This window comes from Metopolophium dirhodum, chromosome 1 (genome assembly GCF_019925205.1).
Source record: "Metopolophium dirhodum isolate CAU chromosome 1, ASM1992520v1, whole genome shotgun sequence".
Taxonomy (NCBI): Eukaryota; Metazoa; Arthropoda; class Insecta; order Hemiptera; family Aphididae; genus Metopolophium; species Metopolophium dirhodum.
This window is the reverse complement of record NC_083560.1, coordinates 31,930,897-32,002,985: the sequence shown is the minus strand read 5'-3', so window position 1 is coordinate 32,002,985 and position 72,089 is coordinate 31,930,897. Positions and strand designations below refer to the sequence as shown.

Sequence of the window (72,089 nt, the reverse complement as noted above, 5' to 3'; positions counted from 1 at the left end):
ACCTTATTCCTACCTAAAAGTTAACGGGACAGTACTTTTGCATGTCCCTAATTATTCAATTTAAAAAAGTCTTTACAAATAGTTGTGATTTTTTATGAGTATTATCTAAAATTTACCCTTAATTAACTACTCCCTACCCCAGAAACATATTTCCATATTAAAATATTACTATAACATTATAATCCCTATGAATATTTTCATTTTTTTAAAACGGAATGTTTTCTAGGTCATAAAAAAGTCATACTTACATAATACATTGTGTAAATGTCATCGTATAACCAATCAAACGTTCCAATTCAAATACCAAAAAAAGTAGTTAAACTGCCGCGAAAAACCCAGCTAAACAGCGACTTATTCTGTTAGAGTGAACAAATGTTAAATTGCTTCAATATAGATTTTGAAGGTTAAATTTTTTAGAACTTACTTTAGCATATAGACACCTCATTCCTACCTAAAAGTTAACGGGACTGTACTTTTGCATGTCCCTAATTATTCAATTTAAAAAAGTCATTACAAATAGTTGTTATTTTTTATGAGTTTTGTCTAAAATGTATCCTTAATTACCTACTCCCTACCCCGGAAATAATATTTTCATATTAAAATATTACTATAACATTATAATCACTAATAATATAATAATTTTATCAAAACGGAATGTTTTCTAGGACATAAAAAGTCATACTTAATAATACATTGTGTAAATGTCATCGTATAACCAATCAAACGTTCCAATTCAAATACCCAAAATAGTAGTTTAAACGCTGCGAAAAACCCATCTACACAGACCAACAACTTATTCTGATTAGAGTGAACAATGTTAAATGCTTTAATATTCATTTTGATTGTCACATTTTCTAGAAATTACTTTAGCATATAGACACCTCATTCCTACCTAAAAGTTAACGGGACAGTACTTTTGCATGTCCCTTATTATTCAATTTAAAAAAGTCTTTACAAATAGTTGCGATTTTTTATGAGTATTGTCTAAAATGTATCCATAATTTCCTACTCCTTAACCTGGAAATAATATTTTCATATTAAAATATTACTATAAAATTATAATCACTAATTATATAATAATTTTATCAAAACGGAATGTTTTCTAGGACAAAAAACACTCATACTTACATATTACATAGTCTAAATGAAATCGTATATTCAATCAAACGTTCCAATTCAAATACCCAAAATAGTAGTTAAACTGCCGCGAAAAACCCAGCTAAACAGCGACTTATTCTGTTAGAGTGAACAAATGTTAAATGCTTCAATATAGATTTTGAAGGTTAAATTTTTTAGAACTTACTTTAGCATATAGACACCTCATTCCTACCTAAAAGTTAACGGGACTGTACTTTTGCATGTCCCTAATTATTCAATTTAAAAAAGTCATTACAAATAGTTGTTATTTTTTATGAGTTTTGTCTAAAATGTATCCTTAATTACCTACTCCCTACCCCAGAAACATATTTCCATATTAAAATATTACTATAACATTATAATCACAAATTATATTATAATTTTATGAAAACGGAATGTTTTCTAGGACACAAAAATCATCCTTGCATAATAAATTGTGTAAATTTCATCGTATAATCAATCAAATGTTCCAATTCAAATACCCAAAATAGTAGTTTAACCGCTGTGAAAGACCCATCTACACGGACCAACAACTTATTCTGATTAGAGTGAACAAATGTTAAATGCTTCAATATTCATTTTGATTGTCACATTTTCTAGAAATTACTTTAGCATATAGACACCATATTCCTACCTAAAAGTTAACGGGACAGTACTTTTGCATGTCCCTAATTATTCAATTTAAAAAAGTCTTTACAAATAGTTGTTATTTTTTATGAGTATTGTCTAAAATGTATCCTTAATTACCTACTCCTTACCCCAGATACATATTTCCATATTAAAATATTACTATAACATTATAATCCCTAATAATATTTTCATTTTTTCAAAACGGAATGTTTTCTAGGACATAAAAAACTCATACTTACATAATACATAGTCTAAATGACAAGGTATATTCAATCGAACGTTCCAATTCAAATACCCAAAATAGTAGTTAAACTGCTCGAAAACCCCATATAAACAGATCAGCGACTTATTCTGATTAGATTGAACAAATGTTAAATGCTTTAATATAGATTTTGATTGTTACATTTTTTAGAATTTAACTTAATATATAGACAACGAAATTCCTTCTTAAAAAATAATGGGAAAGTAATTTTGCATGTCCCAAATTATTCAACTTAAAAAAGAATTTACAAATAGTTGTTATTTTTTATGAGTATCGTCTAAAATTTACCCTTAATTACCTACTCCCTACCCCAGAAACATATTTCCATATTAAAATATCACTATAACATTATAATCCCTATGAATATTTTCATTTTTTCAAAACGGAATGTATTCTAGGACATAAAAAACTCATACTGACATAATACATAGTCTAAATGACATCGTATATTCAATCAAACGTTCCAATTCAAATACCCAAAATAGTAGTTAAACTGTCGCGAAAACCCCATCTAAACAGATCAGCGACTTATTCTGATTAGATTGAACAAATGTTAAATACTTCAATATTCATTTTGATTGTCACATTTTCTAGAAATTACTTTAGCATATAGACACCTTATTCCTACCTAAAAGTTAACGGGACAGTACTTTTGCATGTCCCTAATTATTCAATTTAAAAAAGTCTTTACAAATAGTTGTGATTTTTTATGAGTATTATCTAAAATTTACCCTTAATTAACTACTCCCTACCCCAGAAACATATTTCCATATTAAAATATTACTATAACATTATAATCCCTATGAATATTTTCATTTTTTTAAAACGGAATGTTTTCTAGGTCATAAAAAAGTCATACTTACATAATACATTGTGTAAATGTCATCGTATAACCAATCAAACGTTCCAATTCAAATACCAAAAAAAGTAGTTAAACTGCCGCGAAAAACCCAGCTAAACAGCGACTTATTCTGTTAGAGTGAACAAATGTTAAATTGCTTCAATATAGATTTTGAAGGTTAAATTTTTTAGAACTTACTTTAGCATATAGACACCTCATTCCTACCTAAAAGTTAACGGGACTGTACTTTTGCATGTCCCTAATTATTCAATTTAAAAAAGTCATTACAAATAGTTGTTATTTTTTATGAGTTTTGTCTAAAATGTATCCTTAATTACCTACTCCCTACCCCGGAAATAATATTTTCATATTAAAATATTACTATAACATTATAATCACTAATAATATAATAATTTTATCAAAACGGAATGTTTTCTAGGACATAAAAAGTCATACTTAATAATACATTGTGTAAATGTCATCGTATAACCAATCAAACGTTCCAATTCAAATACCCAAAATAGTAGTTTAAACGCTGCGAAAAACCCATCTACACAGACCAACAACTTATTCTGATTAGAGTGAACAATGTTAAATGCTTTAATATTCATTTTGATTGTCACATTTTCTAGAAATTACTTTAGCATATAGACACCTCATTCCTACCTAAAAGTTAACGGGACAGTACTTTTGCATGTCCCTTATTATTCAATTTAAAAAAGTCTTTACAAATAGTTGCGATTTTTTATGAGTATTGTCTAAAATGTATCCATAATTTCCTACTCCTTAACCTGGAAATAATATTTTCATATTAAAATATTACTATAAAATTATAATCACTAATTATATAATAATTTTATCAAAACGGAATGTTTTCTAGGACAAAAAACACTCATACTTACATATTACATAGTCTAAATGAAATCGTATATTCAATCAAACGTTCCAATTCAAATACCCAAAATAGTAGTTAAACTGCCGCGAAAAACCCAGCTAAACAGCGACTTATTCTGTTAGAGTGAACAAATGTTAAATGCTTCAATATAGATTTTGAAGGTTAAATTTTTTAGAACTTACTTTAGCATATAGACACCTCATTCCTACCTAAAAGTTAACGGGACTGTACTTTTGCATGTCCCTAATTATTCAATTTAAAAAAGTCATTACAAATAGTTGTTATTTTTTATGAGTTTTGTCTAAAATGTATCCTTAATTACCTACTCCCTACCCCGGAAATAATATTTTCATATTAAAATATAACTATAACATTATAATCACTAATAATATAATAATTTTATCAAAACGGAATGTTTTCTAGGACATAAAAAGTCATACTTAATAATACATTGTGTAAATGTCATCGTATAACCAATCAAACGTTCCAATTCAAATACCCAAAATAGTAGTTTAACCGCTGTGAAAAACCCATCTACACAGACCAACAATTTATTCTGATTAGAGTGAACAAATGTTAAATGCTTTAATATTCATTTTGATTGTCACATTTTCTAGAAATTAATTTAGCATATAGACACTTCATTCCTACCTAAAAGTTAACGGGACAGTACTTTTGCATGTCCCTAATTATTCAATTTAAAAAAGTCATTACAAATAGTTGTTATTTTTTATGAGTTTTGTCTAAAATGTATCCTTAATTTCCTACTCCCCAACCTGGAAATAATATTTTCATATTAAAATATTACTATAAAATTATAATCACTAATTATATAATAATTTTATCAAAACGGAATGTTTTCTAGGACATAAAAAACTCATACTTACATATTACATAGTCTAAATTAAATCGTATATTCAATCAAACGTTCCAATTCAAATACCCAAAATAGTAGTTAAACTGCCGCGAAAAACCCATCTAAACAGATCAGAAACTTATTCTGATTAGAGTGAACAAATGTTAAATGCTTTAATATAGATTTTGATTGTTACATTTTTTAGAAATTAACTTATTATATAGACAACGAAATTCCTACATAAAAAATAATGGGAAAGTACTTTTGCATGTCCCAAATTATTCAATTTAAAAAAGTCTTTACAAATAGTTGTGATTTTTTATGAGTATTATCTAAAATGTATCCTTAATTACCTACTCCCTACCCCAGAAATATATTTCCATATTAAAATATTACGAAAACATTAAAATCACTAATAATATTTTCATTTTTTCAAAACGGAATATTTTCTAGGACATAAAAAAGTCATACTTACATAAAACATAGTGTAAATGACATCGTATATTCAGTCAAACGTTCCAATTCAAATACCCAAAATAGTAGTTTAACTGCCGCGAAAACCCCATCTCAACAGATCAGCGACTTATTCTGTTTAGAGTGAACAAATGTTAAATGCTTAATTATAGATTTTGATTGTTACATTTTTTAGAAATTAACTTATTATATAGACAACGAAATTCCTACATAAAAAATAATGGGAAAGTACTTTTGCATGTCCCAAATTATTCAATTTAAAAAAGTCTTTACAAATAGTTGTGATTTTTTATGAGTATTATCTAAAATGTATCCTTAATTACCTACTCCCTACCCCAGAAACATATTTCCATATTAAAATATTACTATAACATTATAATCCCTATTAATATTTTCATTTTTTCAAAACGGAATGTTTTCTAGGACATAAGAAAGTCATACTTACATAATACATTGTGTAAATGTCATCGTATAACCAATCAAAAATTCCAATTCTAATACCCAAAACAGTAGTTAAACTGCCGCGAAAAACCCATTTAAACAGATCAGAAACTAATTCTGATTGGAGTGAACAAATGTTAAATGCTTTAATATTCATTTTGATTGTCACATTTTCTAGAAATTATTTTAGCATATAGACACCTCATTCCTACCTAAAAGTTAACGGGACAGTACTTTTGCATGTCCCAAATTATTCAACTTAAAAAAGAATTTACAAATAGTTGTTATTTTTTATGAGGATTGTCTAAGATTTACCCTTAATTACCAAATCCCTACCCCAGAAACATATGTCCATATTAAAATATTACTATAATATTATAATCACTAATAATATAATAATTTTATCAAAACGGAATGTTTTCTAGGACATAAAAAGTCATACTTACATAATACATAGTCTAAATGACATCGTATATTCAGTCAAACGTTCCAATTCAAATACCCAAAATAGTAGTTAAACTGCCGCGAAAAACCCATCTAAACAGATCAGCGACTTATTCTGTTTAGAGTGAACAAATGTTAAATGCCTTAATATAGATTTTGATTGTTACATTTTTTAGAAATTAACTTATAATATAGACAACGAAATTCCTACATAAAAAATAATGGGAAAGTACTTTTGCATGTCCCAAATTATTCAATTTAAAAAAGTCTTTACAAATAGTTGTGATTTTTTATGAGTATTATCTAAAATGTATCCTTAATTACCTACTCCCTACCCAAGAAACATATTTCCATATTTAAATATTACTATAACATTATAATCCCTATGAATATTTTCATTTATTCAAAACGGAATGTTTTCTAGGACATAAAAAAGTCATACTTACATAATACATTGTGTAAATGTCATCGTATAACCAATCAAAAATTCCAATTCAAATACCCAAAACAGTAGTTAAACTGCCGCGAAAAACCCATTTAAACAGATCAGAAACTAATTCTGATTGGAGTGAACAAATGTTAAATGATTTAATATCCATTTTGATTGTCACATTTTCTAGAAATTACTTTAGCATATAGACACCTCATTCCTACCTAAAAGTTAACGGGACAGTACTTTTGCATGTCCCAAATTATTCAACTTAAAAAATAATTTACAAATAGTTGTGATTTTTTATGAGTATTGTCTAAAATTTACCCTTAATTACCTACTCCCTACCCCAGAAATATATTTCCATATTAAAATATTACGAAAACATTAAAGTCACTAGTAATATTTTCATTTTTTCAAAACAGAATATTTTCTAGGACATAAAAAAGTCATACTTACATAAAACATAGTCTAAATGACATCGTATATTCAGTCAAACGTTCCAATTCAAATACCCAAAATAGTAGTTAAACTGCCGCGAAAAACCCATCTAAACAGATCAGAAACTTATTCTGATTAGAGTGAACAAATGTTAAATGCCTTAATATAGATTTTGATTGTTACATTTTTTAGAAATTAACTTATAATATAGACAACGAAATTCCTACATAAAAAATAATGGGAAAGTACTTTTGCATGTCCCAAATTATTCAATTTAAAAAAGTCTTTACAAATAGTTGTGATTTTTTATGAGTATTATCTAAAATGTATCCTTAATTACCTACTCCCTACCCAAGAAAAATATTTCCATATTTAAATATTACTATAACATTATAATCCCTATGAATATTTTCATTTATTCAAAACGGAATGTTTTCTAGGACATAAAAAAGTCATACTTACATAATACATTGTGTAAATGTCATCGTATAACCAATCAAAAATTCCAATTCAAATACCCAAAACACTAGTTAAACTGCCGCGAAAAACCCATTTAAACAGATCAGAAACTAATTCTGATTGGAGTGAACAAATGTTAAATGATTTAATATCCATTTTGATTGTCACATTTTCTAGAAATTACTTTAGCATATAGACACCTCATTCCTACCTAATAGTTAACGGGACAGTACTTTTGCATGTCCCTTATTATTCAATTTAAAAAAGTCTTTACAAATAGTTGTGATTTTTTATGAGTATTATCTAAAATGTATCCTTAATTACCTACTCCCTACCCCAGAAACATATTTCCATATTAAAATATTACTATAACATTATAATCCCTATTAATATTTTCATTTTTTCAAAACGGAATGTTTTCTAGGACATAAGAAAGTCATACTTACATAATACATTGTGTAAATGTCATCGTATAACCAATCAAAAATTCCAATTCTAATACCCAAAACAGTAGTTAAACTGCCGCGAAAAACCCATTTAAACAGATCAGAAACTAATTCTGATTGGAGTGAACAAATGTTAAATGCTTTAATATTCATTTTGATTGTCACATTTTCTAGAAATTATTTTAGCATATAGACACCTCATTCCTACCTAAAAGTTAACGGGACAGTACTTTTGCATGTCCCAAATTATTCAACTTAAAAAAGAATTTACAAATAGTTGTTATTTTTTATGAGGATTGTCTAAGATTTACCCTTAATTACCAAATCCCTACCCCAGAAACATATGTCCATATTAAAATATTACGAAAACATTAAAGTCACTAGTAATATTTTCATTTTTTCAAAACAGAATATTTTCTAGGACATAAAAAAGTCATACTTACATAAAACATAGTCTAAATGACATCGTATATTCAGTCAAACGTTCCAATTCAAATACCCAAAATAGTAGTTAAACTGCCGCGAAAAACCCATCTAAACAGATCAGAAACTTATTCTGATTAGAGTGAACAAATGTTAAATGCCTTAATATAGATTTTGATTGTTACATTTTTTAGAAATTAACTTATAATATAGACAACGAAATTCCTACATAAAAAATAATGGGAAAGTACTTTTGCATGTCCCAAATTATTCAATTTAAAAAAGTCTTTACAAATAGTTGTGATTTTTTATGAGTATTATCTAAAATGTATCCTTAATTACCTACTCCCTACCCAAGAAAAATATTTCCATATTTAAATATTACTATAACATTATAATCCCTATGAATATTTTCATTTATTCAAAACGGAATGTTTTCTAGGACATAAAAAAGTCATACTTACATAATACATTGTGTAAATGTCATCGTATAACCAATCAAAAATTCCAATTCAAATACCCAAAACACTAGTTAAACTGCCGCGAAAAACCCATTTAAACAGATCAGAAACTAATTCTGATTGGAGTGAACAAATGTTAAATGATTTAATATCCATTTTGATTGTCACATTTTCTAGAAATTACTTTAGCATATAGACACCTCATTCCTACCTAATAGTTAACGGGACAGTACTTTTGCATGTCCCTTATTATTCAATTTAAAAAAGTCTTTACAAATAGTTGTGATTTTTTATGAGTATTATCTAAAATGTATCCTTAATTACCTACTCCCTACCCCAGAAACATATTTCCATATTAAAATATTACTATAACATTATAATCCCTATTAATATTTTCATTTTTTCAAAACGGAATGTTTTCTAGGACATAAGAAAGTCATACTTACATAATACATTGTGTAAATGTCATCGTATAACCAATCAAAAATTCCAATTCTAATACCCAAAACAGTAGTTAAACTGCCGCGAAAAACCCATTTAAACAGATCAGAAACTAATTCTGATTGGAGTGAACAAATGTTAAATGCTTTAATATTCATTTTGATTGTCACATTTTCTAGAAATTATTTTAGCATATAGACACCTCATTCCTACCTAAAAGTTAACGGGACAGTACTTTTGCATGTCCCAAATTATTCAACTTAAAAAAGAATTTACAAATAGTTGTTATTTTTTATGAGGATTGTCTAAGATTTACCCTTAATTACCAAATCCCTACCCCAGAAACATATGTCCATATTAAAATATTACTATAATATTATAATCACTAATAATATAATAATTTTATCAAAACGGAATGTTTTCTAGGACATAAAAAGTCATACTTACATAATACATAGTCTAAATGACATCGTATATTCAGTCAAACGTTCCAATTCAAATACCCAAAATAGTAGTTAAACTGCCGCGAAAAACCCATCTAAACAGATCAGCGACTTATTCTGTTTAGAGTGAACAAATGTTAAATGCCTTAATATAGATTTTGATTGTTACATTTTTTAGAAATTAACTTATAATATAGACAACGAAATTCCTACATAAAAAATAATGGGAAAGTACTTTTGCATGTCCCAAATTATTCAATTTAAAAAAGTCTTTACAAATAGTTGTGATTTTTTATGAGTATTATCTAAAATGTATCCTTAATTACCTACTCCCTACCCAAGAAACATATTTCCATATTTAAATATTACTATAACATTATAATCCCTATGAATATTTTCATTTATTCAAAACGGAATGTTTTCTAGGACATAAAAAAGTCATACTTACATAATACATTGTGTAAATGTCATCGTATAACCAATCAAAAATTCCAATTCAAATACCCAAAACAGTAGTTAAACTGCCGCGAAAAACCCATTTAAACAGATCAGAAACTAATTCTGATTGGAGTGAACAAATGTTAAATGATTTAATATCCATTTTGATTGTCACATTTTCTAGAAATTACTTTAGCATATAGACACCTCATTCCTACCTAAAAGTTAACGGGACAGTACTTTTGCATGTCCCAAATTATTCAACTTAAAAAATAATTTACAAATAGTTGTGATTTTTTATGAGTATTGTCTAAAATTTACCCTTAATTACCTACTCCCTACCCCAGAAATATATTTCCATATTAAAATATTACGAAAACATTAAAGTCACTAGTAATATTTTCATTTTTTCAAAACAGAATATTTTCTAGGACATAAAAAAGTCATACTTACATAAAACATAGTCTAAATGACATCGTATATTCAGTCAAACGTTCCAATTCAAATACCCAAAATAGTAGTTAAACTGCCGCGAAAAACCCATCTAAACAGATCAGAAACTTATTCTGATTAGAGTGAACAAATGTTAAATGCCTTAATATAGATTTTGATTGTTACATTTTTTAGAAATTAACTTATAATATAGACAACGAAATTCCTACATAAAAAATAATGGGAAAGTACTTTTGCATGTCCCAAATTATTCAATTTAAAAAAGTCTTTACAAATAGTTGTGATTTTTTATGAGTATTATCTAAAATGTATCCTTAATTACCTACTCCCTACCCAAGAAAAATATTTCCATATTTAAATATTACTATAACATTATAATCCCTATGAATATTTTCATTTATTCAAAACGGAATGTTTTCTAGGACATAAAAAAGTCATACTTACATAATACATTGTGTAAATGTCATCGTATAACCAATCAAAAATTCCAATTCAAATACCCAAAACACTAGTTAAACTGCCGCGAAAAACCCATTTAAACAGATCAGAAACTAATTCTGATTGGAGTGAACAAATGTTAAATGATTTAATATCCATTTTGATTGTCACATTTTCTAGAAATTACTTTAGCATATAGACACCTCATTCCTACCTAATAGTTAACGGGACAGTACTTTTGCATGTCCCTTATTATTCAATTTAAAAAAGTCTTTACAAATAGTTGTGATTTTTTATGAGTATTATCTAAAATGTATCCTTAATTACCTACTCCCTACCCCAGAAACATATTTCCATATTAAAATATTACTATAACATTATAATCCCTATTAATATTTTCATTTTTTCAAAACGGAATGTTTTCTAGGACATAAGAAAGTCATACTTACATAATACATTGTGTAAATGTCATCGTATAACCAATCAAAAATTCCAATTCTAATACCCAAAACAGTAGTTAAACTGCCGCGAAAAACCCATTTAAACAGATCAGAAACTAATTCTGATTGGAGTGAACAAATGTTAAATGCTTTAATATTCATTTTGATTGTCACATTTTCTAGAAATTATTTTAGCATATAGACACCTCATTCCTACCTAAAAGTTAACGGGACAGTACTTTTGCATGTCCCAAATTATTCAACTTAAAAAAGAATTTACAAATAGTTGTTATTTTTTATGAGGATTGTCTAAGATTTACCCTTAATTACCAAATCCCTACCCCAGAAACATATGTCCATATTAAAATATTACTATAATATTATAATCACTAATAATATAATAATTTTATCAAAACGGAATGTTTTCTAGGACATAAAAAGTCATACTTACATAATACATAGTCTAAATGACATCGTATATTCAGTCAAACGTTCCAATTCAAATACCCAAAATAGTAGTTAAACTGCCGCGAAAAACCCATCTAAACTTATCACCGACTTATTCTGATTAGAGTGAACAAATGTTAAATGCTTTAATATAGATTTTGATTGTTACATTTTTTAGAAATTAACTTATTATATAGACAACGAAATTCCTACATAAAAAATAATGGGAAAGTACTTTTGCATGTCCCAAATTATTCAATTTAAAAAAGTCTTTACAAATAGTTGTGATTTTTTATGAGTATTATCTAAAATGTATCCTTAATTACCTACTCCCTACCCCAGAAATATATTTCCATATTAAAATATTACGAAAACATTAAAATCACTAATAATATTTTCATTTTTTCAAAACGGAATATTTTCTAGGACATAAAAAAGTCATACTTACATAAAACATAGTGTAAATGACATCGTATATTCAGTCAAACGTTCCAATTCAAATACCCAAAATAGTAGTTTAACTGCCGCGAAAACCCCATCTCAACAGATCAGCGACTTATTCTGTTTAGAGTGAACAAATGTTAAATGCTTAATTATAGATTTTGATTGTTACATTTTTTAGAAATTAACTTATTATATAGACAACGAAATTCCTACATAAAAAATAATGGGAAAGTACTTTTGCATGTCCCAAATTATTCAATTTAAAAAAGTCTTTACAAATAGTTGTGATTTTTTATGAGTATTATCTAAAATGTATCCTTAATTACCTACTCCCTACCCCAGAAACATATTTCCATATTAAAATATTACTATAACATTATAATCCCTATTAATATTTTCATTTTTTCAAAACGGAATGTTTTCTAGGACATAAGAAAGTCATACTTACATAATACATTGTGTAAATGTCATCGTATAACCAATCAAAAATTCCAATTCTAATACCCAAAACAGTAGTTAAACTGCCGCGAAAAACCCATTTAAACAGATCAGAAACTAATTCTGATTGGAGTGAACAAATGTTAAATGCTTTAATATTCATTTTGATTGTCACATTTTCTAGAAATTATTTTAGCATATAGACACCTCATTCCTACCTAAAAGTTAACGGGACAGTACTTTTGCATGTCCCAAATTATTCAACTTAAAAAAGAATTTACAAATAGTTGTTATTTTTTATGAGGATTGTCTAAGATTTACCCTTAATTACCAAATCCCTACCCCAGAAACATATGTCCATATTAAAATATTACTATAATATTATAATCACTAATAATATAATAATTTTATCAAAACGGAATGTTTTCTAGGACATAAAAAGTCATACTTACATAATACATAGTCTAAATGACATCGTATATTCAGTCAAACGTTCCAATTCAAATACCCAAAATAGTAGTTAAACTGCCGCGAAAAACCCATCTAAACAGATCAGCGACTTATTCTGTTTAGAGTGAACAAATGTTAAATGCCTTAATATAGATTTTGATTGTTACATTTTTTAGAAATTAACTTATAATATAGACAACGAAATTCCTACATAAAAAATAATGGGAAAGTACTTTTGCATGTCCCAAATTATTCAATTTAAAAAAGTCTTTACAAATAGTTGTGATTTTTTATGAGTATTATCTAAAATGTATCCTTAATTACCTACTCCCTACCCAAGAAACATATTTCCATATTTAAATATTACTATAACATTATAATCCCTATGAATATTTTCATTTATTCAAAACGGAATGTTTTCTAGGACATAAAAAAGTCATATTTACATAATACATTGTGTAAATGTCATCGTATAACCAATCAAAAATTCCAATTCAAATACCCAAAACAGTAGTTAAACTGCCGCGAAAAACCCATTTAAACAGATCAGAAACTAATTCTGATTGGAGTGAACAAATGTTAAATGATTTAATATCCATTTTGATTGTCACATTTTCTAGAAATTACTTTAGCATATAGACACCTCATTCCTACCTAAAAGTTAACGGGACAGTACTTTTGCATGTCCCAAATTATTCAACTTAAAAAATAATTTACAAATAGTTGTGATTTTTTATGAGTATTGTCTAAAATTTACCCTTAATTACCTACTCCCTACCCCAGAAATATATTTCCATATTAAAATATTACGAAAACATTAAAGTCACTAGTAATATTTTCATTTTTTCAAAACAGAATATTTTCTAGGACATAAAAAAGTCATACTTACATAAAACATAGTCTAAATGACATCGTATATTCAGTCAAACGTTCCAATTCAAATACCCAAAATAGTAGTTAAACTGCCGCGAAAAACCCATCTAAACAGATCAGAAACTTATTCTGATTAGAGTGAACAAATGTTAAATGCCTTAATATAGATTTTGATTGTTACATTTTTTAGAAATTAACTTATAATATAGACAACGAAATTCCTACATAAAAAATAATGGGAAAGTACTTTTGCATGTCCCAAATTATTCAATTTAAAAAAGTCTTTACAAATAGTTGTGATTTTTTATGAGTATTATCTAAAATGTATCCTTAATTACCTACTCCCTACCCAAGAAAAATATTTCCATATTTAAATATTACTATAACATTATAATCCCTATGAATATTTTCATTTATTCAAAACGGAATGTTTTCTAGGACATAAAAAAGTCATACTTACATAATACATTGTGTAAATGTCATCGTATAACCAATCAAAAATTCCAATTCAAATACCCAAAACACTAGTTAAACTGCCGCGAAAAACCCATTTAAACAGATCAGAAACTAATTCTGATTGGAGTGAACAAATGTTAAATGATTTAATATCCATTTTGATTGTCACATTTTCTAGAAATTACTTTAGCATATAGACACCTCATTCCTACCTAATAGTTAACGGGACAGTACTTTTGCATGTCCCTTATTATTCAATTTAAAAAAGTCTTTACAAATAGTTGTGATTTTTTATGAGTATTATCTAAAATGTATCCTTAATTACCTACTCCCTACCCCAGAAACATATTTCCATATTAAAATATTACTATAACATTATAATCCCTATTAATATTTTCATTTTTTCAAAACGGAATGTTTTCTAGGACATAAGAAAGTCATACTTACATAATACATTGTGTAAATGTCATCGTATAACCAATCAAAAATTCCAATTCTAATACCCAAAACAGTAGTTAAACTGCCGCGAAAAACCCATTTAAACAGATCAGAAACTAATTCTTATTGGAGTGAACAAATGTTAAATGCTTTAATATTCATTTTGATTGTCACATTTTCTAGAAATTATTTTAGCATATAGACACCTCATTCCTACCTAAAAGTTAACGGGACAGTACTTTTGCATGTCCCAAATTATTCAACTTAAAAAATAATTTACAAATAGTTGTGATTTTTTATGAGTATTGTCTAAAATTTACCCTTAATTACCTACTCCCTACCCCAGAAATATATTTCCATATTAAAATATTACGAAAACATTAAAGTCACTAATAATATTTTCATTTTTTCAAAACGGAATATTTTCTAGGACATAAAAAAGTCATACTTACATAAAACATAGTCTAAATGACATCGTATATTCAGTCAAACGTTCCAATTCAAATACCCAAAATAGTAGTTAAACTGCCGCGAAAAACCCATCTAAACAGATCAGAAACTTATTCTGATTAGAGTGAACAAATGTTAAATGCTTTAATATAGATTTTGATTTTTAATTTTTTAGAAATTAACTTATTATATAGACAACGAAATTCCTACTTAAAAAATAATTGGAAAGTACTTTTGCATGTCCCAAATTATTCAACTTAAAAAAGAATTTACAAATAGTTGTTATTTTTTATGAGGATTGTCTAAGATTTACCCTTAATTACCAAATCCCTACCCCAGAAACATATGTCCATATTAAAATATTACTATAATATTATAATCACTAATAATATAATAATTTTATCAAAACGGAATGTTTTCTAGGACATAAAAAGTCATACTTACATAATACATTGTGTAAATTTCATCGTATAACCAATCAAACGTTCCACTTCAAATACCCAAAACAGTAGTTAAACTGCCGTGAAAAACCCATCTAAACAGCGACTTATTCTGTTTAGAGTGAACAAATGTTAAATGCCTTAATATAGATTTTGATTGTTACATTTTTTAGAAATTAACTTATAATATAGACAACGAAATTCCTACATAAAAAATAATGGGAAAGTACTTTTGCATGTCCCAAATTATTCAATTTAAAAAAGTCTTTACAAATAGTTGTGATTTTTTATGAGTATTATCTAAAATGTATCCTTAATTACCTACTCCCTACCCAAGAAACATATTTCCATATTTAAATATTACTATAACATTATAATCCCTATGAATATTTTCATTTATTCAAAACGGAATGTTTTCTAGGACATAAAAAAGTCATACTTACATAATACATTGTGTAAATGTCATCGTATAACCAATCAAAAATTCCAATTCAAATACCCAAAACAGTAGTTAAACTGCCGCGAAAAACCCATTTAAACAGATCAGAAACTAATTCTGATTGGAGTGAACAAATGTTAAATGATTTAATATCCATTTTGATTGTCACATTTTCTAGAAATTACTTTAGCATATAGACACCTCATTCCTACCTAAAAGTTAACGGGACAGTACTTTTGCATGTCCCAAATTATTCAACTTAAAAAATAATTTACAAATAGTTGTGATTTTTTATGAGTATTGTCTAAAATTTACCCTTAATTACCTACTCCCTACCCCAGAAATATATTTCCATATTAAAATATTACGAAAACATTAAAGTCACTAGTAATATTTTCATTTTTTCAAAACAGAATATTTTCTAGGACATAAAAAAGTCATACTTACATAAAACATAGTCTAAATGACATCGTATATTCAGTCAAACGTTCCAATTCAAATACCCAAAATAGTAGTTAAACTGCCGCGAAAAACCCATCTAAACAGATCAGAAACTTATTCTGATTAGAGTGAACAAATGTTAAATGCCTTAATATAGATTTTGATTGTTACATTTTTTAGAAATTAACTTATAATATAGACAACGAAATTCCTACATAAAAAATAATGGGAAAGTACTTTTGCATGTCCCAAATTATTCAATTTAAAAAAGTCTTTACAAATAGTTGTGATTTTTTATGAGTATTATCTAAAATGTATCCTTAATTACCTACTCCCTACCCCAGAAACATATTTCCATATTAAAATATTACTATAACATTATAATCCCTATTAATATTTTCATTTTTTCAAAACGGAATGTTTTCTAGGACATAAGAAAGTCATACTTACATAATACATTGTGTAAATTTCATCGTATAACCAATCAAACGTTCCACTTCAAATACCCAAAACAGTAGTTAAACTGCCGTGAAAAACCCATCTAAACAGCGACTTATTCTGATTAGAGTGAACAAATGTTAAATGCTTCAATATAGATTTTGAAGGTTAAATTTTTTAGAACTTACTTTAGCATATAGACACCTCATTCCTACCTAAAAGTTAACGGGACTGTACTTTTGCATGTCCCTAATTATTCAATTTAAAAAAGTCATTACAAATAGTTGTTATTTTTTATGAGTTTTGTCTAAAATGTATCCTTAATTACCTACTCCCTACCCCGGAAATAATATTTTCATATTAAAATATTACTATAACATTATAATCCCTAATAATATTTTCATTTTTTCAAAACGGAATGTTTTCTAGGACATAAATAAGTCATACTTACATAATACATAGTCTAAATGACATCGTATATTCAGTCAAACGTTCCAATTCAAATACCCAAAATAGTAGTTAAACTGCCGCGAAAAACCCATCTAAACAGATCAGAAACTAATTCTGATTGGAGTGAACAAATGTTAAATGCTTTAATATTCATTTTGATTGTCACATTTTCTAGAAATTACTATAGCATATAGACACCTCATTCCTACCTAAAAGTTAACGGGACAGTACTTTTGCATGTCCCAAATTATTCAACTTAAAAAATAATTTACAAATAGTTGTGATTTTTTATGAGTATTGTCTAAAATTTACCCTTAATTACCTACTCCCTACCCCAGAAATATATTTCCATATTAAAATATTACGAAAACATTAAAATCACTAATAATATTTTCATTTTTTCAAAACGGAATATTTTCTAGGACATAAAAAAGTCATACTTACATAATACATTGTGTAAATGTCATCGTATAACCAATCAAAAATTCCAATTCAAATACCCAAAACAATAGTTAAACTGCCGCGAAAAACCCATTTAAACAGATCAGAAACTAATTCTGATTGGAGTGAACAAATGTTAAATGCTTCAATATAGATTTTGAAGGTTACATTTTTTAGAACTTACTTTAGCATATAGACACCTCATTCCTACCTAAAAGTTAACGGGACTGTACTTTTGCATGTCCCTAATTATTCAATTTAAAAAAGTCATTTCAAATAGTTGTTATTTTTTATGAGTTTTGTCTAAAATGTATCCTTAATTACCTACTCCCTACCCCGGAAATAATATTTTCATATTAAAATATTACTATAACATTATAATCCCTAATAATATTTTCATTTTTTCAAAACGGAATGTTTTCTAGGACATAAATAAGTCATACTTACATAATACATAGTCTAAATGACATCGTATATTCAGTCAAACGTTCCAATTCAAATACCCAAAATAGTAGTTAAACTGCCGCGAAAAACCCATCTAAACAGATCAGCGACTTATTCTGTTTAGAGTGAACAAATGTTAAATGCTTTAATATAGATTTTGATTGTTACATTTTTTAGAAATAAACTTATTATATAGACAACGAAATTCCTACATAAAAAATAATGGGAAAGTACTTTTGCATGTCCCAAATTATTCAACTTAAAAAATAATTTACAAATAGTTGTGATTTTTTATGAGTATTGTCTAAAATTTACCCTTAATTACCTACTCCCTACCCCAGAAATATATTTCCATATTAAAATATTACGAAAACATTAAAATCACTAATAATATTTTCATTTTTTCAAAACGGAATATTTTCTAGGACATAAAAAAGTCATACTTACATAAAACATAGTGTAAATGACATCGTATATTCAGTCAAACGTTCCAATTCAAATACCCAAAATAGTAGTTTAACTGCCGCGAAAACCCCATCTAAACAGATCAGCGACTTATTCTGTTTAGAGTGAACAAATGTTAAATGCTTAATTATAGATTTTGATTGTTACATTTTTTAGAAATTAACTTATTATATAGACAACGAAATTCCTACATAAAAAATATTGGGAAAGTACTTTTGCATGTCCCAAATTATTCAATTTAAAAAAGTCTTTACAAATAGTTGTGATTTTTTATGAGTATTGTCTAAAATTTACCCTTAATTACCTACTCCCTACCCCAGAAATATATTTCCATATTAAAATATTACTATAACATTAAAATCACTAATTATATTTTCATTTTTTCAAAACAGAATGTTTTCTAGGACATAAAAAGTCATACTTACATAATACATTGTGTAAATTTCATCGTATAACCAATCAAACGTTCCACTTCAAATACCCAAAACAGTAGTTAAACTGCCGTGAAAAACCCATCTAAACAGCGACTTATTCTGATTAGAGTGAACAAATGTTAAATGCTTCAATATAGATTTTGAAGGTTACATTTTTTAGAACTTACTTTAACATATAGACACCTCATTCCTACCTAAAAGTTAACGGGACTGTACTTTTGCATGTCCCTAATTATTCAATTTAAAAAAGTCATTTCAAATAGTTGTTATTTTTTATGAGTTTTGTCTAAAATGTATCCTTAATTACCTACTCCCTACCCCGGAAATAATATTTTCATATTAAAATATTACTATAACATTATAATCCCTAATAATATTTTCATTTTTTCAAAACGGAATGTTTTCTAGGACATAAATAAGTCATACTTACATAATACATAGTCTAAATGACATCGTATATTCAGTCAAACGTTCCAATTCAAATACCCAAAATAGTAGTTAAACTGCCGCGAAAAACCCATCTAAACAGATCAGCGACTTATTCTGTTTAGAGTGAACAAATGTTAAATGCTTTAATATAGATTTTGATTGTTACATTTTTTAGAAATAAACTTATTATATAGACAACGAAATTCCTACATAAAAAATAATGGGAAAGTACTTTTGCATGTCCCAAATTATTCAATTTAAAAAAGTCTTTACAAATAGTTGTGATTTTTTATGAGTATTATCTAAAATGTATCCTTAATTACCTACTCCCTACCCCAGAAACATATTTCCATATTTAAATATTACTATAACATTATAATCCCTAGGAATATTTTCATTTATTCAAAACGGAATGTTTTCTAGGACATAAGAAAGTCATACTTACATAATACATTGTGTAAATGTCATCGTATAACCAATCAAAAATTCCAATTCAAATACCCAAAACAGTAGTTAAACTGCCGCGAAAAACCCATTTAAACAGATCAGAAACTAATTCTGATTGGAGTGAACAAATGTTAAATGCTTTAATATTCATTTTGATTGTCACATTTTCTAGAAATTACTATAGCATATAGACACCTCATTCCTACCTAAAAGTTAACGGGACAGTACTTTTGCATGTCCCAAATTATTCAACTTAAAAAATAATTTACAAATAGTTGTGATTTTTTATGAGTATTGTCTAAAATTTACCCTTAATTACCTACTCCCTACCCCAGAAATATATTTCCATATTAAAATATTACTATAACATTAAAATCACTAATTATATTTTCATTTTTTCAAAACAGAATGTTTTCTAGGACATAAAAAGTCATACTTACATAATACATTGTGTAAATTTCATCGTATAACCAATCAAACGTTCCAATTCAAATACCCAAAATAGTAGTTTAACTGCCGCGAAAACCCCATCTAAACAGATCAGCGACTTATTCTGTTTAGAGTGAACAAATGTTAAATGCTTAATTATAGATTTTGATTGTTACATTTTTTAGAAATTAACTTATTATATAGACAACGAAATTCCTACATAAAAAATAATGGGAAAGTACTTTTGCATGTCCCAAATTATTCAATTTAAAAAAGTCTTTACAAATAGTTGTGATTTTTTATGAGTATTGTCTAAAATTTACCCTTAATTACCTACTCCCTACCCCAGAAATATATTTCCATATTAAAATATTACTATAACATTAAAATCACTAATTATATTTTCATTTTTTCAAAACAGAATGTTTTCTAGGACATAAAAAGTCATACTTACATAATACATTGTGTAAATTTCATCGTATAACCAATCAAACGTTCCACTTCAAATACCCAAAACAGTAGTTAAACTGCCGTGAAAAACCCATCTAAACAGCGACTTATTCTGATTAGAGTGAACAAATGTTAAATGCTTCAATATAGATTTTGAAGGTTACATTTTTTAGAACTTACTTTAACATATAGACACCTCATTCCTACCTAAAAGTTAACGGGACTGTACTTTTGCATGTCCCTAATTATTCAATTTAAAAAAGTCATTTCAAATAGTTGTTATTTTTTATGAGTTTTGTCTAAAATGTATCCTTAATTACCTACTCCCTACCCCGGAAATAATATTTTCATATTAAAATATTACTATAACATTATAATCCCTAATAATATTTTCATTTTTTCAAAACGGAATGTTTTCTAGGACATAAATAAGTCATACTTACATAATACATAGTCTAAATGACATCGTATATTCAGTCAAACGTTCCAATTCAAATACCCAAAATAGTAGTTAAACTGCCGCGAAAAACCCATCTAAACAGATCAGCGACTTATTCTGTTTAGAGTGAACAAATGTTAAATGCTTTAATATAGATTTTGATTGTTACATTTTTTAGAAATAAACTTATTATATAGACAACGAAATTCCTACATAAAAAATAATGGGAAAGTACTTTTGCATGTCCCAAATTATTCAATTTAAAAAAGTCTTTACAAATAGTTGTGATTTTTTATGAGTATTATCTAAAATGTATCCTTAATTACCTACTCCCTACCCCAGAAACATATTTCCATATTTAAATATTACTATAACATTATAATCCCTAGGAATATTTTCATTTATTCAAAACGGAATGTTTTCTAGGACATAAGAAAGTCATACTTACATAATACATTGTGTAAATGTCATCGTATAACCAATCAAAAATTCCAATTCAAATACCCAAAACAGTAGTTAAACTGCCGCGAAAAACCCATTTAAACAGATCAGAAACTAATTCTGATTGGAGTGAACAAATGTTAAATGCTTTAATATTCATTTTGATTGTCACATTTTCTAGAAATTACTATAGCATATAGACACCTCATTCCTACCTAAAAGTTAACGGGACAGTACTTTTGCATGTCCCAAATTATTCAACTTAAAAAATAATTTACAAATAGTTGTGATTTTTTATGAGTATTGTCTAAAATTTACCCTTAATTACCTACTCCCTACCCCAGAAATATATTTCCATATTAAAATATTACGAAAACATTAAAATCACTAATAATATTTTCATTTTTTCAAAACGGAATATTTTCTAGGACATAAAAAAGTCATACTTACATAATACATTGTGTAAATGTCATCGTATAACCAATCAAAAATTCCAATTCAAATACCCAAAACAGTAGTTAAACTGCCGCGAAAAACCCATTTAAACAGATCAGAAACTAATTCTGATTGGAGTGAACAAATGTTAAATGCTTTAATATTCATTTTGATTGTCACATTTTCTAGAAATTACTTTAGCATATAGACACCTCATTCCTACCTAAAAGTTAACGGGACAGTACTTTTGCATGTCCCAAATTATTCAACTTAAAAAATAATTTACAAATAGTTGTGATTTTTTATGAGTATTATCTAAAATGTATCCTTAATTACCTACTCCCTACCCCAGAAACATATTTCCATATTAAAATATTACTATAACATTATAATCCCTATGAATATTTTCATTTTTTCAAAACGGAATGTTTTCTAGGACATAAGAAAGTCATACTTACATAATACATTGTGTAAATGTCATCGTATAACCAATCAAAAATTCCAATTCAAATACCCAAAATAGTAGTTAAACTGCCGTGAAAAACACATCTAAACAGCGACTTATTCTGATTAGAGTGAACAAATGTTAAATGCTTCAATATAGATTTTGAAGGTTACATTTTTTAGAACTTACTTTAGCATATAGACACCTCATTCCTACCTAAAAGTTAACGGGACTGTACTTTTGCATGTCCCTAATTATTCAATTTAAAAAAGTCATTTCAAATAGTTGTTATTTTTTATGAGTTTTGTCTAAAATGTATCCTTAATTACCTACTCCCTACCCCGGAAATAATATTTTCATATTAAAATATTACTATAACATTATAATCCCTAATAATATTTTCATTTTTTCAAAACGGAATGTTTTCTAGGACATAAATAAGTCATACTTACATAATACATAGTCTAAATGACATCGTATATTCAGTCAAACGTTCCAATTCAAATACCCAAAACAGTAGTTAAACTGCCGCGAAAAACCCATTTAAACAGATCAGAAACTAATTCTGATTGGAGTGAACAAATGTTAAATGCTTTAATATTCATTTTGATTGTCACATTTTCTAGAAATTACTTAAGCATATAGACACCTCATTTCTACCTAAAAATTAACGGGACAGTACTTTTGCATGTCCTTATTATTCAATTTAAAAAAGTCTTTACAAATAGTTGTGATTTTTTATGAGTATTATTTAAAATGTATCCTTAATTACCTACTCCCTACCCCAGAAACATATTTCCATATTAAAATATTACGAAAACATTAAAATCACTAATAATATTTTCATTTTTTCAAAACGGAATATTTTCTAGGACATAAAAAAGTCATACTTACGTAAAACATAGTCTAAATGACATCGTATATTCAGTCAAACGTTCCAATTCAAATACCCAAAATAGTAGTTAAACTGCCGTGAAAAACCCATCTAAACAGCGACTTATTCTGATTAGAGTGAACAAATGTTAAATGCTTTAATATTCATTTTGATGGTCATATTTTCTAGAAATTACTTAAGCATATAGACACCTCATTTCTACCTAAAAATTAACGGGACAGTACTTTTGCATGTCCTTATTATTCAATTTAAAAAAGTCTTTACAAATAGTTGTGATTTTTTATGAGTATTATCTAAAATGTATCCTTAATTACCTACTCCCTACCCCAGAAACATATTTCCATATTAAAATATTACTATAACATTATAATCCCTATGAATATTTTCATTTTTTCAAAACGGAATGTTTTCTAGGACATAAGAAAGTCATACTTACATAATACATTGTGTAAATGTCATCGTATAACCAATCAAAAATTCCAATTCAAATACCCAAAATAGTAGTTAAACTGCCGTGAAAAACCCATCTAAACAGCGACTTATTCTGATTAGAGTGAACAAATGTTAAATGCTTCAATATAGATTTTGAAGGTTACATTTTTTAGAACTTACTTTAGCATATAGACACCTCATTCCTACCTAAAAGTTAACGGGACTGTACTTTTGCATGTCCCTAATTATTCAATTTAAAAAAGTCATTTCAAATAGTTGTTATTTTTTATGAGTTTTGTCTAAAATGTATCCTTAATTACCTACTCCCTACCCCGGAAATAATATTTTCATATTAAAATATTACTATAACATTATAATCCCTAGGAATATTTTCATTTATTCAAAACGGAATGTTTTCTAGGACATAAGAAAGTCATACTTACATAATACATTGTGTAAATGTCATCGTATAACCAATCAAAAATTCCAATTCAAATACCCAAAACAGTAGTTAAACTGCCGCGAAAAACCCATTTAAACAGATCAGAAACTAATTCTGATTGGAGTGAACAAATGTTAAATGCTTTAATATTCATTTTGATTGTCACATTTTCTAGAAATTACTATAGCATATAGACACCTCATTCCTACCTAAAAGTTAACGGGACAGTACTTTTGCATGTCCCAAATTATTCAACTTAAAAAATAATTTACAAATAGTTGTGATTTTTTATGAGTATTGTCTAAAATTTACCCTTAATTACCTACTCCCTACCCCAGAAATATATTTCCATATTAAAATATTACTATAACATTAAAATCACTAATAATATAATAATTGTATCAAAACGGAATGTTTTCTAGGACATAAAAAGTCATACTTTCATAATACATAGTCTAAATGACATCGTATATTCAATCAAACGTTCCAATTCAAATACCCAAAATAGTAGTTAAACTGCCGTGAAAAACCCATCTAAACAGCGACTTATTCTGATTAGAGTGAACAAATGTTAAATGCTTTAATATTCATTTTGATTGTCACATTTTCTAGAAATTACTTTAGCATATAGACACCACATTTCTACCTAAAAATTAACGGGACAGTACTTTTGCATGTCCTTATTATTCAATTTAAAAAAGTCTTTACAAATAGTTGTGATTTTTTATGAGTATTATCTAAAATGTATCCTTAATTACCTACTCCCTACCCCAGAAACATATTTCCATATTAAAATATTACTATAACATTATAATCCCTATGAATATTTTCATTTTTTCAAAACGGAATGTTTTCTAGGACATAAAAAGTCATACTTTCATAATACATAGTCTAAATGACATCGTATATTCAATCAAACGTTCCAATTCAAATACCCAAAATAGTAGTTAAACTGCCGTGAAAAACCCATCTAAACTGATCACCGACTTATTCTGATTAGAGTGAACAAATGTTAAATGCTTTAATATTCATTTTGATTGTCACAATTTCTAGAAATTACTTTAGCATATAGACACCTCATTCCTACCTAAAAGTTAACGGGACAGTACTTTTGCATGTTCTTATTATTCAATTTAAAAAAGTCTTTACAAATAGTTGTGATTTTTTATGAGTATTGTCTAAAATTTACCCTAAATTACCTACTCCCTACCCCAGAAATATATTTCCATATTAAAATATTACTATAACATTAAAATCACTAATAATATTTTCATTTTTTCAAAACGGATTGTTTTTTAGGACATAAAAAAGTCATACTTACATAATACATAGTCTAAATGACATCGTATATTCAGTCAAACGTTCCAATTCAAATACCCAAAATAGTAGTTTAACCGCTGCGAAAAACCCATCTACACAGACCAAAAACTTAGTCTGACTAGAGTGAACAAATGTTAAATGCTAATATATAGATTTTGATTGTTACATTTTTTAGAAATTAACTTATTATATAGACAACGAAATTCCTACTTAAAAAATAATGGGAAAGTACTTATGCATGTCCCAAATTATTCAACTTAAAAAAGAATTTACAAATAGTTGTGATTTTTTATGAGTATTGTCTAAAATTTACCCTTAATTACCTACTCCCTACCCCAGAAATATATTTCCATATTAAAATATTACGAAAACATTAAAATCACTAATAATATTTTCATTTTTTCAAAACGGAATATTTTCTAGGACATAAAAAAGTCATACTTACATAATACATTGTGTAAATGTCATCGTATAACCAATCAAAAATTCCAATTCAAATACCCAAAACAGTAGTTAAACTGCCGCGAAAAACCCATTTAAACAGATCAGAAACTAATTCTGATTGGAGTGAACAAATGTTAAATGCTTTAATATTCATTTTGATTGTCACATTTTCTAGAAATTACTTAAGCATATAGACACCTCATTTCTACCTAAAAATTAACGGGACAGTACTTTTGCATGTCCTTATTATTCAATTTAAAAAAGTCTTTACAAATAGTTGTGATTTTTTATGAGTATTATTTAAAATGTATCCTTAATTACCTACTCCCTACCCCAGAAACATATTTCCATATTAAAATATTACGAAAACATTAAAATCACTAATAATATTTTCATTTTTTAAAAACGGAATATTTTCTAGGACATAAAAAAGTCATACTTACGTAAAACATAGTCTAAATGACATCGTATATTCAGTCAAACGTTCCAATTCAAATACCCAAAATAGTAGTTAAACTGCCGTGAAAAACCCATCTAAACAGCGACTTATTCTGATTAGAGTGAACAAATGTTAAATGCTTTAATATTCATTTTGATGGTCATATTTTCTAGAAATTACTTAAGCATATAGACACCTCATTTCTACCTAAAAATTAACGGGACAGTACTTTTGCATGTCCTTATTATTCAATTTAAAAAAGTCTTTACAAATAGTTGTGATTTTTTATGAGTATTATCTAAAATGTATCCTTAATTACCTACTCCCTACCCCAGAAACATATTTCCATATTAAAATATTACTATAACATTATAATCCCTATGATTATTTTCATTTTTTCAAAACGGAATGTTTTCTAGGACATAAGAAAGTCATACTTACATAATACATTGTGTAAATGTCATCGTATAACCAATCAAAAATTCCAATTCAAATACCCAAAATAGTAGTTAAACTGCCGTGAAAAACCCATCTAAACAGCGACTTATTCTGATTAGAGTGAACAAATGTTAAATGCTTCAATATAGATTTTGAAGGTTACATTTTTTAGAACTTACTTTAGCATATAGACACCTCATTCCTACCTAAAAGTTAACGGGACTGTACTTTTGCATGTCCCTAATTATTCAATTTAAAAAAGTCATTTCAAATAGTTGTTATTTTTTATGAGTTTTGTCTAAAATGTATCCTTAATTACCTACTCCCTACCCCGGAAATAATATTTTCATATTAAAATATTACTATAACATTATAATCCCTAGGAATATTTTCATTTATTCAAAACGGAATGTTTTCTAGGACATAAGAAAGTCATACTTACATAATACATTGTGTAAATGTCATCGTATAACCAATCAAAAATTCCAATTCAAATACCCAAAACAGTAGTTAAACTGCCGCGAAAAACCCATTTAAACAGATCAGAAACTAATTCTGATTGGAGTGAACAAATGTTAAATGCTTTAATATTCATTTTGATTGTCACATTTTCTAGAAATTACTATAGCATATAGACACCTCATTCCTACCTAAAAGTTAACGGGACAGTACTTTTGCATGTCCCAAATTATTCAACTTAAAAAATAATTTACAAATAGTTGTGATTTTTTATGAGTATTGTCTAAAATTTACCCTTAATTACCTACTCCCTACCCCAGAAATATATTTCCATATTAAAATATTACTATAACATTAAAATCACTAATAATATAATAATTGTATCAAAACGGAATGTTTTCTAGGACATAAAAAGTCATACTTTCATAATACATAGTCTAAATGACATCGTATATTCAATCAAACGTTCCAATTCAAATACCCAAAATAGTAGTTAAACTGCCGTGAAAAACCCATCTAAACTGATCACCGACTTATTCTGATTAGAGTGAACAAATGTTAAATGCTTTAATATTCATTTTGATTGTCACAATTTCTAGAAATTACTTTAGCATATAGACACCTCATTCCTACCTAAAAGTTAACGGGACAGTACTTTTGCATGTTCTTATTATTCAATTTAAAAAAGTCTTTACAAATAGTTGTGATTTTTTATGAGTATTGTCTAAAATTTACCCTAAATTACCTACTCCCTACCCCAGAAATATATTTCCATATTAAAATATTACTATAACATTAAAATCACTAATAATATTTTCATTTTTTCAAAACGGATTGTTTTTTAGGACATAAAAAAGTCATACTTACATAATACATAGTCTAAATGACATCGTATATTCAGTCAAACGTTCCAATTCAAATACCCAAAATAGTAGTTTAACCGCTGCGAAAAACCCATCTACACAGACCAAAAACTTAGTCTGACTAGAGTGAACAAATGTTAAATGCTAATATATAGATTTTGATTGTTACATTTTTTAGAAATTAACTTATTATATAGACAACGAAATTCCTACTTAAAAAATAATGGGAAAGTACTTATGCATGTCCCAAATTATTCAACTTAAAAAATAATTTACAAATAGTTGTGATTTTTTATGAGTATTGTCTAAAATTTACCCTTAATTACCTACTCCCTACCCCAGAAATATATTTCCATATTAAAATATTACGAAAACATTAAAATCACTAATAATATAATAATTGTATCAAAACGGAATGTTTTCTAGGACATAAAAAGTCATACTTTCATAATACATAGTCTAAATGACATCGTATATTCAATCAAACGTTCCAATTCAAATACCCAAAATAGTAGTTAAACTGCCGTGAAAAACCCATCTAAACAGCGACTTATTCTGATTAGAGTGAACAAATGTTAAATGCTTTAATATTCATTTTGATTGTCACATTTTCTAGAAATTACTTTAGCATATAGACACCTCATTTCTACCTAAAAATTAACGGGACAGTACTTTTGCATGTCCTTATTATTCAATTTAAAAAAGTCTTTACAAATAGTTGTGATTTTTTATGAGTATTATCTAAAATGTATCCTTAATTACCTACTCCCTACCCCAGAAACATATTTCCATATTAAAATATTACTATAACATTATAATCCCTAAGAATATTTTCATTTTTTCAAAACGGAATATTTTCTAGGACATAAGAAAGTCATACTTACATAATACATTGTGTAAATGTCATCGTATAACCAATCAAAAATTCCAATTCAAATACCCAAAATAGTAGTTAAACTGCCGCGAAAAACCCATCTAAACAGATCAGAAACTTATTCTGATTAGAGTGAACAAATGTTAAATGCTTTAATATAGATTTTGATTTTTACATTTTTTAGAAATTAACTTATTATATAGACAACGAAATTCCTACTTAAAAAATAATTGGAAAGTACTTTTGCATGTCCCAAATTATTCAACTTAAAAAAGAATTTACAAATAGTTGTGATTTTTTATGAGTATTGTCTAAAATTTACCCTTAATTACCTACTCCCTACCCCAGAAATATATTTCTATATTAAAATATTACTATAACATTAAAATCACTAATAATATAATAATTATATCAAAACGGAATGTTTTCTAGGACATAAAAAGTCATACTTTCATAATACATAGTCTAAATGACATCGTATATTCAATCAAACGTTCCAATTCAAATACCCAAAATAGTAGTTACACTGCCGTGAAAAACCCATCTAAACTGATCACCGACTTATTCTGATTAGAGTGAACAAATGTTAAATGCTTTAATATTCATTTTGATCGTCACATTTTCTAGAAATTACTTTAGCATATAGACACCTCATTCCTACCTAAAAGTTACCGAGACAGTACTTTTGCATGTCCCTTATTATTCAATTTAAAAAAGTCTTTACAAATAGTTGTTATTTCTTATGAGTTTTGCCTAAAATGTATCCTTAATTACCTACTCCCTACCCCGGAAATAATATTTTCATATTAAAATATTACTATAACATTATAATCCCTAATAATATTTTCATTTTTTCAAAACGGAATGATTTCTAGGACATAAAAAAGTCATACTTACATATTACATAGTCTAAATGACATCGTATATTCAATCAAACGTTCCAATTCAAATACCCAAAATAGTAGTTAAACTGCCGTGAAAAACCCATCTAAACAGCGACTTATTCTGATTAGAGTGAACAAATGTTAAATGCTTTAATATTCATTTTGATTGTCACATTTTCTAGAAATTACTTTAGCATATAGACACCTCATTTCTACCTAAAAATTAACGGGACAGTACTTTTGCATGTCCTTATTATTCAATTTAAAAAAGTCTTTACAAATAGTTGTGATTTTTTATGAGTATTATCTAAAATGTATCCTTAATTACCTACTCCCTACCCCAGAAACATATTTCCATATTAAAATATTACTATAACATTATAATCCCTATGAATATTTTCATTTTTTCAAAACGGAATATTTTCTAGGACATAAGAAAGTCATACTTACATAATACATTGTGTAAATGTCATCGTATAACCAATCAAAAATTCCAATTCAAATACCCAAAATAGTAGTTAAACTGCCGCGAAAAACCCATCTAAACAGATCAGAAACTTATTCTGATTAGAGTGAACAAATGTTAAATGCTTTAATATAGATTTTGATTTTTACATTTTTTAGAAATTAACTTATTATATAGACAACGAAATTCCTACTTAAAAAATAATTGGAAAGTACTTTTGCATGTCCCAAATTATTCAACTTAAAAAAGAATTTACAAATTGTTGTGATTTTTTATGAGTATTGTCTAAAATTTACCCTTAATTACCTACTCCCCTGTGTGCAAAATCTAGTTACATATCTATCACATAACAGTCGCACTGTGAAGTGAGAACTTTCTCAGTGACCACTCAGTGACAACTCACAGACGCTTAACGCCCGGTTTTGTGAAGTTCATCTATGTGATGTCTCAAAAAGTATATAGAAGTACCATCACAATGTAACTACTATGTGATATCTATGTTAAGTGTTAGGGAATGCATTTTTATAATTCAAATGCTTATTGCAGATGTCACATTGATATCTCATTATGTGCAATTAGTCATCTATGGAACGTTACACCACTTAAATTACTATTAATAATTCAGTGAAAAAATTCAAAAAGTACGTTCGGACTTTGTACGATTTTATTGTACAAATGACCACAATTTATTTCCGCCGATCCGGGAATCGATCTTGCTATCCTAACCTACCTAGCCACAAGCCTAACCTACCGGGACACTACTGAGTTAATGACTATAGTCGAACAAATAATTTATTTAAAACAAATAATACCTTTATTAAATCTTAAAAACAATATATCAATATAAATTATTTAGATATTGAAATATATAATATGATGAACAAAGAATACAAAATAAATTCAATAGTACCTAAATATCATATTATACAAGTTATTACAGTTTATTGTTTAATGTTTATTATATAAAATATACATTAAATTAAAATATAGGTAATAACATTATGTAGTATGCAACAATGCCATAGCTATTGACTTATTATTACTAATTGGAAAAGAAAAACACTTGTACTTTATTGATTCTATATCAATTGATATTAAAGGAGGTTTTGGGATTATATCATGTATATAGTACATTTTAATTATATCTGATGAAATAGGATTTTGAAACATAGGAAATATGTTATATTTGATTGCTTCAATTTTAATTATACCGTTTGAGAATTGAATGATATTTATTACTTTTACTATGCCATGGTCTTTTATGTAAACAAAATTATCTTTTAAATTTGTTGAATTTAGTACATAGTTGTTTAAGATAATTTCTTTATAGTAAGTTTCATCAATTGATCTATTAACTAGAGGGTCATAATTTATTTCATTTTTTAGAATTGGATAGTTGGGTGCAATTGTGGAAGTATCAATATCAATGTGTTCCATTATACGATTATAGGTGTCTTCTAGTGGAAACCTAGCATTTTTACAACTCTTTTTTAAAAACTGTAAATAGTTTTCATATTTAAATGCAGAAAATGTATCTAAACTCCCATGCATCATAACAAAATCAGCAACATGAATTAAGCCATGTACATTGTAGCTTACATATTCTTCTCCATAATGTGTAGAATATTCACTAACAAAACGTTCAATTAACATTTTAGCAACATTGTTATAGGTATAGCATGTTTTAGGAGAAATTAACAGTCTGATTGCGCAACTTAATATCATAAAATGTTTGTACAGACTGTTTTTCAATCTTCCTTTTAGAACTATTGGCCCTGTGTAAATGAGAAAAGTTCTAAACTCAGTAGCTTTCCAATATTCACACTCTTCTAAAGACCTTGGCAAACGATTAAATTCATTTGGTAAAAAAGTCTTAATATTATTTAATTCTTCAGAAATGGCTTCAGGATTTTCGAGGCGTACTGGTTTTTTACCTTTTATCCAAAATACTAACAACCTTTTCATGACACCTAAACAAATATTGTGCATGTACTCTAAAACAACTGCAGATGACATATCAATTGGCAATTCTTCTAGGGGACTCACATCTTTATGGTAAAATTCATCTTTTTTTCCGCGAAATGAATCATCTGTTCTTAGAGGAGCATTTAAATCTAAATAAGCCATGCGATTACATATGAAATCTCCCTCAACAGTACAAGAGTTGCACCCATGATACACATTATGGCCTTTTACATTTAAAACAAATGATTTCGCTGGGGCATCGCATACAATTTGCACAATCTTAAATCTCAAAACTTTGTCTTTTATTTGTATTCCATTAGATAAAATATGTTTCATTTCATTTATAAACGGGTTTAAGTACTCATGACTTGAGGTCGGTTTTTTGTACTTACCATGGTATAGTCCTACTGGTATTACAGTTTTTAATAAACATTTTATATTCACAAATGAAATGAGAATGGGCCAAAGACATGACTTAGAACTAGATGTAATAGGTAATCCATCCACATTCATTCCTAGTTCAATTATGGTTTCATTATCAAATAAGTCTAAATGTACTGTTAAGAACTTAGTTAACATAAATTCTACACCAAGATGAATATAAGATCCTGGATGTATATTTATGATAGTATGATCCTTAGCTTTTGGTGTATTAAGTAAAGTCCTTGTAGTCCTGGGCAGATCGTGTCCTTCTGATATTAATATTAATAACAGAGCATTCACACAACTGTGAGAAACATGGAATTGCAAAATCCATTTACTAAGCTTTATATCTAATGAAGTTTTTTCAGTTTTATTAGAATCATTTATATTAAAATAACTAGGAATACCATAATCAATACTACATTTTTCAGTACCACAATTAATAAATTGATCCAATGGTGGAATAATATCACTTATATTCAAAGAATTTAGAGAACTATTTATTTGTGTTAACGGTTCTACTTCCACGATACTTTGAGTCACTGCAAGTGATAGATCAGCTAATCCACTTTGAACGTTCCGTAAGAAGTTCCTCTTTGACATCAAATGCAGATCTTTTTTTTTTCTAATCTAGTTAAAAAAATTGAAAAAATTGTTTGATAATTAATAGGAATATTATATTTATTTCATTACATTTTTAATTAAATAAATATAGGAATAATTATAACAAATTAATAATATTTAAAAAACATTAGCCAAAAACATAATATAATAAATAGTTAATGTGTTTAAACTTTTTACACTTTGGGGCCTAATACTGTAAGTAACTAAAAATTTAAACAAATTAAATTGTTATTGCTTTTCCCGTGATTGACGTTGACTTCCGTTTTTAAACCAATTTTTAACATTTGCTTCAAATTCTACTTCAGTTCCTTTGAAGTTCTTCATACATACATCTGAAAAATAACATAATAACTGATACAAACAATTTTACTTGATATTTACAAAACAAATTAGTGGTACACATTACATTATAAATCATACTTAATTTAGGTACAATTAATAGTAACCTGCCTGCTCTTTTCAAAAGTTTAATATGAATACATACTGTAATAAAAAGTAATAATTTTTTTTAACCAAGAAATGTCAGGGCATTTTTTACATTTTTTAAAAATGTATTTATTAATTAAATATTACATTTTTTTTAATATTGGACTTGAATACAAAATGTTACTTATCCCAGTTCTCTCTAACCCCAAATGTATGTAGAAGGTAAATTAGTACAGTGAATGTATTAATATTAAATATTTTTAAATATATATGTGTATAGTAAAATTACCTTTTATGATTTTAGTAATTCTTAGATGTTGCAGTTGATTGTTATTTCTGAACCCAGTCCACGAGTATGAAGTTGCCAATTGGTTTGTAAAAAGTCTACTATAGACTCTTTTAGTGAAATTATGAATGTTTGTTCCGCCAATTTGGGTAACACAATCGATCTAAAAAATAAGTTTCAATTAAGTAAAAATGTGTTTTAAAAATGTTTAGATAAAATATTATTTAAGTACCAATTTTTCTTCAAATACAGAGTCCAATATAAGTTTACTTTCAATTTCTTCTAGGGATTCAACTGTTTTCATAGGAAAAAGACTTAAAAAATTATTTTCCACACTCGTTCTTGAATAACTTGTATTTAAGTTGCATCCCATTGCATCAAGTTTCCCATCAATTCTCTTGACATATGCTAGTATAGTTGTAATTTTTTCCAACATTAATTTATTCAGATCATTTTGTTCTGTAGTAATATATTGGTTGTTATTATCATTTGATATTTGATCAACTGAAAAAGTACCTATAAAATTAAAATATAGTGAATACCTAATATAATATTATAATTAAATAAACTTTTTTTTCTTTCTTTTTATACAATTCTTAATTAGGTATTAAAATTTTTTAAATATTGATACATACATGCAGGGAACAATTCTTGTCTTGGTTCTATTGACAATTCACCATGACCATCATTATCATATACATGTGTCAAAGCACCTAAAAATAAAATAATTCAATCACTTTAAAATGAGGTATAAAATGTATATAATTTAGATAGTTACTTGTTATTGATTGAAATATTTCAGCATCCGCTGATGAATAATTTGTTAATGTAGTATTTTTGGCATTGCTGGAAACTGAAGTATCGTCTCCAACTCCAACATTTGCCTTATATACTTTGATAGGAGATATTTGAGTACTGCTGGTTGCTAAAAGAAAATAGTCAACATATTAATAATTATTATTTAATCATCATAAAAATAGTTCAACTTGACTATATCATCTATAAAAGATGTAGGTAAGTAGGTATTTAAAATAATAATTTATAGAACTCTTACTGCTGTCAATGCTTTCATTTAAATTAAAAAGAGTTCTTTTTCTTGATTTTTTTGATTTATCTGGCAGATTGTTTACAATACAGTCTGACTCAGACGCTGAAGCAGAAATAAATAATTCTTTTTCTTTCTTTGAAGCTTCTTTGTAATTGTCTAACATAAGTATTTATAATTATTGTATTTTATTGAATATTAACGATTAAACATTATAGATAAGGTACTTACTATAAAATCGTGAAACTACTTTTACAGGGTAAGTTGGCCAATCAATCTCAGATTCTGTACATTCAGATATCATTCGTGGGATATTACCAGATTTTGGCCATTTTGATATATACATTTTTCCACATAAAATAAGCCAACTCTCTGGTATAACTGAGTACTTATTTTCTCCTTCAAAATAACCGACTATCCACTAACAATATTAATTAATTATTCAGTATTGCAGTGTACAATGTTAATATACATTATTATGATACCATGAGTAGGTTAGAAAACCTAGGTTAAATTTTTGTAATTACACATTGTAAATATCTACATAATCATATAATCATTTATCATAATATACAAAGTACTAAAATTAAAAATTAAATTATTTTATGCAAATGGTAACATATTTATGTGTACAAATACCAAAAAAATAATAAGTAGATACCTATGTAATATTAAAATGTTTATAATTAGGTACAACTTAAATTTAATACAGTAGGTAGTACCTACGCCCAATTTGTATAAACACATTAATATTTAATATTTATGTATATTTATTTATCATAAATATTTGGTGCCTACATAATAGATAGCTCAATTCAGAAATATCTAAGCTAATAATTACAAATATAAAGATAAGCTTATACAATTATACATAAACTATATAATAAAGTGGCCAGACGTGCCCATAATAAATGTATATAGTAACCTAGTATCTGTATATCTCCTATTTTAATTTTATTAACCTAGCCATCCTATTTGAAATAACTTAATAGGTTGGTACATAATATATTAACTAAAAAAATACCAAATATTTTGAATTGTAAAAGTAAATAATAATTACCTGTTTTGAAGCCATGTTTTAGTAGATAGTATCCACAAATAACAATTAACAAACTATAGTAAAATAAACTAATACGTTGTAAACTTGTAACTTCAATATAACCAAATGTAGTAAGTAGATAGAATACGTTTTTCACTTTTTCGGGACTGTGAATATAACAAATAACAATAGTACGGTACTAACGACTGACTGACTGTAACGACTAGTAACGTCAAAAGGACTAACGAGTCTTTCGCAGGACGCTATATACTACAACACTATGGTACAATTTGAAATTCCACGGGAAATGCTCATCGGTTAAAAATAATTGTTATGGACTTTTCCTTATCACTTATCAGCAATAGCCAATAGGTATCGTTTGTTCGTGTATATTTTATGATATTATATAATTATACGTCATGTATGATATAATATGTAATGTTAATTTTTCTAATATTATTTAAACTATTAATAGTTTTTCGATAAAAACCCGGTGGATTCATAAATATCACATTATATTAAAATTATATATATATATGTATGTATATATATATTATATATACACTGAGTTAGAATTTCACATATTAAAAGTCGTTGTAACTTCTTTGTGAAGTTACATATTCATATTATAATTAACTATTGATACCAATTAATAACTTCTACCAAACTATACTTATTGTATTCACATATACCAATTGTTGTGCGACGTAATATAGATATCGCAATATAATAATTTTTTCTCTAAATCTATATGATGGCACATAGATGTTACGGTGTGATGTCACTTTTGAGAACAAAAACAGACATCACATAGATTTCATTATCATCTTATTGCACGTAGGGTCCCTACCCCAGAAATATATTTCCATATTAAAATATTACTATAACATTAAAATCACTAATAATATAATAATTATATCAAAACGGAATGTTTTCTAGGACATAAAAAGTCATACTTTCATAATACATAGTCTAAATGACATCGTATATTCAATCAAACGTTCCAATTCAAATACCCAAAATAGTAGTTAAACTGCCGTGAAAAACCCATCTAAACTGATCACCGACTTATTCTGATTAGAGTGAACAAATGTTAAATGCTTTAATATTCATTTTGATTGTCACAATTTCTAGAAATTACTTTAGCATATAGACACCTCATTCCTACCTAAAAGTTAACGGGACAGTACTTTTGCATGTTCTTATTATTCAATTTAAAAAAGTCTTTACAAATAGTTGTGATTTTTTATGAGTATTATCTAAAATGTATCCTTAATTACCTACTCCCTACCCCAGAAACATATTTCCATATTAAAATATTACTATAACATTATAATCCCTATGAATATTTTCATTTTTTCAAAACGGAATGTTTTCTAGGACATAAAAAAGTCATACTTACATAATACATAGTGTAAATGACATCGTATATTCAGTCAAACGTTCCAATTCAAATACCCAAAATAGAAGTTAAACTGCCGCGAAAACCCCATCTAAACAGATCAGCGACTTATTCTGATTAGAGTGAACAAATGTTAAATGCTTTAATATAGATTTTGATTCTTACGTTTTTTAGAAATTAACTTATTATATAGACAACGAAATTCCTACTTAAAAAATAATGGGAAAGTACTTTTGCATGTCCCAAATTATTCAACTTAAAAAAGAATTTACAAATAGTTGTGATTTTTTATGAGTATTGTCTAAAATTTACCCTTAATTACCTACTCCCTACCCCAGAAATATATTTCCATATTAAAATATTACTATAACATTAAAATCACTAATAATATTTTCATTTTTTCAAAACGGAATGTTTTTTAGGACATAAAAAAGTCATACTTACATAATACATAGTCTAAATGACATCGTATATTCAGTCAAACGTTCCAATTCAAATACCCAAAATAGTAGTTTAACCGCTGCGAAAAACCCATCTACACAGACCAAAAACTTAGTCTGACTAGAGTGAACAAATGTTAAATGCTAATATATAGATTTTGATTGTTACATTTTTTAGAACTTACTTTAGCATATAGACACCTCATTCCTACCTAAAAGTTAACGAGACTGTACTTTTGCATGTCCCTAATTATTCAATTTAAAAAAGTCATTTCAAATAGTTGTTATTTTTTATGAGTTTTGTCTAAAATGTATCCTTAATTACCTACTCCCTACCCCGGAAATAATATTTTCATATTAAAATATTACTATAACATTATAATCACAAATAATACACTAATTTTAACAAAAAGGAATGTTTTCTAGGACATAAAAAGTCATACTTAATAATACATTGTGTAAATGTCATCGTATAACCAATCAAACGTTCCAATTCAAATACCCAAAATAGTAGTTTAACCGCTGCGAAAAACCCATCTAAACAGCGACTTATTCTGATTAGAGTGAACAAATGTTAAATGCTTTAATATAGATTTTGATTTTTACATTTTTTAGAAATTAACTTATTATATAGACAACGAAATTCCTACTTAAAAAATAATTGGAAAGTACTTTTGCATGTCCCAAATTAATCAACCTTAAAAAGAATTTACAAATAGTTGTGATTTTTTATGAGCATTGTCTAAAATTTACCCTTAATTACCTACTCCCTACCCCAGAAACATATTTCCATATAAAAATATATCTTTAACATTATAATCACTAATAATATAATAATTGTATCAAAACGGAATGTTTTCTAGGACATAAAAATTCATACTTACATAATACATTGTGTAAATTTCATCGTATAACCAATCAAACGTTCCACATCAAATACCCAAAACAGTAGTTAAACTGCCGTGAAAAACCCATCTAAACAGCGACTTATTCTGATTAGAGTGAACAAATGTTAAATGCTTTAATATTCATTTTGATTGTCACATTTTCTAGAAATTACTTTAGCATATAGACACCTCATTCCTACCTCAAAGTTAACGGGACAGTACTTTTGCATGTTCTTATAATTCAATTTAAAAAAGTCTTTACAAATAGTTGTGATTTTTTATGAGTATTATCTAAAATGTATCCTTAATTACCTACTCCCTACCCCAGAAACATATTTCCATATTAAAATATTACTATAACATTATAATCCCTATGAATATTTTCATTTTTTCAAAACGGAATGTTTTCTAGGACATAAAAAAGTCATACTTACATAATACATAGTGTAAATGACATCGTATATTCAGTCAAACGTTCCAATTCAAATACCCAAAATAGTAGTTAAACTGCCGCGAAAACCCCATCTAAACAGATCAGCGACTTATTCTGATTAGAGTGAACAAATGTTAAATGCTTTAATATAGATTTTGATTTTTACATTTTTTAGAAATTAACTTATTATATAGACAACGAAATTCCTACTTAAAAAATAATGGGAAAGTACTTTTGCATGTCCCAAAGTATTCAACTTAAAAAAGTATTTACAAATAGTTGTGATTTTTTATGAGTATTGTCTAAAATTTACCCTTAATTACCTACTCCCTACCCCAGAAACATATTTCCATATTAAAATATTTCTATAACATTATAATCACTAATAATATAATAATTGTATCAAAACAGAATGTTTTCTAGGACATAAAAAGTCATACTTACATAATACATTGTGTAAATTTCATCGTATAACCAATCAAACGTTCCACTTCAAATACCAAAAACAGTAGTTAAACTGCCGCGAAAAACCCATCTAAACAGCGACTTATTCTGCTTAGAGTGAACAAATGTTAAATGCTTTAATATTCATTTTGATTTTCACATTTTCTAGAAATTACTTTAGCATATAGACACCTCATTCCTACCTAAAAGTTAACGAGACAGTTCTTTTGCATGTCCCTTATTATTCAATTTTAAAAAGTCGTTACAAATAGTTGTGATTTTTTATGAGTATTGTCTAAAATGTATCCTTAATTACTTACTCCCTACCCCGGAAATAATATTTTCATATTAAAATATTACTATAACATTATAATTCCTAATAATATTTTCATTTTTTCAAAACGGAATGTTTTCTAGGACATAAATAAGTCATACTTACATAATACATAGTCTAAATGACATCGTATATTCAGTCAAACGTTCCACTTCAAATACCCAAAACAGTAGTTAAACTGCCGCGAAAAACCCATCTAAAAAGCGACTTATTCTGATTAGAGTGAACAAAAGTTAAATGCTTTAATATTCATTTTGAAGGTTACATTTTTTAGAACTTACTTTAGCATATAGACACCTCATTCCTACCTAAAAGTTAACGGGACTGTACTTTTGCATGTCCCTAATTATTCAATTTAAAAAAGTCATTTCAAATAGTTGTTATTTTTTAAGAGTTTTGTCTAAAATGTATCCTTAATTAACTACTCCCTACCCCGGAAATAATATTTTCATATTAAAATATTACTATAACATTATAATCACAAATAATACACTAATTTTAACAAAAAGGAATGTTTTCTAGGACATAAAAAGTCATACTTAATAATACATTGTGTAAATGTCATCGTATAACCAATCAAACGTTCCAATTCAAATACCCAAAATAGTAGTTTAACCGCTGCGAAAAACCCATCAACACAGACCAACAACTTATTCTGATTAGAGTGAACAAATGTTAAATGCTTTAATATTCATTTTGATCGTCACATTTTCTAGAAATTACTTTAGCATATAGACACCTCATTCCTACCTAAAAGTTACCGAGACAGTACTTTTGCATGTCCCTTATTATTCAATTTAAAAAAGTCTTTACAAATAGTTGTTATTTCTTATGAGTTTTGCCTAAAATGTATCCTTAATTACCTACTCCCTACCCCGGAAATAATATTTTCATATTAAAATATTACTATAACATTATAATCCCTAATAATATTTTCATTTTTTCAAAACGGAATGATTTCTAGGACATAAAAAAGTCATACTTACATATTACATAGTCTAAATGACATCGTATATTCAATCAAACGTTCCAATTCAAATACCCAAAATAGTAGTTAAACTGCCGTGAAAAACCCATCTAAACAGCGACTTATTCTGATTAGAGTGAACAAATGTTAAATGCTTTAATATTCATTTTGATTGTCACATTTTCTAGAAATTACTTTAGCATATAGACACCTCATTTCTACCTAAAAATTAACGGGACAGTACTTTTGCATGTCCTTATTATTCAATTTAAAAAAGTCTTTACAAATAGTTGTGATTTTTTATGAGTATTATCTAAAATGTATCCTTAATTACCTACTCCCTACCCCAGAAACATATTTCCATATTAAAATATTACTATAACATTATAATCCCTATGAATATTTTCATTTTTTCAAAACGGAATATTTTCTAGGACATAAGAAAGTCATACTTACATAATACATTGTGTAAATGTCATCGTATAACCAATCAAAAATTCCAATTCAAATACCCAAAATAGTAGTTAAACTGCCGCGAAAAACCCATCTAAACAGATCAGAAACTTATTCTGATTAGAGTGAACAAATGTTAAATGCTTTAATATTCATTTTGATTTTCACATTTTCTAGAAATTACTTTAGCATATAGACACCTCATTCCTACCTAAAAGTTAACGAGACAGTTCTTTTGAATGTCCCTTATTATTCAATTTAAAAAAGTCGTTACAAATAGTTGTGATTTTTTATGAGTATCGTCTAAAATGTATCCTTAATTACTTACTCCCTACCCCGGAAATAATATTTTCATATTTAAATAATACTATAACATTATAATTCCTAATAATATTTTCATTTTTTCAAAACGGAATGTTTTCTAGGACATAAATAAGTCATACTTACATAATACATAGTCTAAATGACATCGTATATTCAGTCAAACGTTCCAATTCAAATACCCAAAACAGTAGTTAAACTGCCGCGAAAACCCCATCTAAACAGATCAGCAACTTATTCTGATTAGAGTGAACAAATGTTAAATGCTTTAATATAGATTTTGATTGTTACATTTTTTAGAAATTAACTTCTTATATAGACAACGAAATTCCTACAGAAAAAATAATGGGACAGTACTTTTGCATGTCCCAAATTATTCAACTTAAAATAGAATTTACAAATAGTTGTGATTTTTTATGAGTATTGTCTAAAATTTACCCTTAATTACCTACTCCCTACCCAAGAAATATATTTCCATATTAAAATATTACTATAACATTAAAATCACTAATAATATTTTCATTTTTTCAAAACGGAATGTTTTCTAGGACATAAAAAAGTCATACTTACATAATACATAGTCTAAATGACATCGTATATTCAGTCAAACGTTCCAATTCAAATACCCAAAATAGTAGTTTAACCGCTGCGAAAAACCCATCTACACAGACCAAAAACTTAGTCTGACTAGAGTGAACAAATGTTAAATGCTAATATATAGATTTTGATTGTTACATTTTTTAGAACTTACTTTAGCATATAGACACCTCATTCCTACCTAAAAGTTAACGGGACTGTACTTTTGCATGTCCCTAATTATTCAATTTAAAAAAGTCATTTCAAATAGTTGTTATTTTTTATGAGTTTTGTCTAAAATGTATCCTTAATTACCTACTCCCTACCCCGGAAATAATATTTTCATATTAAAATATTACTATAACATTATAATCCCTAATAATATTTTCATTTTTTCAAAACGGAATGATTTCTAGGACATAAAAAAGTCATACTTACATATTACATAGTCTAAATGACATCGTATATTCAATCAAACGTTCCAATTCAAATACCCAAAATAGTAGTTAAACTGCCGTGAAAAACCCATCTAAACAGCGACTTATTCTGATTAGAGTGAACAAATGTTAAATGCTTTAATATTCATTTTGATTGTCACATTTTCTAGAAATTACTTTAGCATATAGACACCTCATTTCTACCTAAAAATTAACGGGACAGTACTTTTGCATGTCCTTATTATTCAATTTAAAAAAGTCTTTACAAATAGTTGTGATTTTTTATGAGTATTATCTAAAATGTATCCTTAATTACCTACTCCCTACCCCAGAAACATATTTCCATATTAAAATATTACTATAACATTATAATCCCTATGAATATTTTCATTTTTTCAAAACGGAATATTTTCTAGGACATAAGAAAGTCATACTTACATAATACATTGTGTAAATGTCATCGTATAACCAATCAAAAATTCCAATTCAAATACCCAAAATAGTAGTTAAACTGCCGCGAAAAACCCATCTAAACAGATCAGAAACTTATTCTGATTAGAGTGAACAAATGTTAAATGCTTTAATATTCATTTTGATTTTCACATTTTCTAGAAATTACTTTAGCATATAGACACCTCATTCCTACCTAAAAGTTAACGAGACAGTTCTTTTGAATGTCCCTTATTATTCAATTTAAAAAAGTCGTTACAAATAGTTGTGATTTTTTATGAGTATCGTCTAAAATGTATCCTTAATTACTTACTCCCTACCCCGGAAATAATATTTTCATATTTAAATAATACTATAACATTATAATTCCTAATAATATTTTCATTTTTTCAAAACGGAATGTTTTCTAGGACATAAATAAGTCATACTTACATAATACATAGTCTAAATGACATCGTATATTCAGTCAAACGTTCCAATTCAAATACCCAAAACAGTAGTTAAACTGCCGCGAAAACCCCATCTAAACAGATCAGCAACTTATTCTGATTAGAGTGAACAAATGTTAAATGCTTTAATATAGATTTTGATTGTTACATTTTTTAGAAATTAACTTCTTATATAGACAACGAAATTCCTACAGAAAAAATAATGGGACAGTACTTTTGCATGTCCCAAATTATTCAACTTAAAATAGAATTTACAAATAGTTGTGATTTTTTATGAGTATTGTCTAAAATTTACCCTTAATTACCTACTCCCTACCCAAGAAATATATTTCCATATTAAAATATTACTATAACATTAAAATCACTAATAATATTTTCATTTTTTCAAAACGGAATGTTTTCTAGGACATAAAAAAGTCATACTTACATAATACATAGTCTAAATGACATCGTATATTCAGTCAAACGTTCCAATTCAAATACCCAAAATAGTAGTTTAACCGCTGCGAAAAACCCATCTACACAGACCAAAAACTTAGTCTGACTAGAGTGAACAAATGTTAAATGCTAATATATAGATTTTGATTGTTACATTTTTTAGAACTTACTTTAGCATATAGACACCTCATTCCTACCTAAAAGTTAACGGGACTGTACTTTTGCATGTCCCTAATTATTCAATTTAAAAAAGTCATTTCAAATAGTTGTTATTTTTTATGAGTTTTGTCTAAAATGTATCCTTAATTACCTACTCCCTACCCCGGAAATAATATTTTCATATTAAAATATTACTATAACATTATAATCACAAATAATACACTAATTTTAACAAAAAGGAATGTTTTCTAGGACATAAAAAGTCATACTTAATAATACATTGTGTAAATGTCATCGTATAACCAATCAAACGTTCCAATTCAAATACCCAAAATAGTAGTTTAACCGCTGCGAAAAACCCATCTAAACAGCGACTTATTCTGATTAGAGTGAACAAATGTTAAATGCTTTAATATAGATTTTGATTTTTACATTTTTTAGAAATTAACTTATTATATAGACAACGAAATTCCTACTTAAAAAATAATTGGAAAGTACTTTTGCATGTCCCAAATTAATCAACCTTAAAAAGAATTTACAAATAGTTGTGATTTTTTATGAGCATTGTCTAAAATTTACCCTTAATTACCTACTCCCTACCCCAGAAACATATTTCCATATAAAAATATATCTTTAACATTATAATCACTAATAATATAATAATTGTATCAAAACGGAATGTTTTCTAGGACATAAAAATTCATACTTACATAATACATTGTGTAAATTTCATCGTATAACCAATCAAACGTTCCACATCAAATACCCAAAACAGTAGTTAAACTGCCGTGAAAAACCCATCTAAACAGCGACTTATTCTGATTAGAGTGAACAAATGTTAAATGCTTTAATATTCATTTTGATTGTCACATTTTCTAGAAATTACTTTAGCATATAGACACCTCATTCCTACCTCAAAGTTAACGGGACAGTACTTTTGCATGTTCTTATAATTCAATTTAAAAAAGTCTTTACAAATAGTTGTGATTTTTTATGAGTATTATCTAAAATGTATCCTTAATTACCTACTCCCTACCCCAGAAACATATTTCCATATTAAAATATTACTATAACATTATAATCCCTATGAATATTTTCATTTTTTCAAAACGGAATGTTTTCTAGGACATAAAAAAGTCATACTTACATAATACATAGTGTAAATGACATCGTATATTCAGTCAAACGTTCCAATTCAAATACCCAAAATAGTAGTTAAACTGCCGCGAAAACCCCATCTAAACAGATCAGCGACTTATTCTGATTAGAGTGAACAAATGTTAAATGCTTTAATATAGATTTTGATTTTTACATTTTTTAGAAATTAACTTATTATATAGACAACGAAATTCCTACTTAAAAAATAATGGGAAAGTACTTTTGCATGTCCCAAAGTATTCAACTTAAAAAAGTATTTACAAATAGTTGTGATTTTTTATGAGTATTGTCTAAAATTTACCCTTAATTACCTACTCCCTACCCCAGAAACATATTTCCATATTAAAATATTTCTATAACATTATAATCACTAATAATATAATAATTGTATCAAAACAGAATGTTTTCTAGGACATAAAAAGTCATACTTACATAATACATTGTGTAAATTTCATCGTATAACCAATCAAACGTTCCACTTCAAATACCAAAAACAGTAGTTAAACTGCCGCGAAAAACCCATCTAAACAGCGACTTATTCTGCTTAGAGTGAACAAATGTTAAATGCTTTAATATTCATTTTGATTTTCACATTTTCTAGAAATTACTTTAGCATATAGACACCTCATTCCTACCTAAAAGTTAACGAGACAGTTCTTTTGCATGTCCCTTATTATTCAATTTTAAAAAGTCGTTACAAATAGTTGTGATTTTTTATGAGTATTGTCTAAAATGTATCCTTAATTACTTACTCCCTACACCGGAAATAATATTTTCATATTAAAATATTACTATAACATTATAATTCCTAATAATATTTTCATTTTTTCAAAACGGAATGTTTTCTAGGACATAAATAAGTCATACTTACATAATACATAGTCTAAATGACATCGTATATTCAGTCAAACGTTCCACTTCAAATACCCAAAACAGTAGTTAAACTGCCGCGAAAAACCCATCTAAAAAGCGACTTATTCTGATTAGAGTGAACAAAAGTTAAATGCTTTAATATTCATTTTGAAGGTTACATTTTTTAGAACTTACTTTAGCATATAGACACCTCATTCCTACCTAAAAGTTAACGGGACTGTACTTTTGCATGTCCCTAATTATTCAATTTAAAAAAGTCATTTCAAATAGTTGTTATTTTTTAAGAGTTTTGTCTAAAATGTATCCTTAATTAACTACTCCCTACCCCGGAAATAATATTTTCATATTAAAATATTACTATAACATTATAATCACAAATAATACACTAATTTTAACAAAAAGGAATGTTTTCTAGGACATAAAAAGTCATACTTAATAATACATTGTGTAAATGTCATCGTATAACCAATCAAACGTTCCAATTCAAATACCCAAAATAGTAGTTTAACCGCTGCGAAAAACCCATCAACACAGACCAACAACTTATTCTGATTAGAGTGAACAAATGTTAAATGCTTTAATATTCATTTTGATCGTCACATTTTCTAGAAATTACTTTAGCATATAGACACCTCATTCCTACCTAAAAGTTACCGAGACAGTACTTTTGCATGTCCCTTATTATTCAATTTAAAAAAGTCTTTACAAATAGTTGTTATTTCTTATGAGTTTTGCCTAAAATGTATCCTTAATTACCTACTCCCTACCCCGGAAATAATATTTTCATATTAAAATATTACTATAACATTATAATCCCTAATAATATTTTCATTTTTTCAAAACGGAATGATTTCTAGGACATAAAAAAGTCATACTTACATATTACATAGTCTAAATGACATCGTATATTCAATCAAACGTTCCAATTCAAATACCCAAAATAGTAGTTAAACTGCCGTGAAAAACCCATCTAAACAGCGACTTATTCTGATTAGAGTGAACAAATGTTAAATGCTTTAATATTCATTTTGATTGTCACATTTTCTAGAAATTACTTTAGCATATAGACACCTCATTTCTACCTAAAAATTAACGGGACAGTACTTTTGCATGTCCTTATTATTCAATTTAAAAAAGTCTTTACAAATAGTTGTGATTTTTTATGAGTATTATCTAAAATGTATCCTTAATTACCTACTCCCTACCCCAGAAACATATTTCCATATTAAAATATTACTATAACATTATAATCCCTAAGAATATTTTCATTTTTTCAAAACGGAATATTTTCTAGGACATAAGAAAGTCATACTTACATAATACATTGTGTAAATGTCATCGTATAACCAATCAAAAATTCCAATTCAAATACCCAAAATAGTAGTTAAACTGCCGCGAAAAACCCATCTAAACAGATCAGAAACTTATTCTGATTAGAGTGAACAAATGTTAAATGCTTTAATATAGATTTTGATTTTTACATTTTTTAGAAATTAACTTATTATATAGACAACGAAATTCCTACTTAAAAAATAATTGGAAAGTACTTTTGCATGTCCCAAATTATTCAACTTAAAAAAGAATTTACAAATAGTTGTGATTTTTTATGAGTATTGTCTAAAATTTACCCTTAATTACCTACTCCCTACCCCAAAAATATATTTTCATATTAAAATATTACTATAACATTAAAATCACTAATAATATAATAATTATATCAAAACGGAATGTTTTCTAGGACATAAAAAGTCATACTTTCATAATACATAGTCTAAATGACATCGTATATTCAATCAAACGTTCCAATTCAAATACCCAAAATAGTAGTTAAACTGCCGTGAAAAACCCATCTAAACTGATCACCGACTTATTCTGATTAGAGTGAACAAATGTTAAATGCTTTAATATTCATTTTGATTGTCACAATTTCTAGAAATTACTTTAGCATATAGACACCTCATTCCTACCTAAAAGTTAACGGGACAGTACTTTTGCATGTTCTTATTATTCAATTTAAAAAAGTCTTTACAAATAGTTGTGATTTTTTATGAGTATTATCTAAAATGTATCCTTAATTACCTACTCCCTACCCCAGAAACATATTTCCATATTAAAATATTACTATAACATTATAATCCCTATGAATATTTTCATTTTTTCAAAACGGAATGTTTTCTAGGACATAAAAAAGTCATACTTACATAATACATAGTGTAAATGACATCGTATATTCAGTCAAACGTTCCAATTCAAATACCCAAAATAGAAGTTAAACTGCCGCGAAAACCCCATCTAAACAGATCAGCGACTTATTCTGATTAGAGTGAACAAATGTTAAATGCTTTAATATAGATTTTGATTGTTACATTTTTTAGAACTTACTTTAGCATATAGACACCTCATTCCTACCTAAAAGTTAACGGGACAGTACTTTTGCATGTTCTTATAATTCAATTTAAAAAAGTCTTTACAAATAGTTGTGATTTTTTATGAGTATTATCTAAAATGTATCCTTAATTACCTACTCCCTACCCCAGAAACATATTTCCATATTAAAATATTACTATAACATTATAATCCCTATGAATATTTTCATTTTTTCAAAACGGAATGTTTTCTAGGACATAAAAAAGTCATACTTACATAATACATAGTGTAAATGACATCGTATATTCAGTCAAACGTTCCAATTCAAATACCCAAAATAGTAGTTAAACTGCCGCGAAAACCCCATCTAAACAGATCAGCAACTTATTCTGATTAGAGTGAACAAATGTTAAATGCTTTAATATTCATTTTGATTTTCACATTTTCTAGAAATTACTTTAGCATATAGACACCTCATTCCTACCTAAAAGTTAACGAGACAGTTCTTTTGAATGTCCCTTATTATTCAATTTAAAAAAGTCGTTACAAATAGTTGTGATTTTTTATGAGTATCGTCTAAAATGTATCCTTAATTACTTACTCCCTACCCCGGAAATAATATTTTCATATTTAAATAATACTATAACATTATAATTCCTAATAATATTTTCATTTTTTCAAAACGGAATGTTTTCTAGGACATAAATAAGTCATACTTACATAATACATAGTCTAAATGACATCGTATATTCAGTCAAACGTTCCAATTCAAATACCCAAAACAGTAGTTAAACTGCCGCGAAAACCCCATCTAAACAGATCAGCAACTTATTCTGATTAGAGTGAACAAATGTTAAATGCTTTAATATAGATTTTGATTGTTACATTTTTTAGAAATTAACTTCTTATATAGACAACGAAATTCCTACTTAAAAAATAATGGGAAAGTACTTTTGCATGTCCCAAATTATTCAACTTCAAAAATAATTTACAAATATTTGTGATTTTTTATGAGTATTGTCTAAAATTTACACTTAATTACCAACTCCCTACCCCAGAAACATATGTCCATATTAAAATATTACTATAACATTATAATCACTAATAATATAATAATTTTATCAAAACGGAATGTTTTCTAGGACATAAAAAGTCATACTTACATAATACATTGTGTACATGTCATCGTATAACCAATCAACCGTTCCAATTCAAATACCCAAAATAGTAGTTAAACTGCCGCAAAAAACCCATCTAAACAGCGACTTATTCTGATTAGAGTGAACAAATGTTAAATGCTTTAATATTCATTTTGATTGTCACATTTTCTAGAAATTACTTTAGCATATAGACACCTCATTCCTACCTAAAAGTTAAGGAGACAGTTCTTTTGCATGTCCCTTATTATTCAATTTAAAAAAGTCGTTACAAATAGTTTTGATTTTTTATGAGTATTGTCTAAAATGTATCCTTAATTACTTACTCCCTACCCCGGAAATAATATTTTCATATTAAAATATTACTATAACATTATAATCCCTAATAATTTTTTCATTTTTTCAAAACGGAATGTTTTCTAGGACATAAAAAGTCATACTTAATAATACATTGTGTAAATGTCATCGTATAACCAATCAAACGTTCCAATTCAAATACCCAAAATAGTAGTTAAACTGCCGCGAAAAACTCATCTAAACAGCGACTTATTCTGATTAGAGTGAACAAATGTTAAATGCTTCAATATAGATTTTGAAGGTTACATTTTTTAGAACTTACTATAGCATATAGACACCTCATTCCTACCTAAAAGTTTCCGGTAAAGTACTTTTGCATGTCCCAAATTATTCAACTTAAAAAAGAATTTACAAATAGTTGTGATTTTTAATGAGTATTATCTAAAATGTATCCTTAATTACCTACTCCCTACCCCAGAAACATATTTCCATATTAAAATATTACTATAACATTATAATCCCTATAAATATTTTCATTTTTCAAAAACGGAATGTTTTCTAGGACATAAGAAAGTCATACTTACATAATACATTGTGTAAATGTCATCGTATAACCAATCAAACGTTCCAATTCAAATACCCAAAATAGTAGTTTAACCGCTGCGAAAAACCCATCTACACAGACCAAAAACTTAGTCTGACTAGAGTGAACAAATGTTAAATGCTAATATATAGATTTTGATTGTTACATTTTTTAGAACTTACTTTAGCATATAGACACCTCATTCCTACCTAAAAGTTAACGGGACTGTACTTTTGCATGTCCCTAATTATTCAATTTAAAAAAGTCATTTCAAATAGTTGTTATTTTTTATGAGTTTCGTCTAAAATGTATCCTTAATTACCTACTCCCTACCCCGGAAATAATATTTTCATATTAAAATATTACTATAACATTATAATCACAAATAATACACTAATTTTAACAAAAAGGAATGTTTTCTAGGACATAAAAAGTCATACTTACGTAAAACATAGTCTAAATGACATCGTATATTCAGTCAAACGTTCCAATTCAAATACCCAAAATAGTAGTTTAACCGCTGCGAAAAACCCATCTAAACAGCGACTTATTCTGATTAGAGTGAACAAATGTTAAATGCTTTAATATTCATTTTGATTTTCACATTTTCTAGAAATTACTTTAGCATATAGACACCTCATTCCTACCTAAAAGTTAACGAGACAGTTCTTTTGCATGTCCCTTATTATTCAATTTAAAAAAGTCGTTACAAATAGTTGTGATTTTTTATGAGTAATGTCTAAAATGTATCCTTAATTACTTACTCCCTACCCCGGAAATAATATTTTCATATTAAAATATTACTATAACATTATAATTCCTAATAATATTTTCATTTTTTCAAAACGGAATGTTTTCTAGGACATAAATAAGTCATACTTACATAATACATAGTCTAAATGACATCGTATATTCTGTCGAACGTTCCAATTCAAATACCCAAAATAGTAGTTAAACTGCCGCGAAAACCCCATCTAAACAGATCAGCGACTTATTCTGATTAGAGTGAACAAATGTTAAATGCTTTAATATAGATTTTGAAGGTTACATTTTTTAGAACTTACTTTAGCATATAGACACCTCATTCCTACCTAAAAGTTAACGGGACAGTACTTTTGCATGTTCTTATTATTCAATTTAAAAAAGTCTTTACAAATAGTTGTGATTTTTTATGAGTATTATCTAAAATGTATCCTTAATTACCTACTCCCTACCCCAGAAATATATTTCCATATTAAAATATTACTATAACATTATAATCCCTATGAATATTTTCATTTTTTCAAAACGGAATGTTTTCTAGGACATAAAAAAGTCATACTTACATAATACATAGTGTAAATGACATCGTATATTCAGTCAAACGTTCCAATTCAAATACCCAAAATAGAAGTTAAACTGCCGCGAAAACCCCATCTAAACAGATCAGCGACTTATTCTGATTAGAGTGAACAAATGTTAAATGCTTTAATATAGATTTTGATTCTTACGTTTTTTAGAAATTAACTTATTATATAGACAACGAAATTCCTACTTAAAAAATAATGGGAAAGTACTTTTGCATGTCCCAAATTATTCAACTTAAAAAAGAATTTACAAATAGTTGTGATTTTTTATGAGTATTGTCTAAAATTTACCCTTAATTACCTACTCCCTACCCCAGAAATATATTTCCATATTAAAATATTACTATAACATTAAAATCACTAATAATATTTTCATTTTTTCAAAACGGAATGTTTTTTAGGACATAAAAAAGTCATACTTACATAATACATAGTCTAAATGACATCGTATATTCAGTCAAACGTTCCAATTCAAATACCCAAAATAGTAGTTTAACCGCTGCGAAAAACCCATCTACACAGACCAAAAACTTAGTCTGACTAGAGTGAACAAATGTTAAATGCTTTAATATAGATTTTGATTGTTACATTTTTTAGAAATTAACTTATTATATAGACAACGAAATTCCTACTTAAAAAATAATGGGAAAGTACATTTGCATGTCCCAAATTATTCAACTTAAAAAAGAATTTACAAATAGTTGTGATTTTTTATGAGTATTGTCTAAAACTTACCCTTAATTACCTACTCCTACCCCAGAAATATATTTCCATATTAAAATATTACTATAACATTAAAATTTCTAATTATATTTTCATTTTTTCAAAACAGAATGTTTTCTAGGACATAAAAAGTCATACTTACATAATACATAGTCTAAATTTCATCGTATAACCAATCAAACGTTCCAATTCAAATACCCAAAATAGTAGTTTAACCGCTGCGAAAAACCCATCTAAACAGCGACTTATTCTGATTAGAGTGAACAAATGTTAAATGCTTTAATATAGATTTTGATTTTTACATTTTTTAGAAATTAACTTATTATATAGACAACGAAATTCCTACTTAAAAAATAATTGGAAAGTACTTTTGCATGTCCCAAATTATTCAACTTAAAAAAGAATTTACAAATAGTTGTGATTTTTTATGAGCATTGTCTAAAATTTACCCTTAATTACCTACTCCCTACCCCAGAAACATATTTCCATATTAAAATATATCTTTAACATTATAATCACTAATAATATAATAATTGTATCAAAACGGAATGTTTTCTAGGACATAAAAATTCATACTTACATAATACATTGTGTAAATTTCATCGTATAACCAATCAAACGTTCCACATCAAATACCCAAAACAGTAGTTAAACTGCCGTGAAAAACCCATCTAAACAGCGACTTATTCTGATTATAGTGAACAAATGTTAAATGCTTTAATATTCATTTTGATTGTCACATTTTCTAGAAATTACTTTAGCATATAGACACCTCATTCCTACCTAAAAGTTAACGGGACAGTACTTTTGCATGTTCTTATAATTCAATTTAAAAAAGTCTTTACAAATAGTTGTGATTTTTTATGAGTATTATCTAAAATGTATCCTTAATTACCTACTCCCTACCCCAGAAACATATTTCCATATTAAAATATTACTATAACATTATAATTCCTAATAATATTTTCATTTTTTCAAAACGGAATATTTTCTAGGACATAAGAAAGTCATACTTACATAATACATTGTGTAAATGTCATCGTATAACCAATCAAACGTTCCAATTCAAATACCCAAAATAGTAGTTAAACTGCCGCGAAAACCCCATCTAAACAGATCAGCGACTTATTCTGATTAGAGTGAACAAATGTTAAATGCTTTAATATAGATTTTGATTGTTACATTTTTTAGAAATTAACTTCTTATATAGACAACGAAATTCCTACTTAAAAAATAATGGGAAAGTACTTTTGCATGTCCCAAATTATTCAACTTCAAAAATAATTTACAAATAGTTGTGATTTTTTATGAGTATTGTCTAAAATTTACACTTAATTACCAACTCCCTACCCCAGAAACATATGTCCATATTAAAATATTACTATAACATTATAATCACTAATAATATAATAATTTTATCAAAACGGAATGTTTTCTAGGACATAAAAAGTCATACTTACATAATACATTGTGTACATGTCATCGTATAACCTATCAACCGTTCCAATTCAAATACCCAAAATAGTAGTTAAACTGCCGCAAAAAACCCATCTAAACAGCGACTTATTCTGATTAGAGTGAACAAATGTTAAATGCTTTAATATTCATTTTGATTGTCACATTTTCTAGAAATTACTTTAGCATATAGACACCTCATTCCTACCTAAAAGTTAACGAGACAGTTCTTTTGCATGTCCCTTATTATTCAATTTAAAAAAGTCGTTACAAATAGTTGTGATTTTTTATGAGTATTGTCTAAAATGTATCCTTAATTACTTACTCCCTACCCCGGAAATAATATTTTCATATTAAAATATTACTATAACATTATAATCCCTAATAATATTTTCATTTTTTTCAAAACGGAATGTTTTCTAGGACATAAAAAGTCATACTTAATAATACATTGTGTAAATGTCATCGTATAACCAATCAAACGTTCCAATTCAAATACCCAAAATAGTAGTTAAACTGCCGCGAAAAACTCATCTAAACAGCGACTTATTCTGATTAGAGTGAACAAATGTTAAATGCTTTAATATTCATTTTGATTGTCACATTTTTTAGAAATTACTTTAGCATATAGACACCTCATTCCTACCTAAAAGTGAACGGGAAAGTACTTTGCATGTCCCTAATTATTCAATTTAAAAATGTCATTTCAAATAGTTGTTATTTTTTATGAGTATTGTCTAAAATGTATCCTTAATTACCTACTCCTTACCCCAGAAACATATTTCCATATTAAAATATTACGAAAACATTAAAATCACTAATAATATTTTCATTTTTTCAAAACGGAATATTTTCTAGGACATAAAAAAGTCATACTTACGTAAAACATAGTCTAAATGACATCGTATAACCAATCAAACGTTCCAATTTAAATACCCAAATTAGTAGTTAAACTGCCGCGAAAACCCCATCTAAACAGATCAGCGACTTATTCTGATTAGAGTGAACAAATATTAAATGCTTCAATATAGATTTTGAAGGTTACATTTTTTAGAACTTACTATAGCATATAGACACCTCATTCCTACCTAAAAGTTAACGGTAAAGTACTTTTGCATGTCCCAAATTATTCAACTTAAAAAAGAATTTACAAATAGTTGTGATTTTTTATGAGTATTATCTAAAATGTATCCTTAATTACCTACTCCCTACCCCAGAAACATATTTCCATATTAAAATATTACTATAACATTATAATCCCTATGAATATTTTCATTTATTCTAAACGGAATGTTTTCTAGGGCATAAGAAAGTCATACTTACATAATACATTGTGTAAATGTCATCGTATAACCAATCAAACGTTCCAATTCAAATACCCAAAATAGTAGTTTAACTGCCGCGAAAACCCCACCTAAACAGATCAGCGACTTATTCTGATAAGAGTGAACAAATGTTAAATGCTTTAATATAGATTTTGATTTTTACATTTTTTAGAAAATAACTTATTATATAGACAACGAAATTCCTACTTAAAAAATAATGGGAAAGTACTTTTGCATGTCCCAAATTATTCAACTTAAAAAAGTATTTACAAATAGTTGTGATTTTTTATGAGTATTGTCTAAAATTTACCCTTAATTACCAACTCTCTACCCCAGAAACATATTTCCATATTAAAATATTACTATAACATTATAATCCCTATGAATATTTTCATTTATTCTAAACGGAATGTTTTCTAGGACATAAGAAAGTCATACTTACATAATACATTGTGTAAATGTCATCGTATAACCAATCAAACGTTCCAATTTAAATACCCAAATTAGTAGTTAAACTGCCGCGAAAACCCCATCTAAGCAGATCAGCGACTTATTCTGATTAGAGTGAACAAATGTTAAACGCTTTAATATAGATTTTGATTGTTACATTTTTTAGAAATTAACTTATTATATAGACAACGAAATTCCTACTTAAAAAATAATGGGAAAGTACTTTGCATGTCCCAAATTATTCAATTTAAAAAAGTCTTTACAAATAGTTGTGATTTTTTATGAGTATTGTCTAAAATTTACCCTTAATTACCTATTCCCTACCCCAGAAACATATTTCCATATTAAAATATTACTATAACATTATAATCCCTATGAATATTTTCATTTTTTCAAAACGGAATGTTTTCTAGGACATAAAAAGTCATACTTACATAATACATTGTGTAAATGTCATCGTATAACCAATCAAACGTTCCAATTCATATACCCAAAATAGTAGTTAAACTGCCGCGAAAAACTCATCTAAACAGCGACTTATTCTGATTAGAGTGAACAAATGTTAAATGCTTTAATATTCATTTTGATTGTCACATTTTTAAGAAATTACTTTAGCATATAGACACCTCATTCCTACCTAAAAGTTAACGGGAAAGTACTTTGCATGTCCCTAATTATTCAATTTAAAAAAGTCATTTCAAATAATTGTTATTTTTTATGAGTATTGTCTAAAATGTATCCTTAATTACCTACTCCTTACCCCAGAAACATATTTCCATATTAAAATATTACTATAACATTAAAATCACTAATAATATTTTCATTTTTTCAAAACGGAATGTTTTCTAGGACATAAAAAAGTCATACTTACATAATACATTGTGTAAATGTCATCGTGTAACCAATCAAACGTTCCAATTCAAATAGCCAAAATAGTAGTTAAACTGCCGCGAAATACCCATCTAAACAGATCTCCGACTTATTCTGTTTAGAGTGAACAAATATTAAATGCTTCAATATAGATTTTGAAGGTTACATTTTTTAGAACTTACTATAGCATATAGACACCTCATTCCTACCTAAAAGTTAACGGGACAGTACTTTTGCATGTCCCTTATTATTTAATTTAAAAAAGTCATTACAAATAGTTGTGATTTTTTATGAGTATTGTCTAAAATTTACCATTAATTACCTATTCCCTACCCCAGAAACATATTTCCAAATTAAAATATTACTATAACATTATAATCCCTATGAATATTTTCATTTTTTCAAAACGGAATGTTTTCTAGGACATAAAAAGTCATACTTACATAATACATTGTGTAAATGTCATCGTATAACCAATCAAAGGTTCCAATTCAAATACCCAAAATAGTAGTTAAACTGCCGCGAAAAACTCATCTAAACAGCGACTTATTCTGATTAGAGTGAACAAATGTTAAATGCTTTAATATTCATTTTGATTGTCACATTTTTTAGAAATTACTTTAGCATATAGACACCTCATTCCTACCTAAAAGTGAACGGGAAAGTACTTTGCATGACCCTAATTATTCAATTTAAAAAAGTCATTTCAAATAGTTGTTATTTTTTATGAGTATTGTCTAAAATGTATCCTTAATTACCTACTCCTTACCCCAGAAACATATTTCCATATTAAAATATTACTATAACATTAAAATCACTAATAATATTTCATTTTTTCAAATCGGAATGTTTTCTAGGACATAAAAAAGTCATACTAACTTAATACATAGTCTAAACGACATCGTATATTCAATCAAACGTTCCAATTCAAATACCCAAAATAGTAGTTTAACTGCCGCGAAAACCCCACCTAAACAGATCAGCGACTTATTCTGATTAGAGTGAACAAATGTTAAATGCTTTAATATAGATTTTGATTTTTACATTTTTTAGAAAATAACTTATTATATAGACAACGAAATTCCTACTTAAAAAATAATGGGAAAGTACTTTTGCATGTCCCAAATTATTCAACTTAAAAAAGTATTTACAAATAGTTGTGATTTTTTATGAGTATTGTCTAAAATTTACCCTTAATTACCAACTCTCTACCCCAGAAACATATTTCCATATTAAAATATTACTATAACATTATAATCCCTATGAATATTTTCATTTATTCTAAACGGAATGTTTTCTAGGACATAAGAAAGTCATACTTACATAATACATTGTGTAAATGTCATCGTATAACCAATCAAACGTTCCAATTTAAATACCCAAATTAGTAGTTAAACTGCCGCGAAAACCCCATCTAAGCAGATCAGCGACTTATTCTGATTAGAGTGAACAAATGTTAAACGCTTTAATATAGATTTTGATTGTTACATTTTTTAGAAATTAACTTATTATATAGACAACGAAATTCCTACTTAAAAAATAATGGGAAAGTACTTTGCATGTCCCAAATTATTCAATTTAAAAAAGTCTTTACAAATAGTTGTGATTTTTTATGAGTATTATCTAAAATGTATCCTTAATTACCTACTCCCTACCCCAGAAACATATTTCCATATTAAAATATTTCTATAACATTATAATCACTAATAATATAATAATTGTATCAAAACGGAATGTTTTCTAGGACATAAAAAGTCATACTTACATAATACATTGTGTACATGTCATCGTATAACCAATCAAACGTTCCAATTCAAATACCCAAAATAGTAGTTAAACTGCCGCGAAATACCCATCTAAACAGATCTCCAACTTATTCTGTTTAGAGTGAACAAATATTAAATGCTTCAATATAGATTTTGAAGGTTACATTTTTTAGAACTTACTATAGCATATAGACACCTCATTCCTACCTAAAAGTTAACGGGACAGTACTTTTGCATGTCTCTTATTATTTAATTTAAAAAAGTCATTACAAATAGTTGTGATTTTTTATGAGTATTGTCTAAAATTTACCCTTAATTACCTATTCCCTACCCCAGAAACATATTTCCATATTAAAATATTACTATAACATTATAATCCCTATGAATATTTTCATTTTTTCAAAACGGAATGTTTTCTAGGACATAAAAAGTCATACTTACATAATACATTGTGTAAATGTCATCGTATAACCAATCAAACGTTCCAATTCAAATACCAAAATAGTAGTTAAACTGCCGCAAAAAACTCATCTAAACAGCGACTTATTCTGATTAGAGTGAACAAATGTTAAATGCTTTAATATTCATTTTGATTGTCACATTTTTAAGAAATTACTTTAGAATATAGACACCTCATTCCTACCTAAAAGTTAACGGGAAAGTACTTTGCATGTCCCTAATTATTCAATTTAAAAAAGTCATTTCAAATAGTTGTTATTTTTTATGAGTATTGTCTAAAATGTATCCTTAATTACCTACTCCTTACCCCAGAAACATATTTCCATATTAAAATATTACTATAACATTATAATCCCTATGAATATTTTCATTTTTTCAAAACGGAATGTTTTCTAGGACATAAAAAGTCATACTTACATAATACATTGTGTAAATGTCATCGTATAACCAATCAAAGGTTCCAATTCAAATACCCAAAATAGTAGTTAAACTGCCGCGAAAAACTCATCTAAACAGCGACTTATTCTGATTAGAGTGAACAAATGTTAAATGCTTTAATATTCATTTTGATTGTCACATTTTTTAGAAATTACTTTAGCATATAGACACCTCATTCCTACCTAAAAGTGAACGGGAAAGTACTTTGCATGACCCTAATTATTCAATTTAAAAAAGTCATTTCAAATAGTTGTTATTTTTTATGAGTATTGTCTAAAATGTATCCTTAATTACCTACTCCTTACCCCAGAAACATATTTCCATATTAAAATATTACTATAACATTAAAATCACTAATAATATTTTCATTTTTCAAATCGGAATGTTTTCTAGGACATAAAAAAGTCATACTAACTTAATACATAGTCTAAACGACATCGTATATTCAATCAAACGTTCCAATTCAAATACCCAAAATAGTAGTTTAACTGCCGCGAAAACCCCATCTAAGCAGATCAGCGACTTATTCTGATTAGAGTGAACAAATGTTAAATGCTTTAATATAGATTTTGATTTTTACATTTTTTAGAAAATAACTTATTATATAGACAACGAAATTCCTACTTAAAAAATAATGGGAAAGTACTTTTGCATGTCCCAAATTATTCAACTTAAAAAAGTATTTACAAATAGTTGTGATTTTTTATGAGTATTGTCTAAAATTTACCCTTAATTACCAACTCTCTACCCCAGAAACATATTTCCATATTAAAATATTACTATAACATTATAATCCCTATAAATATTTTCATTTTTCAAAAACGGAATGTTTTCTAGGACATAAGAAAGTCATACTTACATAATACATTGTGTAAATGTCATCGTATAACCAATCAAACGTTCCAATTCAAATAGCCAAAATAGTAGTTTAACTGCCGCGAAAACCCCATCTAAGCAGATCAGCGACTTATTCTGATTAGAGTGAACAAATGTTAAATGCTTTAATATAGATTTTGATTGTTACATTTTTTAGAAATTAACTTATTATATAGACAACGAAATTCCTACTTAAAAAATAATGGGAAAGTACTTTTGCATGTCCCAAATTATTCAACTTAAAAAAGAATTTACAAATAGTTGTGATTTTTTATGAGTATTGTCTAAAATTTACCCTTAATTACCTACTCCCTACCCCAGAAACATATTTCCATATTAAAATATTTCTATAACATTATAATCACTAATAATATAATAATTGTATCAAAACGGAATGTTTTCTAGGACATAAAAAGTCATACTTACATAATACATTGTGTACATGTCATCGTATAACCAATAAAACGTTCCAATTCAAATACCCAAAATAGTAGTTAAACTGCCGCGAAATACCCATCTAAACAGATCTCCAACTTATTCTGTTTAGAGTGAACAAATATTAAATGCTTCAATATAGATTTTGAAGGTTACATTTTTTAGAACTTACTATAGCATATAGACACCTCATTCCTACCTAAAAGTTAACGGGACAGTACTTTTGCATGTCCCTTATTATTTAATTTAAAAAAGTCATTACAAATAGTTGTGATTTTTTATGAGTATTGTCTAAAATTTACCCTTAATTACCTATTCCCTACCCCAGAAACATATTTCCATATTAAAATATTACTATAACATTATAATCCCTATGAATATTTTCATTTTTTCAAAACGGAATGTTTTCTAGGACATAAAAAGTCATACTTACATAATACATTGTGTAAATGTCATCGTATAACCAATCAAACGTTCCAATTCAAATACCCAAAATAGTAGTTAAACTGCCGCGAAAAACTCATCTAAACAGCGACTTATTCTGATTAGAGTGAACAAATGTTAAATGCTTTAATATTCATTTTGATTGTCACATTTTTAAGAAATTACTTTAGCATATAGACACCTCATTCCTACCTAAAAGTTAACGGGAAAGTACTTTGCATGTCCCTAATTATTCAATTTAAAAAAGTCATTTCAAATAGTTGTTATTTTTTATGAGTATTGTCTAAAATGTATCCTTAATTACCTACTCCTTACCCCAGAAACATATTTCCATATTAAAATATTACTATAACATTATAATCCCTATGAATATTTTCATTTTTTCAAAACGGAATGTTTTCTAGGACATAACAAGTCATACTTACATAATACATTGTGTAAATGTCATCGTATAACCAATCAAACGTTCCAATTCAAATACCCAAAATAGTAGTTAAACTGCCGCGAAAAACTCATCTAAACAGCGACTTATTCTGATTAGAGTGAACAAATGTTAAATGCTTTAATATTCATTTTGATTGTCACATTTTTAAGAAATTACTTTAGCATATAGACACCTCATTCCTACCTAAAAGTTAACGGGAAAGTACTTTGCATGTCCCTAATTATTCAATTTAAAAAAGTCATTTCAAATAGTTGTTATTTTTTATGAGTATTGTCTAAAATGTATCCTTAATTACCTACTCCTTACCCCAGAAACATATTTCCATATTAAAATATTACTATAACATTAAAATCACTAATAATATTTTCATTTTTTCAAAACGGAATGTTTTCTAGGACATAAAAAAGTCATACTTACATAATACATTGTGTAAATGTCATCGTATAACCAATCAAACGTTCCAATTCAAATAGCCAAAATAGTAGTTAAACTGCCGCGAAATACCCATCTAAACAGATCTCCGACTTATTCTGTTTAGAGTGAACAAATATTAAATGCTTCAATATAGATTTTGAAGGTTACATTTTTTAGAACTTACTATAGCATATAGACACCTCATTCCTACCTAAAAGTTAACGGGACAGTACTTTTGCATGTCCCTTATTATTTAATTTAAAAAAGTCATTACAAATAGTTGTGATTTTTTATGAGTATTGTCTAAAATTTACCATTAATTACCTATTCCCTACCCCAGAAACATATTTCCATATTAAAATATTACTATAACATTATAATCCCTATGAATATTTTCATTTTTTCAAAACGGAATGTTTTCTAGGACATAAAAAGTCATACTTACATAATACATTGTGTAAATGTCATCGTATAACCAATCAAACGTTCCAATTCAAATACCCAAAATAGTAGTTAAACTGCCGCGAAAAACTCATCTAAACAGCGACTTATTCTGATTAGAGTGAACAAATGTTAAATGCTTTAATATTCATTTTGATTGTCACATTTTTTAGAAATTACTTTAGCATATAGACACCTCATTCCTACCTAAAAGTGAACGGGAAAGTACTTTGCATGTCCCTAATTATTCAATTTAAAAAAGTCATTTCAAATAGTTGTTATTTTTTATGAGTATTGTCTAAAATGTATCCTTAATTACCTACTCCTTACCCCAGAAACATATTTCCATATTAAAATATTACTATAACATTAAAATCACTAATAATATTTTCATTTTTTCAAATCGGAATGTTTTCTAGGACATAAAAAAGTCATACTAACTTAATACATAGTCTAAACGACATCGTATATTCAATCAAACGTTCCAATTCAAATACCCAAAATAGTAGTTTAACTGCCGCGAAAACCCCACCTAAACAGATCAGCGACTTATTCTGATTAGAGTGAACAAATGTTAAATGCTTTAATATAGATTTTGATTTTTACATTTTTTAGAAATTAACTTATTATATAGACAACGAAATTCCTACTTAAAAAATAATGGGAAAGTACTTTTGCATGTCCCAAATTATTCAACTTAAAAAAGTATTTACAAATAGTTGTGATTTTTTATGAGTATTGTCTAAAATTTACCCTTAATTACCAACTCTCTACCCCAGAAACATATGTCCATATTAAAATATTACTATAACATTATAATCACTAATAATATAATAATTTTATCAAAACGGAATGTTTTCTAGGACATAAAAAGTCATACTTACATAATACATTGTGTACATGTCATCGTATAACCAATCAAACGTTCCAATTCAAATACCCAAAATAGTAGTTAAACTGCCGCGAATTACCCATCTAAACAGATCTCCGACTTATTCTGTTTAGAGTGAACAAATATTAAATGCTTCAATATAGATTTTGAAGGTTACATTTTTTAGAACTTACTATAGCATATAGACACCTCATTCCTACCTAAAAGTGAACGGGAAAGTACTTTGCATGTCCCTATTTATTCAATTTAAAAAAGTCATTTCAAATAGTTGTTATTTTTTATGAGTATTGTCTAAAATGTATCCTTAATTACCTACTCCTTACCCCAGAAACATATTTCCATATTAAAATATTACTATAACATTAAAATCACTAAAAATATTTTCATTTTTTCAAATCGGAATGTTTTCTAGGACATAAAAAAGTCATACTAACTTAATACATAGTCTAAACGACATCGTATATTCAATCAAACGTTCCAATTCAAATACCCAAAATAGTAATTTAACTGCCGCGAAAACCCCACCTAAACAGATCAGCGACTTATTCTGATTAGAGTGAACAAATGTTAAATGCTTTAATATAGATTTTGATTTTTACATTTTTTAGAAATTAACTTATTATATAGACAACGAAATTCCTACTTAAAAAATAATGGGAAAGTACCTTTGCATGTCCCAAATTATTCAACTTAAAAAAGTATTTACAAATAGTTGTGATTTTTTATGAGTATTGTCTAAAATTTACCCTTAATTACCAACTCTCTACCCCAGAAACATATGTCCATATTAAAATATTACTATAACATTATAATCACTAATAATATAATAATTTTATCAAAACGGAATGTTTTCTAGGACATAAAAAGTCATACTTACATAATACATTGTGTACATGTCATCGTATAACCAATCAAACGTTCCAATTCAAATACCCAAAATAGTAGTTAAACTGCCGCGAATTACCCATCTAAACAGATCTCCGACTTATTCTGTTTAGAGTGAACAAATATTAAATGCTTCAATATAGATTTTGAAGGTTACATTTTTTAGAACATACTATAGCATATAGACACCTCATTCCTACCTAAAAGTTAACGGGACAGTACTTTTGCATGTCCCTTATTATTTAATTTAAAAAAGTCATTAATATAGTTGTGATTTTTTATGAGTATTGTCTAATATTTACCCTTAATTACCTATTCCCTACCCCAGAAACATATTTCCATATTAAAATATTACTATAACATTATAATCCCTATGAATATTTTCATTTTTTCAAAACGGAATGTTTTCTAGGACATAAAAAGTCATACTTACATAATACATTGTGTAAATGTCATCGTATAACCAATCAAACGTTCCAATTCAAATACCCAAAATAGTAGTTAAACTGCCGCGAAAAACTCATCTAAACAGCGACTTATTCTGATTAGAGTGAACAAATGTTAAATGCTTTAATATTCATTTTGATTGTCACATTTTTTAGAAATTACTTTAGCATATAGACACCTCATTCCTACCTAAAAGTGAACGGGAAAGTACTTTGCATGTCCCTAATTATTCAATTTAAAAAAGTCATTTCAAATAGTTGTTATTTTTTATGAGTATTGTCTAAAATGTATCCTTAATTACCTACTCCTTACCCCAGAAACATATTTCCATATTAAAATATTACTATAACATTAAAATCACTAATAATATTTTCATTTTTTCAAAACGGAATGTTTTCTAGGACATAAAAAAGTCATACTAACTTAATACATAGTCTAAACGACATCGTATATTCAATCAAACGTTCCAATTCAAATACCCAAAATAGTAGTTTAACTGCCGCGAAAACCCCACCTAAACAGATCAGCGACTTATTCTGATTAGAGTGAACAAATGTTAAATGCTTTAATATAGATTTTGATTTTTACATTTTTTAGAAATTAACCTATTATATAGACAACGAAATTCCTACTTAAAAAATAATGGGAATGTACTTTTGCATGTCCCAAATTATTCAACTTAAAAAAGTATTTACAAATAGTTGTGATTTTTTATGAGTATTGTCTAAAATTTACCCTTAATTACCAACTCTCTACCCCAGAAACATATGTCCATATTAAAATATTACTATAACATTATAATCACTAATAATATAATAATTTTATCAAAACGGAATGTTTTCTAGGACATATAAAAGTCATACTTACATAATACATTGTGTAAATGTCATCGTGTAACCAATCAAACGTTCCAATTCAAATAGCCAAAATAGTAGTTAAACTGCCGCGAAATACCCATCTAAACAGATCTCCGACTTATTCTGTTTAGAGTGAACAAATATTAAATGCTTCAATATAGATTTTGAAGGTTACATTTTTTAGAACTTACTATAGCATATAGACACCTCATTCCTACCTAAAAGTTAACGGGACAGTACTTTTGCATGTCCCAAATTATTCAACTTCAAAAATAATTTACAAATAGTTGTGATTTTTTATGAGTATTGTCTAAAATTTACCCTTAAATACCTACTCCCTACCCCAGAAACATATTTCCACATTAAAATATTTCTATAACATTATAATCACTAATAATATAATAATTGTATCAAAACGGAATGTTTTCTAGGACATAAAAAGTCATACTTACACAATACATTGTGTAAATTTCATCGTATAACCAATCAAACGTTCCACTTCAAATACCCAAAACAGTAGTTAAACCCCCGTGAAAAACCCATCCAAGCAGCGACTTATTCTGATTAGAGTGAACAAATGTTAAATGCATTAATATAGATTTGATTGTTACATTTTTTAGAAATTAACTTATTATAAAGACAACGAAATTCCTACTTAAAAAATGATGGGAAAGTAATTTTGCATGTCCCAAATTATTCAACTTCAAAAATAATTTACAAATAGTTGTGATTTTTTATGAGTATTGTCTAAAATGTATCCTTAATTACCTACGCCCTACCCCGGAAATAATATTTTCATATTAAAATATTACTATAACATTATAATCCATAATAATATTTTCATTTTTTCAAAACGGAATGATTTCTAGGACATTAAAAAGTCATACTTACATAATACATAGTCTAAATGACATCGTATATTCAGTCAAACGTTCCAATTCAAATACCCAAAATAGTAGTTAAACTGCCGCGAAAACCCCATCTAAACAGATCAGCGACTTATTCTGATTAGAGTGAACAAATGATAAATGCTTTAATATAGAATTTGAAAGTTACATTTTTTAGAAATTAACTTATTATAAAGACAACGAAATTCCTACATAAAAAATAATGGGAAAGTACTTTTTCATGTCCCAAATTATTCAACTTAAAAAAGAATTTACAAATAGTTGTGATTTTTTATGAGTATTGTCTAAAATTTACCCTTAATTACCTACTCCCTACCCAAGAAATATATTTCCATATTAAAATATTACTATAACATTAAAATCACTAATAATATTTTCATTTTTCAAAACGGAATGATTTCTAGGACATTAAAAAGTCATACTTACATAATACATAGTCTAAATGACATCGTATATTCAGTCAAACGTTCCGATTCAAATACCCAAAATAGTAGTTAAACTGCCGCGAAAACCCCATCTAAACAGATCAGCGACTTATTCTGATTAGAGTGAACAAATGATAAATGCTTTAATATAGAATTTGAAAGTTACATTTTTTAGAAATTAACTTATTATAAAGACAACGAAATTCCTACTTAAAAAATAACGGGAAAGTACTTTGCATGTCCCTAATTATTCAATTTAAAAAAGTCATTTCAAATAGTTGTGATTTTTTATGAGTATTGTCTAAAATTTACCCTTAAATACCTACTCCATACCCCAGAAACATATTTCCATATTAAAATATTTCTATAACATTATAATCACTTATAATATAATAATTGTATCAAAACGGAATGTTTTCTAGGACATAAAAAGTCATACTTACATAATACATTGTGTAAATTTCATCGTATAACCAATCAAACGTTCCACTTCAAATACCCAAAACAGTAGTTAAACTGCCGTGAAAAACCCATCTAAACAGCGACTTATTCTGATTAGAGTGAACAAATGTTAAATGCTTTAATAATCATTTTGATTGTCACATTTTCTAGAAATTACTTTAGCATATAGACACCTCATTCCTACCTAAAAGTTAACGGGACAGTACTTTTGCATGTCCTTATTATTCAATTTAAAAAAGTCTTTACAAACAAGTGTGATTTTTTATGAGTATTGTCTAAAATTTACCCTTAATTACCAAATCCCTACCCCAGAAACATATGTCCATATAAAAACATTACTATAACATTAAAATCACTAATTATATAATAATTTTATCAAAACGGAATGTTTTCTAGGACATAAAAAGTCATACTTACATAATACATTGTGTACATGTCATCGTTTAACCAATCAAACGTTCCAATTCAAATACCCAAAATAGTAGTTAAACTGCCGCGAAATACCCATCTAAACAGATCTCCGACTTATTCTGATTAGAGTGAACAAATGTTAAATGCTTCAATATAGATTTTGAAGGTTACATTTTTTAGAACTTACTTTAGCATATAGACACCTCATTCCTACCTAAAAGTTAACGGGACAGTACTTTTGCATGTCCCTTATTATTTAATTTAAAAAAGTCATTACAAATAGTTGTGATTTTTTATGAGTTTTGTCTAAAATGTATCCTTAATTACCTACTCCCTACCCCGGAAATAATATTTTCATATTAAAATATTACTATAACATTATAATCACTAATTATATAATAATTTTATCAAAACGGAATGTTTTCTAGGACATAAAAAGTCATACTTAATAATACATTGTGTAAATGTCATCGAATAACCAATCAAACGTTCCAATTCAAATACCCAAAATAGTAGTTAAACTGCCGCGAAAAACCCATCTAAACTGATCACCGACTTATTCTGATTAGAGTGAACAAATGTTAAATGCTTTAATAATCATTTTGATTGTCACAATTTCTAGAAATTACTTTAGCATATAGACACCTCATTCCTACCTAAAAGTTAACGGGACAGTACTTTTGCATGTCCTTATTATTCAATTTAAAAAAGTCTTTACAAACAAGTGTGATTTTTTATGAGTATTGTCTAAAATTTACCCTTAATTACCAAATCCCTACCCAAGAAACATATGTCCATATTAAAATATTACTATAACATTAAAATCACTAATTATATAATAATTTTATCAAAACGGAATGTTTTCTAGGACATAAAAAGTCATACTTACATAATACATTGTGTACATGTCATCGTATAACCAATCAAACGTTCCAATTCAAATACCCAAAATAGTAGTTAAACTGCCGCGAAATACCCATCTAAACAGATCTCCGACTTATTCTGATTAGAGTGAACAAATGTTAAATGCTTCAATATAGATTTTGAAGGTTACATTTTTTAGAACTTACTATAGCATATAGACACCTCATTCCTACCTAAAAGTTAACGGGACAGTACTTTTGCATGTCCCTTATTATTTAATTTAAAAAAGAATTTACAAATAGTTGTGATTTTTTATGAGTATTGTCTAAAATTTACCCTTAATTACCTACTCCCTACCCAAGAAATATATTATCATATTAAAATATTACTATAACATTAAAATCACTAATAATATTTTCATTTTTCAAAACGGAATGTTTTCTAGGACATAAAAAAGTCATACTTACATAATACATAGTGTAAATGACATCGTATATTCAGTCAAACTTTCCAATTCAAATACCCAAAATAGTAGTTAAACTGCCGCGAAAACCCCATCTAAACAGATCAGCGACTTATTCTGATTAGAGTGAACAAATTTTAAATGCTTTAATATAGATTTTGATTGTTACATTTTTTAGAAATTAACTTATTAGATAGACAACGAAATTCCTACTTAAAAAATAATGGGAAAGTACTTTTGCATGTCCCAAATTATTCAACTTCAAAAATAATTTACAAATAGTTGTGATTTTTTATGAGTATTGTCTAAAATTTACCCTTAAATACCTACTCCCTACCCCAGAAACATATTTCCATATTAAAATATTTCTATAACATTGTAATCACTAATAATATAATAATTGTATCAAAACGGAATGTTTTCTAGGACATAAAAAGTCATACTTACATAATACATTGTGTAAATTTCATCGTATAACCAATCAAACGTTCCACTTTAAATACCCAAAACAGTAGTTAAACTGCCGTGAAAAACCCATCTAAACAGCGACTTATTCTGATTAAAGTGAACAAATGTTAAATGCTTTAATAATCATTTTGATTGTCACATTTTCTAGAAATTACTTTAGCATATAGACACCTCATTCCTACCTAAAAGTTAACGGGACTGTACTTTTGCATGTCCCTAATTATTCAATTTAAAAAAGTCATTTCAAATAGTTGTTATATTTTATGAGTTTTGTCTAAAATGTATCCTTAATTACCTACTCCCTACCCCGGAAATAATATTTTCATATAAAAATATTACTATAACATTATAATCACTAATAATACACTAATTTTATCAAAACGGAATGTTTTCTAGGACATAAAAAGTCATACTTATTAATACATTGTGTAAATGTCATCGTATAACCAATCAAACGTTCCAATTCAAATACCCAAAATAGTAGTTTAACCGCTGCGAAAAACCCATCTACACATATCAACAACTTATTCTGATTAGAGTGAACAAATGTTAAATGCTTCAATATAGATTTTGAAGGTTACATTTTTTAGAACTTACTATAGCATATAGACACCTCATTCCTACCTAAAAGTTAACGGAACAGTACTTTTGCATGTCCCATATTATTCAATTTAAAAAAGTCTTTACAAATAGTTGTGATTTTTTATGAGTATTGTCTAAAATGTATACTTAATTACCTACTCTCTACCCCGGAAATAATATTTTCATATTTAAATATTACTATAACATTATAATCCCTAATAATATTTTCATTTTTTCAAAACGGAATGTTTTCTAGGACATAAATAATTCATACTTACATAATACATAGTCTAAATGACATCATATATTCAATCAAACGTTCCAATTCAAATACCCAAAATAGTAGTTAAACTGCCGCGAAAAACCCATCTAAACAGATCACCGACTTTTTCTGATTAGAGTGAACAAATGTTAAATGCTTTAATATAGATTTTGAATGTTACATTTTTTAAAAATTAACTTATTATATAGACACCTCATTCCTACCTAAAAGTTAACGGGACAGTACTTTTGCATGTCCCATATTATTCAATTTAAAAAAGTCTTTACAAATAGTTGTGATTTTTTATGAGTATTGTCTAAAATTTACCCTTAATTACCTACTGCCTACCCAAGAAATATATTTCCATATTAAAATATTACTATAACATTAAAATCACTAATAATATTTTCATTTTTTCAAAACGGAATGTTTTCTAGGACATAAAAAAGTCATACTTACATAATACATAGTGTAAATGACATCGTATATTCAGTCAAACGTTCCAATTCAAATACCCAAAATAGTAGTTAAACTGCCGCGAAAACCCCATCTAAACAGATCAGCGACTTATTCTGATTAGAGTGAACAAATGTTAAATGCTTTAATATAGATTTTGATTGTTACATTTTTTAGAAATTAAATTATTATATAGACAACGAAATTCCTACTTAAAAAATAATGGGAAAGTACTTTTGCATGTCCCAAATTATTCAACTTAAAAAAGAATTTACAAATAGTTGTGATTTTTTATAAGTATTGTCTAAAATTTACCCTTAATTACCTACTCCCTACCCCAGAAATATATTTCCATATTAAAATATTACTATAACATTAAAATCACTAATAATATTTTCATTTTTTCAAAACGGAATGTTTTCTAGGACATAAAAAAGTCATACTTACATGATACATTGTGTAAATGTCATCGTATAACCAATCAAACGGTCCAATTCAAATACCCAAAATAGTAGTTAAACTGCCGCGAAAAACCCATCTAAACAGCGATTTATTCTGATTAGAGTGAACAAATGTTAAATGCTTCAATATAGATTTTGAAGGTTACATTTTTTAGAACTTACTTTAGCATATAG

The 72,089-nt window shown here is 27.2% G+C and overlaps 2 protein-coding genes across 2 annotated transcripts; both read right to left on the bottom strand.

Annotated features, from left to right (window-relative positions):
• Window positions 1–31,679: 31,679 nt before the first annotated feature.
• LOC132948703 (uncharacterized) lies at window positions 31,680–32,879 on the bottom strand. The gene has a single exon (XM_061019690.1). The coding sequence runs from the start codon at window positions 32,877–32,879 to the stop codon at window positions 31,752–31,754; it is 1,128 nt and encodes a 375-aa protein (XP_060875673.1). The 3' UTR covers window positions 31,680–31,751.
• Window positions 32,880–33,961: 1,082 nt separating this feature from the next.
• LOC132933594 (uncharacterized) lies at window positions 33,962–35,631 on the bottom strand. Its single transcript, XM_060999860.1, has 6 exons — window positions 35,531–35,631; window positions 35,255–35,401; window positions 35,112–35,189; window positions 34,709–34,992; window positions 34,480–34,639; window positions 33,962–34,096 (listed from the first exon to the last, which is right to left on the bottom strand). The coding sequence occupies exons 4-6, from the start codon at window positions 34,910–34,912 to the stop codon at window positions 33,993–33,995; spliced, it is 468 nt and encodes a 155-aa protein (XP_060855843.1). The 5' UTR covers window positions 34,913–34,992; window positions 35,112–35,189; window positions 35,255–35,401; window positions 35,531–35,631; the 3' UTR covers window positions 33,962–33,992.
• Window positions 35,632–72,089: the final 36,458 nt, after the last annotated feature.

Coding starts and splice junctions, on each gene's coding strand:
- LOC132948703 (XM_061019690.1), bottom strand. CDS start 32,879: ATGGCTTATTTAGATTTAAATGCTCCTCTAAGAACAGATGATTCATTT.
- LOC132933594 (XM_060999860.1), bottom strand. CDS start 34,912: ATGTTGGAAAAAATTACAACTATACTAGCATATGTCAAGAGAATTGAT. Junction 34,640..34,708: donor CTGTATTTGAAGAAAAATTG/GTACTTAAATAA, acceptor CTTATTTTTTAG/ATCGATTGTGTTACCCAAAT. Junction 34,097..34,479: donor AATTACTAAAATCATAAAAG/GTAATTTTACTA, acceptor GTTATTTTTCAG/ATGTATGTATGAAGAACTTC.